Source organism: Macrobrachium nipponense, chromosome 35 (genome assembly GCF_015104395.2).
Source record: "Macrobrachium nipponense isolate FS-2020 chromosome 35, ASM1510439v2, whole genome shotgun sequence".
Classification (NCBI taxonomy): domain Eukaryota; kingdom Metazoa; phylum Arthropoda; class Malacostraca; order Decapoda; family Palaemonidae; genus Macrobrachium; species Macrobrachium nipponense.
In genome coordinates, this window is record NC_061096.1 from 27,786,507 (window position 1) to 27,858,595 (window position 72,089).

General features: G+C 45.1%; 3 long non-coding RNA genes across 3 annotated transcripts in view; 2 read left to right on the forward strand and 1 right to left on the reverse strand.

Annotated features, from left to right (window-relative positions):
• LOC135208530 (uncharacterized) overlaps nucleotides 1-516 on the forward strand; it is a 70,743-nt gene extending 70,227 nt beyond the window's left edge. The window contains exon 3 of the long non-coding RNA XR_010313186.1: nucleotides 439-516. This is a non-coding gene — a long non-coding RNA (uncharacterized LOC135208530). The remainder of the gene's footprint in view (nucleotides 1-438) is intronic.
• A 13,496-nt stretch (nucleotides 517-14,012) lies between these two features.
• Nucleotides 14,013-19,349, forward strand: LOC135208529 (uncharacterized). The gene is made up of 2 exons (XR_010313185.1): nucleotides 14,013-16,377; nucleotides 18,831-19,349. It is a non-coding gene; the product is annotated as an uncharacterized LOC135208529 (long non-coding RNA).
• On the reverse strand, nucleotides 17,481-53,561 carry LOC135208531 (uncharacterized). The gene is made up of 3 exons (XR_010313187.1): nucleotides 53,431-53,561; nucleotides 41,139-41,238; nucleotides 17,481-18,589 (listed from the first exon to the last, which is right to left on the reverse strand). It is a non-coding gene; the product is annotated as an uncharacterized LOC135208531 (long non-coding RNA).
• Nucleotides 53,562-72,089: the final 18,528 nt, after the last annotated feature.

The window sequence follows — 72,089 nt, forward strand, 5'->3', positions numbered from 1 at the left end:
TGGCAGATATATACGATTAATGGCCCGCCCAGCCTCCCCTCAGGAGACAGGTGGAAGAGAAAATCTGATTAGAAAACGGGAATGGTTCCGAATCCCGCCACCCAGCGGCGGGAATAGCAGATCACCTGACCTACCTGTCGCGTGTGCCGCAAGATTTGAAATTCTGTCGGGACGACGGAGTCTATAGCTAAGTATATATCTGCCAGGTAAGTATGTACAAAACTTTATTGTATCTTAACAATATCATTTTATAACTCAACTATTGTGCACTTACAGTATCCAAATTGTATAAACTTCCTTCAATTTTTTTTGCCTTTGAACAAAAATGAAAAAAAAAAGCAACTTCTGGGAGAGGTGAATTGGTAAAAGCTAAGTTATGGTGATTACTGAAGATTAATTCCCTAAATCATAGACTGAATGAGAATCATTGAATTTCAGATGCAAGATGTTGTTCATGACAGGATTCGTCAGTTAGATGGGAATGCTGATCCTGAAAGTGCTCCAAGAATTACGTATGTACAGTAGCTTAAGTTATGAATATGGATAGCGATATGAATTGTATGGAAATACTATGTGTAGACTATTAAAAAAAATTTAAAAAGAACGAAAACTAGTCTCTTCCCAGACGTCAGGGGTCTGTGACCTTCTGGGAATGGTTCCTGATATCCGCCTCCCAGCGGCGGGAATGGGTACTACCACCTGGCCGCCCACTGCGTGTGCCGCGAGTTTTTGAAATTTCTGTCGGACGTCAGAAAATACAGCTATATATATATCTGCCAGGTAAGTATGAACAAACTTAATTGTATAATAACAATAACATTTTTTTTAATTTTGAGAAAGTAGTACTTCTGCAATATTGAATTAGTATTATAAAGGTAATGGTATCTCATATTAATTAGCACTCATTTGTTCTTACAAGGTAAAAACTATCTTTTTAACACGTAAGGCAAATCTCCAAGTTACAGTTATCAAACCCTTAAAGCTTTTACAAAGTAAGTTAGATGACTTTAAGTTGGTAGACTGTCTGGAAAGGGTAAGGGCCATGTTTCCATTCGTAATCTTTCACCAGTTCTGGAGCATTATGTAAAGTGCTTGCCATGTAGGTCATCTTCAGTTGATCTCTACAATAGCTCCTATTCATTTTGCTTTTCATCCCTCTTGATGTCTTGAATTCCTTTATCTTGTTTTGGCAAGGTTATTTTCAATCATATTTGTTTTATCATGATGTAAATTTATTTTTATTCCTGCTTTCATTTTTGGTATGTAGCTACCATTTCAGTGATTGTAGCATATATATTTGTGGAAGTATTTGAATCATTGTCATCATTAAAGATTTTGTATTCATTTTTTTCTTTATGGGGTGCCAACAGAAGTGATTTTTTGCCATACTTCTGTCTGTTGCATTTCTGCTTGCTGTAAGGATTTATCTATGACCCTTGTTTCCTTGATTTCTTTTGCCTTCCAATCTTACGCTGGCTTATTTTTTTTATAGTATAGTACAGTATAGTACAGTAGAGCCTCGGATCTCGACACTAATTCGTTCCAAAAGGAGCGTCGAAATTCGATTATTTCGAGATCTGAATCAAGTTTTCCCATAAGAAATAACTGAAAATGGATTAATCCGTTCTTGACCACCAGTTATATTACCCTACCCTTGCCTTTTTATGCAATACATTACATGTAAAATACAGCTAACTAAGTTCAGTGTTAAATAAATATCATATTAAACTTATATTATATGTATACTTTTAAATATATAATATACTGTGTAAAAGAAAACTGGTCTACGTCCATCTGATTTTTGACCGAACGCCAAAGGCTACCTAGGTAACTATGCAAGTAGTAGACTGTAGTGTAGTGGGTAAGCACAAAACGTGTTGCTAACATAATAAAACATTAAAAAGCATGTCTAATTATTACAGTGAATAAAACATTAAAAAGCATGTCTAATTATTACAGTGAATTAATAAACTATTAAAATTAAACCCAATTTATATTTGTTATCAAGAATTTACGAAAAATTGCCTACATTAAGTCGGCAGGATGTGGCATGAAAGGATGTATCATACCGCAGCCCTGGTGGCTCATAGCGGGACTATGGTAGTAAACAAACCATATTGTCGATATAAACCTATAAACGTTTACATTCACTATTACAGCTGACTGTAATACTGTATACAAAATCATTTCATACATTCAACTTACCTGTCAGATATATACATAGCTATCGACTCCGTCGTCCCCGACAGAAATTCAAATTTCGCGGCATTACTTCGCCTACAGGTAGGTCAGGTGATCTACCGCCCTGCTCTGGGTAGCAGGACTAGGAACTATTCCCGTTTTCTAATCAGATTCTCTCTGTCGCCGGTAGTATCAACATTGTTGTTACTTCCTCCTGACTGGAATTCTTTTTTCACAACGCTTTTGATCATCTTTCGACTGATTTTTGGTGACGTACTTGGATCGTTGTTTGGCATTCGCTATCGTGGACTGGTTTTTGGACTTCGCTTTGGATTTTCGTGAATATGTCTGATTCTAGTGTTAGCTTCAGAGTGTGTGTGAATGAAGGCTGTAAGGTGAGGATTCCGAAAGCTTCGGTAGATCCTCACACTACATGCAGTGGTTGTAGAAAGGTTGAATGATCAATTGAGAATACGTGTAACGAGTGTGAGAGATTGAGTGCGCAAGAATGGAAGAATCTGACTTCTTACTTGAAGAAGTTAGAGAAGGATAGAGAGAGGAAGGCGGCTTACAAAAGCCGGAAAATGTCTAGTAGTTCTGTAGCTTCTTCTTCTTCTCTTAATTATGCCCATTCTGTTTCAGCCCGTTCACAAGTTTATCCCTCTGATTCCGCCTCAGAAATAGCGGAACTCAGAGCTTCCCTTCAAAAAATGCAAGAGAAAATGGAAGCTTTAGAAGGTAAGAGAAGTGAATGTGGTTTCTCGAGTGATGTTAGTGTCCCCAGTGTAGTGGAGGGGGCGTCTGGTCGTCCCTGCGACGCTCCCAGGCCTAGACCTCTTCCAAGCTCCCTGGCCCAGAGGAGAAGGAAAGTCGAAAGCCTTACGGGGTCCCGTGGGAATCCCCAACGATCAGGAGGGCGTCCCTTCGGCAGGAATCGTATGCATCTCAGTCTGCCAGGGACAGCTATAGAAAAAGCGTCCTTCGTGAGTGCTTTTCATCTTCTAGTTCGCCTTCTCCGAGAAGAGGATGGAAGGAATCGAAGCTTTCACGTCCGCTAAAAAGGAACTGGAAAGAACCTGAGCTTAATTCTAGCCCCGAGCGCTTCTCTGAAGAGGAGGCGGCCTTCGGTAATCAAGAAAGCTAGAAAGGATTTAGATCCTTGGAAGGGAAAAGACTCTCGAGCGCCTTCCAGATCTCCTTCTCCTGATTCGAATGAGCCTTCGACCAGGAGAATATTGATGAATGTACAGGAGCAAATAGCGTCTTTGGTAGGAGTACTTTCTAAGGAGCCTACTCGTAAAAAGGATGACAGGCTTCCGATTAAGAGATCCAAATACCGATCTCCTGTCGGGCGCGACGAACCCTCCAGGGGAGTTGTCGCACAAGCGGCCATCTCTGGGGGGAGCGGTGCGTTAGGCAGGCAAGATGTGGGAAAGGAAGTAACTCCTACCAAGCGTCAGGCGCCAACTAGGAGCCAGGCGCCAAGTAGGCGCAAAGAGCCTGACTTTACTGTAGATCGTTCTAGGCCCAGATCTTCATCCAAGCACAAGAGCCAATTGGAGAAGAGAGAACTCCTGATAGGAGTATAGCGCCCGCTAAGCGCAATATACTTGCTATTCGAAAGGCGCATTCCATGAGCGATACTCCTACCAAGCCTCAGGAGTATCAGGAACTAGATGCGCCTTCCGTAAGGTCAGGAGTATTCCGGAAGAGATACTCCTGCCAAGCGCCTTGATTACTCTGGCCTCGATACTCCTCCCAGGCGCCAGGAGTAATTCTATGGACTTTTTACTCCTACCAGGCGCCAGGAGTATTCGAAGCGTGATGCGCCTACCAAGCGCCAGGAGTATTCTGAGCTTAATAATCCTAAACAGGCGACCAGGAGTATTTGAGCGAGATGCGCCTTCCAGACGGCAGGAGTATTCGAAGAGTGTAATGACTGTCAGGCGCCAGGAGTATTCCAAACAGGTTACTCCTACCAGGCCCTCATGAGTATTCTCAGCGAGATACTCCTGCTAAACGCCAGGCGCATTCTCCTCGTGAAGAGCTTGACATACCGACAGGAGTCTAACAGGCGTAGAGCAGTGATACGTGACTCTCCTAATGATAAACGTAAGGAGAGAGTTACTCCTAGCCCATCTCCTTATAGAAGTGCTTCTTCTTCGGAAAGGAAGAAATCTAGAGAGGAGACAGAGGAGGGAAGGGAGCCTTCTCCTTCCGATCCTATTAATTTAGATGACGTCTCGGAGGACGAAGTTACTAACAGAGAAGGGCTCTCGAATTACAAAGTTCTTTCTGCTCTTCTCTTAGAAGAATATGGAGATGCATTAACTCTAGCCTCTCCCTCCGCTTCTCCTCGCTCTCTATTTTTCCAAGTACGAAGGCACACAAGTTCTTCGTCTTTTCCTGAAAATAAATGGAATCCGGCCGCATATCCATGAAAAGGGCCTTACAATCTCTGGACTCCTGGATCAAGACTAAGAAGGAGTTAGGAAGGACGATCTTTTGCATGCCTCCCGCTAAACTAAGGGGCAGGAGAGGCATATGGTACGAAACGGGAGAAAACATGGGATTGTCTCTGCCTGTTTCAGCTGAATCGGACTTCTCCAGTCTCGTAGACTCGTCGAGGAGACATGCCTTGAATTCAGCAAAAGCAACATGGGGTCTTTCGGAAATGGACCATCTCCTCAAGGGACTTTTTCACACCTTAGAAGTATTTAACTTCCTAGATTGGTCCCTTGGGGTCATTGCTAAGAAGTCCCATGAAAAAGAACAACTAAGCCCTGAAACCTTGCATAGCATCCTTACATGCATAGATAAGGCGGTTCAAGATGGATCGGCGGAAGTGTGCTCCCTCTTCGGTGCGGGAATACTAAAGAAGAGAGCGGTTCATAGTGCCTTTCTCACTAAGGCCGTCTCTTCCTTCGCAGAGATCCGCTTTGCTGTATGCGCCTCTCTCTGAGCATTTATTTCCTTGTCAGCAGTTGGTGAGAGACATTGCCCATTCGCTAACTGAGAAAGCCACTCAGGATCTTTTAAGGCAATCCAAGGAAGAACAGACCTGTGGCTAGTGAGGAAAAGAAAGCATCTAAGCCAACTCAACAACAGCAGCCCTTTCGAGGAGGCGCTCAGGCTAGATCCATCGTCAGAAGGAAATTATCTGAAAAAAGGGGAAGATCTGCCTTCCGTCCCTTTAAGAAGGGAAAATGAGAAACCTTTCCTCCAGACACCTGTAGGAGCCAGGTTACAACTTCCTTGCGGGAGCATGGGAAGACATAGGATCCGATCCTTGGTCAATGTCAGTAATCAAGAAGGGTTATTATATCCCATTCAAGGACAGACCCCTCTTGACAACGTCACCGAGGGAACTGTCAGCCAGATACAAGGACCCTGTTCTGATGGATACTCTTCGTCAAATGGTGGAGCAGATGTGGGACAAAAGAGCAATAGAGCTGGTACTGGATGGGACAAAGCTCCCCGGGGTTTTACAATCGCTTGTTTCTCGTAGCGAAAGCCTCGGGGGGATGGAGACCGGTACTGGATGTAAGTTCGCTGAACAAATTCGTACAACAACAGAAGTTCAGCATGGAAACGTCTGCCTCAGTACTTGCAGCTCTCCGTCAGGGAGATTGGATGGCGTCTCTAGATCTTCAAGACGCATATTTTCCCTTTCCACGTCCCGATTCACCATTCGTCGAGGAAGTACCTTCGTTTCATGTTCGAGGGAAGGATCTATCAGTCAGGGCCCTGTGTTTCGGCCTTTCTACGGTCAATCCCCAAGTCTTCACAGACTTGATGAAAAAATGTGTCAAAACACCTTCACATGAAAGGGATAAACGTCTCCCTATACCTGGACGACTGGCTCATCAGGGCCAGGTCTCAAAAGCAGTGTCTGGAGGATCTGTCAACAATCCTGGATTTGACAAAGACATTAGGATTAATCGTGAACCTCGAGAAATCCCAGATGGTCCCCAGCCAGAACGTAGTCTATCTGGGGATTCAGATGGATTCTCGGGGTTTTCGAGTATTTCCTTCTCAAGAGAGAGTAAGGAAAGGCTGTGCCACAGTACGTATTGAACTTCTTAGAGAAAGAGCGTACTTCAGCGAGGGAATGGTTGAGCCTTCTGGGGACCCTTTCCTCGCTCGAAAAACAGTTCTTTCCTCTAGGAAGACTGCATCTCCGTCCGCCTTCAGTACTTCCTGAGAAGCAGTTGGAGTTGGAAGACAGGACAGCTCTCGGACACGTTTCCGATCTCATTAGAAGTAAAACAACAGTTAAGGTGGTGGTTGACCCCCTTGGAAGAAAACAGAGGAGTATCCTTAGAAGTTCGGAACCCAAACCTGACATTGTTCTCAGACGCGTCGGAGACAGGTTGGGGTGCGACTCTAGGGTCCGAAGAAGTGTCAGGCACCTGGTCGGAAGAGCAGGTGTCATGGCACATAAATTGCAAGGAGCTCTTTGCGATTCACCTCGCGTTAAGAAGCTTCGAGCAGATAGTCAGAGACAAAGTAATTCAGATAAACTCCGACAATACGACCGCTCTGGCTTATGTCAAGAAGCAAGGAGGAACTCACTCTTTCGCCCTATACGAACTGGCAAGAGATCTGCTGATTTGGGCAAATCAAAGGAATGTGGGTCCTTCTAACGAGATTTGTTCAAGGGGAGAGGAACGTGAGAGCGGACAGACTGAGCAGGAGGTTCCAGGTCCTTCCTACAGAATGGACCCTCCACTCGGAAGTCTGTCAGCCCTTTGGTATCCTTTAGGGGGGAAACCACAGATAGATCTATTCGCCACGTTTCTCTCCAAAAGGATAGACACATTTTGCGCCCTGGTAGAGGATCCCAGGGCCTATGCTATAGACGCCTTTCTCCTGGACTGGTCAGGGCTAGACGTGTACGCTTTTCCCCCATTCAAGATTCTGGGGGAAGTAGTCAGAAAGTTTGTGGCCTCGAAGGGAACCAGAATGACTCTGATAGCCCCATATTGGCCATCCCGAATTTGGTTCGCTGGAGGTGAATGGAGTGGACAGTGGACTTCCCCAGATCTCTTCCAAACAGGATAGATCTGCTCAAACAACCCCACTTCGAGAGGTACCATCAAAATCTACCCGCTCTTGCTCTGACTGCCTTTCGACTATCGAAAGATTGGTCAGAGCGAGAGGGTTTTCTCGCAAGGCGGCAAGCGCAATTGCTAGAGCCCGCAGAGCATCTACTAGGCGAGTGTACCAATCGAAGTGGGAAGTTTTCAGAAACTGGTGCAGGTCGAAGAAGCTGTCCTCTTCCAATACCTCTGTAACCGAAATTGCAGATTTCCTTCTTTTCCTGAGGGAAAAGTCACATCTCTCTGTACAACAATTAAAGGATACAGAAGTATGCTTTCGTCAGTCTTTAGAAACAGAGGCTTAGACTTGACGAATAATAAAGATTTGCACGATCTCATCCGCTCTTTTGAAACGTCCAAGTCAGTAGAGCCTAGGATTCCGAGCTGGAACTTAGATGTGGTTCTGAAATTTCTATCCTCGGAAAAGTTCGAACCACCTCATACGGCTTCATTCCGTGATATCACTAGAAAGTGTATATTTCTGCTATCTCTGGCTACGGCTAAAAGGGTCAGCGAGTTGGACGCCCTTGAGTCACGAGTTGGTTTCAAAGAAGATTCTGCGATTTGTTCATTCCAGACTCTTTTTCTTGCCAAAAACGAGAACCCTTCGAATCCCTGGCCTAGGAGTTTCGAGGTAAAAGGACTTACTAGCCTAGTAGGCAGAGAAATAGAAAGATCACTTTGTCCAGTTAGAGCACTGAAATTCTATCTGGACAGAAAGAAGCGGTTGGGAGGCTCACAACATGGTCTTTGGTGCTCGGTAAAAGACCAAGAGACCTATGTCTAAAAATGCTTTGGCCTTCTTTGTTAGAAGTGTAATTTACCGAGGCTCATAAGAACTGCCCAGATGACTCTTTTAATCTATTAAGAGTAAGAGCTCATGAGGTAAGGGCAATCGCGACATCAATTGCGTTCCAGAGAAATATGTCACTTAAAATATTTTTGGATGCAACCTATTGGAGATGCAACTCAAGTATTTGCATCTCATTATTTAAAAGATGTGCGAGTAACATATGAGAATGTTTTTCTTTAGGTCCGTTTGTGTCAGCACAGACGGTTCTGGGTAAAGGAGAGAGCACCGATCCTTAAATATGTGTACGTAACCCTCTTGTCGGAGGTGTTCTCGTGTTTTCCTGTGCATGGGAGTGTCAGATGTCCGCACTGGCGGCCTTCACTTCGCTTCATTAGGAAATCGAGTTGACAGCTGACTATTAGAGGGGTACAAAATTTTTATTTTTGTATGTATGAGTTTCGAGTTTGTGGTTGTTTGCTAAGAGTTTGGGGATGACTCTTGGCAATCTTAGAACTAACACGGGTTAGGATCGGGTGATCGGGATCGGTTGTGTGCTCCTTAAAGAAGGCGTGTTGTCATATAAGCGGATTAGCACCCCTTGACAAACGCCAGTTAGGCTCTGCCGAGTAAGTGGATAAGACCCCATCGACAGACCAGCAAGAACTCTTGGCCACAGATCACTATCTCGCTAAGGCTCTTGAGATGAAGCAGACTCCTGGGCAGTAGCCACGAAGTCTTCCATCTAATAAGGTAGGAACTAAGGTTTATTTATACCTACAACATATGTTGTTTACCTGTCTAGTCAGTTAGTTAGCTGTCTCTTGCCCTCCACCAAAGGGTGTCAATCAGCTATGTATATATCTGACAGGTAAGTTGAATGTATGAAAATGATATTGTTATGATACAATAAAGTTTCATACATACTTACCTGGCAGATACTAACAATTGAAAGACCCACCCAGCCTCCCCGCAGGAGACAGGTGGAAGAGAGAATCTGATTAGAAAACAGGAATAGTTCCTAGTCCTGCTACCCAGAGCAGGGCGGTAGATCACCTGACCTACCTGTAGCGAGTGCCGCGAAATTTGAATTTCTGTCGGGGACGACGGAGTCGATAGCTATGTATATATCTGCCAGGTAAGTATGTATGAAACTTTATTGTATCATAACAATATCATCTTTAAAACTATCTTTTAGTTAAATGTTATGATATAACGGTTTTACTAACGGTTTTGTTTCCATAAAATATCCTTATAAAACAGGAGCGTCTTCTACGACGGCAAATTTTTGTCTAATATCAGGGTTGGTTTCAAGGTTATTGGACTAAGAAAAATAATTATGGTACATGGTAAATATATACATGTATAAGTTAAAGAATCTTCTTAATTTCTATAATTACTATACCATTACGTTACGCACCAGCATCTCTTGAGTTTAATATCAGGCTAACCTCTTTACGAGGACGCTTACAAACTAAGCATACAGATTGTGTTCATTATTGCACACACATTACATATGTAAACTGGTGTCATTACCAAATCTCGTACGTAAATATTGGCGTATTTTTATAGTAGACATAAAAGAATAGTCATAATTTCTGTAACTACTATATATACCATAGCGGCTTCTCTGATTTAAACTAAGGCTAATCTCTTCTACACCAGCAAGCTTAACAAAGCTTAAAGATTGCGTTCGCTACCGAACCACACACACTTTACGTGGTTTCGCTACCAAATCTCACGTAAACATTGACGTATTTTCACAGTAGACATAAAAGAAGTCATAATTTCTGTAACTGCTACGTATACCATAGCGGCTTCTCTGAATTTTAAACTAAGGCTAACCTCTTCTTTACCAGCAAGCTTAATAAAGCTTAAAGATTACGTTGCTACCGAACCGCACATGTTACGTAGGTAACACTGGTTTCACTACCAAATCTCACACGTAAACATTGACTTATTTTTACAGTAGACATAAAAGAATCTCTTAATTTCTATAACTACTACGTATACCATAGCGGCTTCTCTGATTTCAGCTAAGGCTAACCTCTTCTTTACCAGCAAGCTTAATAAAACTTAAAGATTGCGTTGCTACCGAACCGCACACGTTACGTAGGTAACACTGGTTTCACTACCAAATCTCGCACGTAAACATTGACGATTTTTACAGTAGATATAAAAGAATCGACTTGATTTCTATAATTACTGTATACCAAAGCGGCCTCTGAGTTAAGCTAAGGCTAACCTCTTCTTTACCGGCAAGCTTAAAAAACTTAGATTGTGTTGCTACCGAACCGCACATGTTACGCATGTGTCAGTGTTTTCACTACCAAATCTCACATGTAAACATTGACGTATTACAGTAGGCATTAAAGAATTGTCTTAATTACTATGCATATATTTACCATAATGGCTTCTCTGATTTAAGCTATGGCTAACATCTTATTTACCGGCAAGCTTAACAAAGCTCAACGATTGCATTTGCTACCAAACCGCACATGTAACCTACATACGTAACATTGCCTTCACTCCAAACCTAACACTTAAATACGTATTGCATTTCTACTGAAATGCACGCCTCATGTGTGAGCAGAGTCTTATAGAGGAGAGGATAGACGAAACTTAGGTTTATTTTGGAGTTGGGAATGGAGGAAACATTTTGAAGAAGGAAAACCTGAGATGCCATGCAAATACTTTTCGCCTTGTGTGAAGTGGCTGTCTTAGAACCTATCATGAAGAAAGAGGTAACTGCGTATACAGTAAATACCACCGAAAAAGCAAACTAAATGCGCACAAGGTGTGAGAGACACGTGTTTGACTGTTTGTTAACCCTCTTACGCCGACTGGACGTATTTTACGTCGACATTTTTTGTCTCCTGTGTGCCGACTGGACGTATTTTACGTCGACTTACAAAAGTTTTTTTTAAAATTTGCGGAAAAATACTTATAGGCCTACCAGCCTAAAACTTTTGAATCACGCGCCTTGGGGGATGCTGGGGGTTCACGGATCAAGGTGTTGTTTTGTTTACAATCGTTACGCAGGCGCGCAAGCGCGAATTTCTTTCTTGCCGCATTAAAAAGTATCTGTGACACATCTCGGAAATTATTTAGTCACTTTGACATAATTTTTGTACCATTGTAAATTAGCCGTTACATGAAGTATTAGATATGAAAATGTGCGCATTTTTATGTAGAATACAACAATAAAATACTCATGATTGTAGCTTTTTTCAGTTTTGAGATATTTTTATATAAATAACGATAATTGCCAAAATTTCAACCTTCGGTCAACTTTGACTCTACCGAAATGATTGAAAAACGCAATTGTAAGCTAAAACTCTTATATTTTAGTAATATTCAATCATTTACCTTAATTTTGCAACTAATTGGAAGTCTCTAGCACAATATTTCGATTTATGGTGAATTTATGAAAAACTTTTTCCTTACGTCCGCGAGGTAACTCATCCGAAAAAATCATACATGCGATTGTGGTAATGTTTGCACCATTTTAAAATTAGTCGTTATATAAAGTTTTATATATGAAAATGTGTGCAATTTCATGTAGAATACAACAAAAAATAATTGAAGGTTGTAGCTTTTCTCTTTTTTGAAATATTTGCATATAAATCACAATAAATAGAAAAAAAAACCACGTTCGGTCAAATTTGACTACCGAAATGGTCGAAAAACGCAATTGTAAGCTAAAACTCTTACAGTCTAGTAATATTCAGTCATTTATCTTCATCTTGAAACAAATTCGAAGTCTCTAGCAAAATATTTAGATTTATGGTGAATTTAAAAAAAAATCTTTCCTTCCCTCCGTGCGCGGATACTCCACCACAAATCTCCGAAATGCGTATGTCCCATTCTCGGAATATTTGCTCCGTTTCATATTAGGCATTTCATAGAGTTTTATACATGAAAATGTGCACAATTTTATGTAGAATAAAACGAAAAATATTTGAAGGTTGTAGCTTTTCTTATTTCTGAAATAATTGCATATAAAAAAAAAATATTAAAAAAAATTCGACATTCGGTCAACTTTAACTCGTCAGATATGGTCAAAAACTGCAATTGTAAGCTAATACTCTTACAGTATAGTAATATTCAATCATTTGTCTTCATTTTGAAAGAAATTGGAAGTCTCTAGGACAATATTTAGATTTATGGTGAATTTTTGAAAAAAATATTTGTTTACGTCCGCGCGTTACGAATTCATGCATTATTTTGTGATAATATTTTCTCTGTGTTGCTTTTATTGTTTTACAATGTGTTATATACCAACATAATCGCAATTTAGTGTACATTACAAAAAAAAAAAAGTAACTTGTTACCTTTAACCGTTTTTTGCACAGCGCGATTTGAATACAATTATATATGAAATTTGGATTTTGCGCTATCATATATCGCATTATTTATATATGATAATGATAATTTTTTTCATTTCTGATGCTTGCATACTAAACTTCAGCCAATGACAAAAAAAGGAGCCAAAAATGAACTCTTAATCTTGAAAACTAAGCGCGCTGTGATTTTTTGAAAAAAATCTTTTTTCCGCTTCCGCGCTCACTCTGAAACACCTCCGGCACACGGGAGACAATTTTTTTTTTACCGCTTCGGCGTAAGAGGGTTAACAGTGGCTGCTGAGTCTTTAAACTATGCTGAGAGTGGCGTCACCAGTGTTACCAACAACTTTTGCTAAATTATGCTAGTCGTTCCAAGTCAGATGTACGCTAAATAGCAAGAATATATGCCAAATGTGGTGCAATTTTATGCCAGAATTATGCTAATAATCTATCATTATCTCATTTTTATAATACATTTGAACTGAAACAATGGTGTAATGGAAATTTAAAACATTTGTATATTAGGTGAAATGTTACAAATGACAAATTGCAGTAGTATAACTATTTATTTGATGATCTTTACATGTTAGCAAACTCGAAATAAAGCACCGTTTTTCTTTAACAGATCACATATGCAATTACTAGTATACAATTTGAAAAATGTGTGAAGATCACTTTAGAAGTTATTCAACATTTTGATATCTACTAATAAATTAAAACTAAAAAAGGAAAACAAATAAGTCTCAACGCATGAAGAAAAACACAAATTTTAATTATTACTGCATCATTATCATGCCACTGAGACAATTTCCTTTTACAGGTCACATACACAATTAATAAATACTTGAAAAATGTGTGAAAATTACTTCAAATATAAAATTTTGATATCTACTAAAAAATTAAAACTAAAAAAGTTAAACAAACAAATCAGTCTCTACTCAAGAATAAAAACGTACATACTTATTACTGATCATTATCATGCCACTGAACCACCATTTTTCTTTAACAGATCACATACACAATTAATAAATACTTGAAAATTCTTTGAAAATCACTTTAGACAATTAAAATTTGATAACTTAAAAAAATAAAACTTAAAAAAGGAAAAAATCAACTTTACTCATAAAGAAAAAACATTATTCACACTTTACTGATCGTTTGTCATGCCACTGTGGGTATTTATATTCACAGAATTTTACATTCCTTAGTTGGGTTCAAACTTATTAATCAACTCTTTTGTTAGTGCTGCTTTTGAGGCAATTTCACAAGGAATACATATATTAACTATGGCTATGTATGAAATTGAGGAATTTTCTGCACTTTATTTAAAATTTTAGTGAAAATACATTCTAAAATTGTACTGGAACCCTAAGTATAATAGAATTTATGCTAAGCTCCAATTCTTGGGTCAAATTATGGTAAAAAAACATGAAATTATGCTAAATTTGGTAACACTGGATGACACCAACTAGTGGGGGCTGGACGAAACCGTTTTGTTTACAAACATCATATGATCTGGGGGTCGGAATCTGGTTTTTTGTATGAACACCGATACAAAGTTTATTGGAAATTCTAATACGGTCGTGAGCCAGGGCTCTACGGTAATTAGAAATAGCAGTGAAAAGCAAGATTAGATCATGGAATTAGTACATCATCTATATCAGCAATACCCCTATCAGGAAAATAAATAAATATATAATTCATGAATGTATACATTAAGTCAAAGTATTCTATTCATTCAATTAACTGTTCACTCACTTAACTGTGCATTTGCACACACACTTTTTCTCAATTTTATTTTTATTGAGAATAACAGCAAATGACAAATTCTTTGTGAAAAAAAAAATTTTGTGGGGAGGTGAGCAACTGCAAAGTAAGGGTATAGTTTACCTTAACCTGTTAAGTGTCACAACTAAAAATACGTTTACTGCGATCTACTCGGTAGCGCCTTCAACGAGATATTACGTTCAAGACTTTAACTGTGCTTGCCAAGCCGTCAGTCCCGTAATAATACGTTTACTCGTATAGAAAGTGTAGGAACATCATTTGGTAACACTCTCAGCACACGGGAAACTTATTTCCAGCCTGGCAACTCTTTCCTGGTGGTCGCTTATGCTAGAAAACTGCCTGGTCCTGCTGGTTTTCTTTCAGTACGCTTCGGGCGTTTATTGAGACACATAAATTTTCGCGTCCTTCACAATGAATTTCCCAAAGAGGAGGCGTATTTCTTCAGGTGAGATCAATCAAATACTAGATGAGGAGTCTGATATTGATGACCTATTTGATGATGAGAGCTCTAGTTCTGAATCCTCCAGTGATGAGGATACAAACTTTTCTTCCAATAGCAGGAGTGAAGATGACTTTTCTTTGCCGAGTGACTGGACTCCGAGAGAGAGAGAGAGATCCCGGCGTGAAATTTACAGTTGAGGATAAAGAGAACCCATTAGAATATTTTGAGAAATATTCTGATGATGAAATCATTGATTACCTCATGAAAGAAACAAACAGATTTGCAAATCAGTTTCTAGATGAGAATGTAGAACATTTGTCTCTACAATCACGAGTACATAGATGGTTTGACACTGTGAAGTAGGATTGTGTGTAGCCCCTTGATTTAGAGATTGGCACACGAAAGAATAATAGTACATGTATGTATAATATTTTTTTAATTCAGTACGTATTATGAAGTCTTTTGAAATAAAATAATTGTAGTATTAATTTTTTTTTTACTCCAACATTTGATAATTTCCTACACTTAACTACAGTATGAATAATAAGCATAAAAATCAATATTAATTTTGAAAAACTATCATCAGTGCTATGATCGCTAACTACAAAAAAAGCGTGACGGTACGTTAGCAGCGAGCTCATCCGGGGGGAACACTTAACAGGTTAAGTGTAATGACTGTATTACAAAATACAAACTTATCAATAGAGAAACAATGTAGATTTGATAAAAGGAAAATGTACATATATGAATAAATAATGTAACTCCCCAGAAACTGTGATGATTTTTGCTTTTAAGTATGAAGGAACTGAAAGTCAGTTTTGTAGTTTGAAATATATTGTTAAGGTGGGTACACACGTGAGAGCCAAACCTTGTATGTGTAACTGAGTTATGCATATACGGTTACAGGGTGTCAAAATGTTGAGGACGAATCGTAACCACGTTAAGCACGTAACTTCATTTCAATCCAATGCGATCATCAATCTGTCTCTGTCCGGGTTGTTTACCGACGATGGCCACCATACAAGTAGCAGCTGCCGCATATATTTATACACATTATTTAACGAAGATGAAGCGAAATAAAAGAAGATGGTGGCAATCAAGGTTATATACTAGAAGGGTAGAATACAGTGGTCGGGAATTACTCGCTGACATGGGATTCCAAGAATTTTCTGGCCACAGTAAAGTCTGTTCTTCGTAATAACTAATAAATTGAAGGACCTCTTCCTCACTACAATCAGCCATGGTAGACATATACGTACTGACTGACCAAAACAAGGAACTCTACTATGGACGGCCTTGTTCATAGTCTGTGTTAACAAGTTCAGCAACCTCTGTTGTTACGCGTGTAATACAGGTCCCGTCCACACATGGCGTAACGTTCAAAGAGACCTCCCTTTGATTCGGGGCCCAAAAACCGACAATTGCCGGGACAGAGGGCAAACGGAGCCTCGAACCTCGTGGGTTCGGGGTTCGGGTTCGAGGAACCGTCCACACTTGCGTTTTTGTTAAAAGAATCGGTTACAATACAAGGTTCGGTTCGCACGTGTGTACCCACCTTTAGGTTATAAAGAACTTTAAATTACTTCTCTTAGTAATTCCTAATTATTTTTCAGATGGAAAGAAAAAGTTGATACACGTTCCATGAAACTTAGAGTCATAGCACACATGATTCAACGATTGATAACCTCAAGTGGGTTACCATGGGCTGCAGACAACTATTTTTTGAAGGTAAGACAACTATTTTTGTCAGGAATATTTTGCACTTTATAGCTTAAGGAAGATTGAGTAGTAAAAGATATTTATTTCCCCTTAACAAGGTGTATGTTTTAGTATCGTGCATACGATGGTGTTCGACTTTGTTGTCCTTTGAAAATTTTGGGTTTTAGGGGTACTAGTCCCTACACAAAATTGAACTCATGAGCCCCCCTCCCAAACCTTGAGTTGTAGTACAGCTTAATGTTGGCCTCAAACATTGCTGATGATTAATAGTTTATTAATTCTCCAAATTATGATTGATACTTTTTTGTAGTTTTTGTATATTGTATAGATGCATTTTTACACTCAATAATGACTGCACCATTGAATGTGGATGAGAATGAAGGTCCATCATGTTACATTTGTTACCATACAATTACAAATTTATTGAGTAGAAGTGGATCATCATGATCCTCTTTTATTGCAATGCTGCAGTTACCTAAAAGTTGCCATTTCCATGAGAGAGAAGAGAGAATTTCTTTTGAACCTATCTATAACTACAGCAATGATTTTCTTTGGTATGTATGGCTGACATCGCCCTGTTAATGCCATTATGGCAAGCAGCCACAGGATATGATTTTACGCAACTGTTTCAACAATTTGGTGTTCTCTTTCTTGGCCTCCTGGTAGGACTTTGAACAGCACTAGGAGCTTTAAAATTTTATTTCACTGGATTAAGGTTTTACAGTTGTTGCATTGATTAAGATACAAGAACTTTAAAAGCCACTACTTGCCTGCTGATTTTAGTGGAGTTGGAAGCTATAACAAAGAGCCAAGTATACTCCATCTTGTCCTACTGTTTCAGGAACTGATGCGTAGATAATGATGAACATTAGGGCATTGTTGACAGTTTCTCTAGATCTGCAGTTCTCCCTGCATCTATGCCTAGAGCTACGGTTTCTGTGACGTCTCGTGTCAACAGATTCCGATCAGTGTTTTGGCTCGACTTTAGACAGAACGTGCAGTGGCGACTTCTGTTCCGTCTACACTTAATCGTTCAAGCAGTTGTAGACATAATTGATTTTGTTTTCCAAGAGAGGTATGGACATGTTACAGAGAGGAAACCTGCAGGCCTTTGTCTACTTCATCTTTTTCAGTTTTGTCTGTCGGTCTTCTCCCATCAGGTGCTGGAGGACTAGAGACTTCATTGCTGCTCCTTGCACGAGAACTCATAGGACCATCTCTGAATATTCCTCTCTGTCACTTTCTAACCATATACATGGCTCCCACTCTTGCTCAGAGTTTGGGGGCAGTGGTATCTTAATCTCCTGATTCAGGAGCTGATGCGCAGATGATGTCTGACTTTTGGGTGTTGTTACGCCTACCAGGGGTAACAAGGTTGGATGGCCTGTTTTCCAACTTCATTTCTTCTCACATTCTTGTGTTGGTTGCCATGACAATTTCTAGACCTGCTTTGCCTGCTTCTTTGCCTAGAGCACAGTTCTTGTAACACATCTTTCAGCATTTGGAGGTTGACATCTGCAGTGGTGATGTCTTTTTGCATACCTGTCTTGATTGCCACGACAGTTTCCAGATTTGTGGTTCCTGTGACATATCTGTCAACAGTGTATTCTGCTTAGCGTTTTGAGTTGACTATCACAGCAGCAACTTTAGCTCCCGCAACGTCTTCAGACACTCATTAGAGCAGTTTGTCTGAAAGGTGGCTGTGCTTTTCAAGAGAGGTGCGGATGTGTAGTAAGGAGAAAATGTTGCATGCTTGTGTTTACCTTCATCTACTTCAGCTGCCCAGTCTTCTCCCATCAAGTGGAGGATTAGAGCCTTTGTTGCTGCTCCTCACGTAAATTTGTAGGACCAACTCTGTATCTTCTCTCCATCATCTTCTGACCACTTGTGTGGCTCTCTGGCTCTCCTGCTCATGGCCGTGTTTCTGGTGTTAAAATATCACATCGAGTTGCCTCTCAGGCTCATGGCCGTTTTCCCGGTGTTGAAGTATCACATCGAGCTCTCTATCCTGCTCACAGCCATTTTCCTGGTGTTGAAGTATCACATCGAGCTGTCTCTCCTGCTTACGGTCAGAAGCCGTGTTTCTGGTGTTGAAGTATCACATCCAGTTGCCTCTCCTGCTCACGGCCACTTTCCTGGTGGTGAAGTATCACATCAAGTTGCCTATCCTGCTCACGGCTGTTTTTCTGATGTTAAGTATCATATCCAGTCGTCTCTCGGCCTTTGGTAAGAGAAAAATACAATATGTAATATTTATTAAATGTCATTTCTTGCCAAGATTCAACAGCTTTTCCAACTCACACTGGACACAAAGTATGTATCTTAGGGGCTCTGGTTGTATGTATACGTACCTAAGAAAAATACAAATTGTTTCAAGAATTTTATAAAAAATACAAATTGTTTCAAGAATTTTATAAAAACAAATTGTTTCAAGAATTTTATATAATTTGAATTTTTTCCAGATAATGTTGGTATGTGACCATGTACTGCTAAAGGGACCAGATGGCTCATTCAAGCATATTGTGAGACATATTGCCCGGGCCCGAAATGAAAAAGAAGGTGGAAATAAACACGTTGAAGTGGCTTATGAAGAAAGTTTGGATGAAGAACAAGACACTGAAATTGTAGACTACGTTACAAATATACCTGCAGCACTACCTTTTAAGCTCTGAAAAACAAATTCTTTTAATTTCTTTACAACTCTTAAAAACAAATTCTTTAATTTCTTTACAACTCTGAAAAACAATGAGTCTAATTTCTTTAAGCTTGAAAAACAATTAGTTTAATTTCTATAAGCTCTGAAAAACAAATTCTTTAATCTCTTTTCAACTCTGAAAAACAAATTCTTTAATTTCTTTACAACTCCGAAAAACAAATTGTCTTTAATTTCTGTAAATAAGTTTACGATAAGCTGCTGGTAAAAGAGGATTTTATTTTAATATGTAATTGGGTCAAACAAGAAAATAAATGTTTAACATGAATTGGGTGTTTTGGATTCATAAGCACAAGTGATCTCACATTGACTTGAAGGAGAGGGAGAGAAACCATTTTATAAAAATGGTTGGTATTTGAGAAAATGGTTCTTAAAACTTATGTGTGTACTACAATTAGTTCCTGTGAGAATAACAAACCATCTTTTATATAACACAGTAGTACCTCGTACTTCGAACTTGATCTGTTCCAGAAGGCTGTTCGAAGTATGATTTGTTCGAAATATGAAACAAATATCCCCATAAGAAATAAAGGGAATCAGGATAATTCGTTCCAGCCAACCCAAAAAGTCCCCCTTTTCACATTATAGAAATAATGTGTTCAAAAGTTAAATCAAGAGTGTAAAGTAATGAAACAATGATTTACGAACTGTTTGGTAAAAATGGCGCCGGCCAGCTGGGAGATGGAGGGAGGAGAGACGGGAACCCTTTGAGCAAACCGAACTGGTTGCGGTATGCAAAGGTTGATAAAATAAATTTTATTCACATTAGGTACAAAGATAATCAAAGGAATCGATAGTTTGTGTGTGTCCAATTGTGTCTGAGAGAGAGTAATCAGCGTGTTTACACTTGGTTCTTAAGTGCAGGAAATAGATTATGCCACTATACATCAACTTACTGTTGCCAAATGGCACTTTTAAAACAAACATGAGGATTTTAAAAACAAATATTACAAGTCAAGAATTCAGAAAGAGATAAAATAACTTTTCTCAAGGAAGCCATTTAAACAAACAATCGAAGGCATGCAAAAGCTGAAAGCAGTGCCAGTTTGTTTATTACAGAGCTGAGTTACTTTTACAGTTGTAAAAGAATCATAAAAAGCAATTACCACTAGATCGTTATTTTACCGTAACAAAAATAAAAGTGATTTGGGCAGATCGAGTGTAAGTGAAAGAAATGGGCGAATAATCATCCCAGATCAGCTAATAAGTCAATGGGAAGCAGAGCCGTTCTTCTTTCTCTCTCTTAGCGCACCGAATACTGACTTGAGCAAGCTTTTTTTTCTTTTTTTTTTACCGTATTGCATTTATCTTCAAGTTTTATCATTGTTAAATTTATTGTGAAATATAATTTGTTCCGATACGTAATACAAACCATCGGTCCTTTACAATGCGAAGGTAACTGGCGGCAGCTGGAACGGTCGTAAGCTTTGAAGAATGGAGTTTGGCAGTTAACTGCTTGTCCGACAGTGCGCACGCCGCGTGACTGGGAGGTGAAGAATCACTTTTGCTTTCGGCCGTGTTGGTGGAGGACGTGTTCGTCATCGCTCTCTGCCCGCTTCATTGTCGTATGCTTTGGTTGTGTGTTTTTTCTTCAACTTGGTTTGTCAGTGTAGCGAAAGTTTATTGTAAGTATGTGTGACTTTCTTTATTACTTTTATTACATTTATTATGGATTCTCGTGTAATGGAGCTGTCCCCTCGCCCCCCCATCAGCCGCAGAGTTTGCCCTGGTGTGGAGGGCCGTAAGTGCGGGGTCTTTCGCTCCTTTCCCGAGATCGATCCTCATGTGCTTTGTGCTCGGTGCCGGGGGCGTGAATGCTCTCGGACCGAGCCCTGTAATACATGCATTAATTGGTCGGAGGTGCAGTGGGTGCTGTAAGAGGGTAGGAAGAAGCGTAGGCCTGCCAAGGAGTCGTCGGAAAGCTCTCCAGCGACTCCCTTGGTTACAGACACTTCGTCTTCTTTCCTGCCCCTGGCTCAGCTCCCGCGTATGGTGCCTTCCCCTTAGGGGGGTTTCTCAGTCCTTCTCTTCGCCCAATCCGTCGAACATAGAGGAGGGCGCGAGATACCCCGACGTTCAATTGTATTCAGGGTCTTCTCCTAATCACCCAACTGTTGCTTCCTCAGGTGCTCCTGCTGCGGGCGATGACCTCGGCCAGGTGTGGGTGTCGCTGGGTCTCCAGGGCACGCCGAGCGTCCAGGGGCTGCTCCATCATCTGGCTGGTGCTGTTCCGGTCACCCATGGAGCGGTGACCAATAACTACTACCACCACTGTCTCGACCCCAGGGTACGCCGCCCCTCCTCACCTGGTCTACACCCCACACGTGATGTCAGTGACTCCTACGGCCGCTGTGCAGGCCCCGATCGCTGCCGTGCCGAGGAGAGGCGTGCCTCCCCCTCCCGGGGTCTTTGTGCTGCCAGCCCCTGACTTCCAATGCCCGAAGAGCTCGCCCCTGGACCTGCCACCGGTACCCAGGATGTTGCTGGCTGCTGCCCCGTCTCCTGCCGCTCCTGCTGTTCCTGCCCCTGCCAACGTCGTTCCAGCCCGTGGTGTTGCTGCCCCAGTCGCTGGTCCTTCCGGACAGGTGCAGCTGGGCCCAGTTGCTTCGGCAACAGCCCTGGCTCCATCCTGGATGGAGGACCTGACGTCTGTCCTGAGGGAGCTGATGATGAATAAGAAGAAGAAGAGGGAGGTGTCGTCGTCATCGTCGCCTGCTGCCGCCTCTTCCCCTTCGACTTTTAAGGCTTCCAAGCCGAAGAAGAAGAAGGCTGCCTCCTCCCCCCCCTTAAGAAGTCTCCCTTGGGAACTTCTAAGGGCCTGTCTCACTCCGGTGGGACGGGGGGTTCTTCCGCTGGTCCTCCCGCTCCTTCGGGAGCGGGGCCCATCTCTCCTTCCGCAAGGAAGAAGACGGGGACCAGAGGGGTACTGGCTAACACCGGTACTTCCTCGCCTGGTGCTAGGGGCTCTGCCGCTACACCAGGTTCTAGCTCGGCCTCTCGTTCGCGAGAGGTACCGAGTGTACGGTCTCCTGCGGGCGACCGTGCAGCCAAGGCTCAGGCGTCCGAGTTCGCTCAGCGCCCGGACCGAGGCACAGAGCGGAAGGCTGGCGAGAGCCGCTCAGGTGACTCTCGCCAGGCCAGCGATCGCTCTCATAGTGACCAGCTGGTTACCAGGGTTGACGTGCCGGTCCCTGACCGGTCACGTGCTGAAGCTGGAAAGAGGTCCCCTCAATTGCAAGAACCAGTCTCGGCTGGTCCCAGCGGTTCGACACGTCGTGAGGACAGGCACTGGTCGCACAGCGACAGTGGTCTCTGCAGGTCCACTGACCGCCGCTCCCACTGGGACCGGATGGATAGGGGGACCAGCAGCAGCTCCTCTGATGCACGGGACCGGGGACGCTGTTTTCGGTCCAGCCACTCTCCCCAGGAGAGCCGTGCGACCAGGCCTGCAGCTCGATCGCCACAGCGGGTTGGCGATCACCTGCAGCCCCCCAAGCCCACCGGTTCTGTACGCGCAAGTGGCAGGAGGAGACCGGGAGGGATCTGTTGCTGTTCCTCCTTCTGAAGGAGGAGGGTCTCGGGAGTCGTTCTTGCTGGAGGGGCTTGATGGTCCTACTCCTCAAGATGCGGTCACTCCTGAGATCCAGAGGAATTTTGCAGAGGTTATTGTGCTGATTCGTCAGCAAAACGACCTCGGGGAAGGATCGCCGCTCCCGCCTTCTGAGCCCACGTCACGGCTCGAGTCGTTCTGGGGGCCTAAGAAGGAACCCAGAGCGACGGTTGGTCTGCCGCGATCGGAGCTGTCCGACTCAGTGCTGGGCCAGGTAGACTCACTCGTCTCCGGACAAGAGGGTTCGCTACAGTCTGGCAGGTCATCTAAGCTACTTCCCCCTCCTCTACTGCGACAAGAGGAAATTCTACGTGCCTACCGAGGATCCGATGCCGCCCAAACAGGTTAACCTGGAGCTAGCCAGGCTAACTCCGGGGGTGTGTCAGCAGCAGCTCCTGTCGGAGAACCTGTGGTTCTCGCAGCAGGAGGCACTTGCCCTGGAACCCACCGCCATGGCGGCTTTCCAGGCAGTCTCCTGGCTAGACCTGTGGTCCCTCACAGTGTCCAAGGTCGCAGCCTCCTCTGGGAATATCACTCCTGAAGGGGACCCGGCTTTCGGGAGACTTTGCCAGTCTGGTGGTAGGGCCATCTCCTACCTCACCCACCAGACGGTAAACCTGTGGGCCAACCTGGTACTTGGGCGTAGGGACGCAGTACTTACCCAAGTGTCCAGGGCGGCTGGGCGTGAGGCGGCATTGGGCCTTCGCAATGGACCAGTGCGGAGTTCCTCCTCTCTCTTCCCAGGAGAGATGGTGGACGCTGCGGTGGAAAGACATCGCACTGATGACAGTGACCGTCTGGTACACCAGGCAGTATCAAAGGCTTCTGGGCAGCCTCGATTAATTGCGGCCAAACCCGAGCTTGGTTAGTGCTTCCTAGGCTGCTAAGACGGTTGCCTCGTCTACGCCCCGAGGAAAGACACTGCCTTCGACTTCTGCCAGGGGAGGTTGCTATCAGCCCCCCTCCCAGCCCTCCTTTCCACGAGGAGGGGCAGGGAAGAAGTCGAAGAGAGGGAGGAAATGCTAGGGACAGCGTTCCCCCTCACCTGCTGCCGGAAGTGGGGGGATGCCTGGCGAGCCATTGGGCAACATGGCAGCGCTACGAAGCCGAGACCTGGATAGTAGACGTCCTTCGGGAGGGATATCTACTACCCTTCGAATATCGGCCACCCCTCACCTCCATCCTGGTCCATCTTCAGACCTACGTTCCGGGAACATCAAAGGATGTAGCCCTTCGACAGGAAGTCAAGAACCATGCTGAGCAAGGGAGCTGTGGAGATCGTCAGGGATGAGTCACCAGGCTTCTACAGCCACCTTTTCCTGGTGGAGAAGTCTTATGGGGGCTGGCGCCCAGTGATAGATCTCTCTCCCCTGAACCGATTTGTTCGCCAGTCTCTGTTCACGATGGAGACGGCACGTTCCGTGCTTGACTCTATCAGGGAGAACGATTTCATGCTTTCAGTGGATTTGAAGGACACGTATTTCCAGATATCCGTCCATCAATCCTCCAGGAAGTACCTCCGCTTCATTCTCGACGGTACGGTGTACCAATTCAGGGCACTTTGCTTCGGTCTCTCAACCGCTCCACAGGTGTTCATGCGAGTGTTCATGCTGGTGTCTGCTTGGGCCCACTCGTCTGGGATAAGTCTTCTGAGGTATCTTGACGACTGGTTAGTCCTGCTACGGGACAGGGATTGACTTCTCGAGTTCTGCCGCAATCTGGGGATCGTGGTGAACTTCGAGAAGTCCAATCTCGAACCCAAGCAGAGGATGAAGTACCTGGGTATGCTGATCGACACGGTAGCAGGGCGAGTCTTTCTCTCAGACTCGCGGATCAGCAGAGTCAGCTCAGCAGTGGCAAGTCGTGATCGGCCACCTGTTGTCACTCGAGAAGTTAGTCCCTCACGGGCGTCTTCACCTGCGGTCTCTTCAGTGGAGACTAAAGGAGAGTTGGTCACAGGCAGAGGACCCACCATACTTCCCTGTGTCCCTCACGGAGGAGGTGAGGCAGGACCTAGCCTGGTGGCTGGATAACAGGAACCTCTTAAGAGGAGTGCTGTACGCACTCCCCCCAGAGATGTTCTGTTCTCAGATGCGTCCACAGAGGGATGGGGCGGACACCTGGAGGAGTTGCTGACTGCAGGAGTGTGGGACCATCACGACAAGCACCTTCACATCAATGTCCTGGAGCTCAAGGCAGCATTCCTCGCTCTCCAAGAGTTCCGGGACCGCTTGATGGGACACTCAGTGGTGTTGATGTGCGACAACACCACGGTAGTGGCATACGTCAACAACAGGAGGGCCTAGTGTCCCTCCCATTGCACCAGTTGACTATGCAGGTGCACTAGTGGGCCGTGGCTCACTCGGTAGAGCTGTCAGCCCGCTACATTCCAGGCAAGAGGAATGTAGTAGCAGACAAGCTCAGCCGTCGGGATCAGGTGATAGGGACCGAATGGTCCCTACACTCAGACGTGGCGGAAAGGCTCTTCAACCTGTGGGGGTGTCCAGTAGTGGATCTGTTCGCCACCCGGCACAACAGGAAAATTCAGGTTTTCTTTTCAGCTGTGCCGGACCCATGGGCAGCTGCAGAGGACGCTCTTCAACACCCGTGGGACGACAACCTCTTCGCTTACGCCTTTCCCCCGTTCTGCCTGATTCGCAAGGTGATCAGCCGAGTGCTGGTCACCCTGAATCTCAGGATGATCCTGGTGGCTCCCAAATGGCCCCAGGCCCGTTGGTATCCGGACCTGCTGATTCCCCCTTGGCACAACCTTCTCGTCCAGCCACACGTAGAACGGTACCACTGGACAGTCCAGTCTCTACATCTTCACGGCTGGCTGTTATCCACCATCTCTTGCGAGCGAGAGGCTCTTCTCGCAGAGCAGCAACAGAGATGGCTGAACATGTCAGACAGTCCTCTGCAGCTGTGTACCAGGGAAAGTGGGCCGTCTTCAGCAGGTAGCGGATTTCCTTGTTTTTCTTCACCGAGACAAGCTCCTCTCCGTCCCCACAGTCAAAGGATATAGAGCTGCCCTGGCTCTGGTCCTGAAACTGAGGGGAGTGGATATCTCAGACTCGTTCGAGATCTCTTTGCTTATGAGGAGCTTTGAGAGGTCTTGTCCACCCAGGGAACTCAGGCCCCCGGGGTGGGATGTGACTCTCGTCCTTAGGAGCCTGACTCGAAGACCCTTCGAGCCACTCCGAGAGTCATCAGACAGGGATCTGACCCTCAACACCCTCTTCTTGCTGGCCCTGGCATCGGTGAAGAGTGGGGGAACTTCATGGTCTTTCCTTCAACGTAAAACATACCAGGGGATGGGGATCTGTGACGCTCGATTTCGTCCCGAACTTCGTAGCTAAGACTCAGAATCCGCCGATACCTGACAATCGGTTCGAGTCTTTCACAATCCCCTCCCTAATGGATTTCACCGACAACGATACGGATGAGATGCTGCTTTGTCCTGTGAGGGTGCTACGGCGCTATCTGAAGAGAACTCGGCACCTCGGGCCTGAGTGTCGACGCCTCTTCGTTAGCACCGGGGTGACCAAGAAAGAAGTATCCAAGAAAACACTTTCTTTCTAGCTGCGTGAGGTAATCAGGAGGGTGTACGAAGCTGATGGTAGTGACGACATCTGTCCCCTTCGTCCGAGAGCCCACAAAGTCAGAGGTATTGGTCCTTCCCTTGCGTTCCGCAAGAACTTCTCCATGGCGCAGGTCCTGAAGGCAGGGGTCTGGTCTAACCAGACCACCTTCACCTCCTTCTACCTTTGGGATATTGCCCACAGGTCCTTGGACACTTTTTCCTTGGGACCCGTGGTGGCTGCTCAACACGTGTAGCTTACCCAGCACCCGCGTGGACAGAACAGCATAGAATCCTGGCGTGACTGCATGAATGGATGAGTGAATGAGTGTGACTGGCTTCTCTTCCCCATCTTTTTCTCCCCCTCTACCTGTGGGCAGAGGGACGCGGTCGTCACTTCGCTGGAGCAGGATGAGATGCAGGTAACCTACTCGACCGAGCCCCATCCTATCACTTTCATTAGGAATAGGAGTGAATATCCACCAGTTCCCCCAACAAGAGGGGGGAAGTGGAAGCCAACATGAGACAAACCCATGACTTCATATTGCCTCTTGCAATAGGAACAAGTTCTTGCTTGCTAAGTTTTAAGAGGTACACTTGCCTCCCTCTTATTACTTGGGTCCAGAGGTCTGACCATTGATCCTGCGGTACATACCCCGATCAATTTGGCAGAGGCTAGGATCCCTCCCTCTGCTCTTACGACCAGGGAGGGAATCTAAGGATGGGCGAACACCAGTCTGTTCTTAAGACTCAGATTCCTCCCACCAAGAAGTGAGTCTTCCTATTGTAAAGGACCGATGGTTTGTATTATGTATCGGAACAAATGGCAATTTGTCCAAAATTGCATTTTTCCTAACTATACAAACCTGAGGTCCTTTACACATAGTCCTACCTCATGCCACCCCTCACTCTGCGTTTTTCCTAGGCCTAAAGCAAAAGTGATTCTTCACCTCCCAGTTGCGCGGCGCGCGCATTGTCGGACAAGCAGTTAACCCTCTTACGCCGACTGGACGTATTTTACCTCTACATTTTTTGTCTCCCGTGTGCCGACTGGACGTATTTTACGTCCACTTACAAAAGTTTTTTTTAAAATTCGCGGAAAAATACTTATAGGCCTACCAGCTTAAAACTTTTGAATCACGCGCCTTGGGGGATGCTGGGAGTTCACGGATCAAGGTGTTGTTTTGTTTACAATCGTTACGCAGGCGCGCAAGCGCGAATTTCTTTCTTGCCGCACTAAAAAGTATCTGTGACACATCTCGGAAATTATTTTGTCACTTTGACATAATTTTTGTACCATTGTAAATTAGCCGTTACATGAAGTATTATATATGAAAATGTGTGCATTTTTATGTAGAATACAACAATAAAATACTCATGATTGTAGCTTTTATCAGTTTTGAGATATTTTCATATAAATAACGATAATTGCCAAAATGTCAACTTTGACTCTACCGAAATGGTCGAAAACGCAATTGTAAGCTAAAACGCTTATATTCTAGTAATATTCAGTCATTTAACTTAATTTTGCAACTAATTGGAAGTCTCTAGCACAATAATTCGATTTATGGTGAATTTATGAAAAAACTTTTTCCTTACGTCCGCACGGTAACTCTTCCGAAAAAAATCATACATGCAATTGTGGTAATGTTTGCACCATTTTAAAATTAGCCGTTATATAAAGTTTTATATATGGAAATGTGCGCAATTTCATGCACAATACAACTAAAAACAACCCATGGTTGTAGCTTTTATCAGTTTTGAGATATTTTCATATAAATAACGATAATTGCCAAAATTTCAACCTTCGGTCAACTTTGACTCTACCGAAATGGTCAAAAAACGCAATTGAAAGCTAAAACGCTTATATTCTAGTAATATTCAAGCATTTACCTTCATTTTGCAACAAATTGGAAGTCGCTAGCACAATATTTCGATTTATGGTGAATTTATGAAAAAAATAACATTTTCTTTACGTCCGCATGGTAACTCTTCCAAAAAAATCATACGTGCGATTGTGGTAATATTTGTACCATTTTAAATTAGCCGTTACATAAAGTTTTATATATGAAAATGTGCGCAATTTTATGTAGAATACATCAAAAAATAATTGAAGGTTGTAGCTTTTCTCATTTTTGAAATATTTGCATATAAATCTCGATAAATAGAAAAAAAACCACGTTCGGTCAACTTTGACTCTACCGAAATGGTCGAAAAACGCAATTGTAAGCTAAAACTCTTACAGTCTAGTAATATTCAGTCATTTATCTTCATCTTGAAACAAATTCGAAGTCTCTAGCAAAATATTTAGATTTATGGTGAATTTAAAAAAAAATCTTTCCTTCCCTCCGCGCGCAGATTCTCCGCCACAAATCTCCGAAATACGTACGTCCCATTCTCGGAATATTTGCTCCATTTCATATTAGGCATTTCATAGAGTTTTATATATGAAAATGTGCGCAATTTCATGTAGAATAAAACAAAAAATATTTGAAGGTTGTAGCTTTTCTTATTTCTGAAATAATTGCATATAAATAATATATACGTATATAAAAAATTCGACATTCGGTCAACTTTAACTCGTCAGATATGGTCGAAAACTGCAATTGTAAGCTAATACTCTTACAGTATAGTAATATTCAATCATTTGTTTTCATTTTTAAAGAAATTGGAAGTCTCTAGGGCAATATTTAAATTTATGGTGAATTTTTGAAAAAAATATTTGTTTACGTCCGCTCGTTACGAGTTCATGCATTATTTTGTGATAATATTTTCTCCGTGTTGCTTTTATTGTTTTACAATGTGTTATATACCAAAATGATCGCAATTTAGTGTACATTACAACGAAAAAAAGTAACTTGTTACTTTTAACCGTTTTTGCGCACAGCGCGATTTGAAATAAAATTATATATGAATTTCGTTTTTTGCGCTATCATATATCGCATTATTTATATATGATAATGATAATTTTTTTCATTTCTGATGGTTGCATACTAAACTTCAGGCAATGACAAAAAAAAGGAGCCAAAAATGAACTCTTAATCTTAAAAACTAAGCGCGCTGTGATTTTTTGAAAAAAATATTTTTTCCGCTTCCGCGCTCACTCCGAAACCCCTCCGGCATACGGGAGACAATTTTTTATTTACCGCTCCGGCGTAAGAGGGTTAACTACCGAACTCCCTTGTTCGAAGCTTATGACCATTCCAGCTGCCGCTAGTTACCTTCCTATTGTAAAGGACCTCAGGTTTGTATAGTTAGGAAAAATGCAATTTTGGACAAATTGCCATTTTTTATGTGAATTGGTAATGCTTTTACATACATATTATAGTAAAGATTTTACAGTCTGTTCTCTCCTCAACAATACCAAGATGCACAATAACTTAAAATCATTCATTCATATTCCTAAAAAATATAAACGCTACCTCCCTCTACCTCAAGTTAGCTGTGCATCACCGCAATGACGAATGACTTTGTTAATCATTTGTGCTAAATTTTATTGTGAAAAGCTTTGTTCTTTCATTTACTATCTTGTTGATATTGTTCAACTAGACCATCTCACTCAGCGCACCGAACATAGTTTTTCTCTTTTTTTCTGTATTGCATTGTTTTCATATTTTATCATGACATTAAATTTATTGAGAAATTCCCTTTATGTGAATTTTTATTGCTTTTACATACATACAGTAATATTTTAACTCTCTTCTCCTTCTTTCCTCAACATATCAACGCTCCCTCATTCAGACTCAAGTCATCTGGGCATGACGTCACCGCATTTATGCATGATTTTATACATCTTTTATGCTAAATGTTATATTGAAAGATAAATTTTATTAAATGATTTATACTTTTATGTATTTTGTCGAATATTGTTATCAATAAACTATATATTGTAAATGAAAAACAAAAATTAATACAGTTTAACTTGTAAGACCCAGTAGGCCATTGAATACAAGTATAAACTAGATAATCAGTCAGTTCAAAGTACGGGCATTTGTTCGACAAACGATACAAAATTTTCTTGAAATTTTTTTTTTAAAAACGGAAAGTTCGACATGAAATATTCAACAAACAAGGTACCACTGTACTTTAAATGGTAGCTGGTTCAGCCACAGAAACCTGGAAAATGGTGATATGAGAGGGGTTGCAGGACCCACCCTCTAACTTTGAAGTTCGAACATCACTTTTTTTGGGGGGGTAAACTTATTGTACAAACAAAGAGCATGATCTCCAGCATGGGGGAAATTGTCTTTTGAGATTTGTTCTGTGACTGTGGCTGGAAATGATTCTTCTCCTTGGAAGAATGTTTGGCATAGGAATGGAATGCAAAATGTGATTGTTCCGATACGTAATACAAACCATCGGTCCTTTAACAATAGGAAGTAGCTAGCGGCAGTTGGAACGGTCGTAAGCTTCGAACAAGGGAAGAACGGTAGTTAACTGCTTGTCCGACAGTCGCGCCGCGCGAGTGGGAGGTAAACAAATCACTTTTGCTTTCGGCCGCGGGTGTGAAAGACGTGTTCGTCATCGCTCTCTGCCCGCTTTATCGTCGTATGCTTTGTTTATATTGTGTTTTCTACTAATGGTTTGTTTGACTTGAAAATGAAACTGTAAGTACACTGTTTTCATTTTCATTACTTAATTATGAACCAACATGGAGCTATCGCCGTAGATGCGGCGATTTCCTCTCTTTTCATGAATTGAACCCTTGAATTATGTCTCGGTGCCGAGGGCGGGCGAGCTCGCGCCGATTCATGTATTTTGGGCGAAAGTGTGTAATTGAAAAATGTAAGTACTCTTTTCATTATATTTTTGCCCTGTGCGTTCGTTACCAAGAGCGTGATTGCGCTCGGCACGAGCCTTTTATTTTGTATGATAGAATGCAATGAAGTGGATTCGCAATTGCAGTATTCTTTTCATTTTCATTTATTTATTTGCATAAAATTTAATTTGGATCAATTTTCGCTCTTACCCGGGAATTGATCCTTACGATTATTTTCTGTGAAAGTGAAATCGCAAGTGCAGTATTCTGTTTCATTTTCATATATATTTTATGATAGCATCATATTATTTTGGATCAAGTTTCCGCTCTTACCCGGGAATTGATCTTTTCCCCTTTTTAAGTTTCTATGAAGTGAATCGCAAGGACAGTATTCTGTTTCATTTTCATATTACTTTTCACTGCTGTGCGGGGGTAGGGGAAGCGAAGGTCTGCCAGGAAGTCGTCGGAAAGCTCTCCCGCGACTCCCTTGGTATCCGATTCTTCGTCTTCTTTCCTGCCCCCCGCTCAGCTTCCTCGTTGTATTTTTTATTTGGGGTCTTCCTTGCGTTCGGGGTGGGGCATGTCTTCCCCCCGTGCGTGAGGGAACCCCTCTTACTAATCTATCTGTGCTACCGCAGGTGCTACATCCGTGGGAGACGACCTTGGACAGGTATGGACCACCGCGGCGGCAGGGCGTGCCTAGCATCCACGGGCTGCTGCAGCGTCTAGCGAGGTCTGGGGCGGTCTCCACTACTACCACGGCCGCTTATGCTGCTCCCCCCCGCCTGGTCTACACTCCCCATGCTGTGTCGGTGACGCCGTCTGCCGCTACTAGGGCCGCTGCCGCTACTAGGGCCGCTGCCGTACCGAGGGGGGTGTTGCCGCCGCCGCCTGTTTTCTTCGTGTTGCCTGCCCCAGACTTCTGCTGTTCCAGCAGCTCGCCCCTGGACCGGCCGCCAGTACCCAGGTTCCCGCTGGCTGCCGATGATTCTACGAGGCGATCGCTGGGCCTGCCGTACCTGCCGCTGATGTGATTCCCGCTGCTGGCTTGGCTGTCCCTTCTGGGTCTACCGCTGCCGCTGTTCCTGCCGCTCCTGAGCTGGTTGCTGTTCCTGTCGCTCCTGGTTCCTGAGCCTGTCCATGCTGGTCCTGCCCACGGTGTGTCTTCCCCAGTCCCAGGTCCTTCCGGACAGGTGCAGTCGGGCCGTGTTGCTTCGGCAATAGCCCCGGCTCCGGCCTGGATGGAGGACCTGACGACTGTCCTGCGTGAGCTGACGAGGAAGAGGAAGAAGAGGAAGGTGTCATCTTCGTCTTCATCGTCTGCTGCTGCCTCTTCCCCTTCGACTTCTAAGGCCCATAAGCCGAAGAAGAAGAAGGCTGCCTTCCCCCCTAAGAAGTCTCCTTCGGGAACTTCTAAGGGCCCGTCCCACCCTGGTGGGACGGGGGGGTCCTTCTGCTGGTCTTCCTGCTCCTTCGGGAGCGGGGCCCGTCTCCCCTTCCATAAGGAAGAGATAGGCGGGGACCAGAGGAGTACCGGTTAGCACTGGTACTTCCTCGCCTGGTGCTAGCGGCGATGCCGCTACGCCAGGTTCCGGCTCGGTCTCTCGTTCGCGAGAGATCCCGAGTGTACGCTCTCCCTCGGGAGACCGTGTAGCCAAGTTTCGGCGCCAGAGTTCGCTAGGCGCCAAGACGCGGCACGGAGCAGAAGGCTGGTGAGAGCCGCTCAGGTGACTCTCGCCAGGCCAGCGGCCGCTCTTGCAGTGACCAGCTGGTAACCCGGGTTTTCCCCCCCTAAGAAGGCTCCTTCGGGACCTTCTAAGGGCCCGTCTCGCTCCGGCGATTCGGGGAGCTCTTCTGCTGGTCCTCCTGCTCCCTCGGGAACAGGGCCCGTCTCTTCTTCTACCAAGGAGAAGACGGGGACCAGAGGAGTACCAGCTTCGGCTGGCACTTCCTCGCCTGGTTCTAGCGGTTCTGCCGCTAAACCAGGATCCGCCTCGGCTTCTCGTTCGCGAGAAGTACCGAGTGGACGGTCTCCCGTGGGAGACCGTCCAGCCAAAGTCTTGACGCCCGAGCTCGCTCGCCGTCAAGACCGAAGCGCGGAGCAGAAGACTGGCAAGAGTCGTGCAGACGACTCTCGCCAGGCCAGCGGACGCTCTCGCAGCGACCAGCCGGCTGCTCGGGCTGACGTGACAGTCTCCGACCGGCCACGCGCTGAGGCGAGGAAGGGGTCCCCGCGGCCGTCGGTACCAGCCTTGGCTGGTACCAGCGGCTCGACGCGCCGAGAGGACGCTCACCGGTCTCACCGCGACAGCGAGCCTAGCAGGTCACCTGACCGCCGCTCCCACAGGGACCGGGCGGATAGGGGGACCAGCAGCAGCTCCTCTGCACACGAGATCGGGGCCGCTGTTCTCGGTCCAGCCGTTTCCCTGGGAAACGGCTCGACTAGGCCTGCAAAGTGGCGATCGCCTGCAGCCCTCCAAGCCTGCTGGTTCTGCCAGCGAGCGAAAGAGGAGCAGTATGTCTTCCTCTCCTGTGCCTGCAACTTCCTCGGTTTGCACCAGGAAGAGCGAGGCACAGCGGGGTGATCGTGAGGGGCATACCCCGCACGATCCCGTCACGACGCCGTAAGTACCAGGTACGATCTTCGGACCGACCAGGACGTATGCGCAAGTGGCAGGAGGAATCCGAGAGGGGTCTATCGCAGTTCCTCCTCCTTAAGGGGGAGGTTCTCGGAATGCTCTTGTTCGAGGGGCTTGACGGTCCTACTCTGCAAGATGCTATGACTTCCGAGATCCAGAGGAACTTTGTCGAGGTTATGGCGCTGATTCGTCAGCGCAACGACCTCGGGGAAGGATTGCCGCTCCCACCAGCAGAGCCCACGTCTCTGCTCGAGTCGTTTTGGGGCCCGAGAGGGAACCCAAACTGACGGTGGGTCTGCCGCGATCGTAGCTTGCCGATTCTGTCTTGAACCAGAGTCTCTCGTCTCCGGACAAGAAGGCTCTCTCAGTTCTGGCCGGTCGATCAAGCTACTTCCACCTCCTCTACTGCGACAGCGGCGTTTCTACGTGTCTTCGGACACCGTATTTAAATACTCCTTCGGTCCTCCTGAGAGGTTTCGACCTCGACGAGGACTGGAATGAGTCGGAGGACGGTATCGGCTCTCTCCTGTCAGGTGTCGATCAGCCCCACCCAGACGACATTCACAGTGGCGGCAGACCCTTACCTACAGTGAGAGTTCGTAACCCTCCTCGGGAAAACGTTTTCTCCTGACGATACGTTTTCCCAGACTCTGAGAGGCCATCGCCGCAAGGCGATGGCTGCTCCAACTCTTCTCCAACTCTTCTCCAACTGCTAGTTCCACTGGGAAGGCGAGCGAGTATCCAATTCCTCCCCCATTCCCTCTCTCCTTACGGCTACGAGGGAAAGGGGAGGGATCCTACAGAGATTTCTCTGTAGGATCCCACGTTGTTGGGGACTGCGCTACCGGGGGGACCTTCGGGTCCTACCTGACGTAAGCCCCGGTCGTTGAGGAGGGATCCTGCCTCATTCTCGATTTCTACGGGAATCGAGAGGACCACCAGCCGATATCGTTTGACGAATTCGGTGGGGGTTTCGCAGACTGCTTAGAATTCTACGGAATTTCTAGCGCATTCAGAGTGTTCGAGTTTTTACGATCTCCAAACACTTAGGCGAGACCACGGTCCAAAGTGAGCGAGACGAGAATCCCCGATATGTTACACGATAATCGGGAACCTCGCCTATGCTCGAATTCCTGGAATTTCTAGCATTGGGAAGAAGACTGCTGCTGAAAGAAGAGTATCTCACAGTAGGCGACCAACCTGGAATAGAGAAGAACGGACGGGAATATCCAGTTTGGCTTGAACTATCGTCTTAGTATTCTTTTCACCATTGAAGCTTTCCTTCGAGGAAGACTTCTCTTTCATTCTCTTTGATAGAGATCGAAGGTGGTCGATCTCCAATCCTTATTTTGTTTTCTTGAAGGAAAGAATTTAGGATGGAGATCGTTGTTCAGAATCCTACAAATATACTACGTATATTAACCTCGCGACATGATTCTGCTAAGCAGTTGAATTGTCCGAGGGGTAGGCGCATATCCTAGTTAATCTACGGATTGCGACTTAGACGAGAAGTATTCTAATTGAACTGCAACTCGGGGTTGCCTGCAACCTCCCAGGAGTTTCCAGTTTCAATTTTATATACTTTTGGTTTTGTCACGACAACACCATTTCAACTTTTATATTTACCGAAATTCGTTTCGCCTAAATATAATTGCTCGAGCATATCTTTTATGCTCGGTGGTTCTAGCCGAACGCATTCCTTCATGGAATAATGGATTACCTGGCAACTCAGGATGACGAGTCAGCGAGAGCTCAGGCTCAGCTACTGCGTATTGAACTGCCTGATAGCAGCTCAGTATCAGCTGGGCCTCCGAGATGCACGGTCAGTTATGTCTCTCTCTCCCCTGCTTTGATTGACTACCGACCGTATCTCTGCCCACAATCATGGACTTAGGTCTCTGTATTAACGGGGATTCTCGCAATAATGAAGGACCATCTACTGCTGTGACGCTAGATTCCATCGCCTTCGACATTGCGAGAATTTTCAACAGAGATATCTCTTGGACTCTCTCATCTTTCTGTTTACCGCACGGTAACAGAAGTCTGTACAAGTCTCCCGCTGCATTGCACTGCGATAATGCGAATGATTTTGCAGACATCTGAGTTTGTCTTCAAAATATCTCGTGTTCGTAGGTGTACAATTGTTCATTGTTCAACCCGAATTAACAGATGTGTCAGAAGACATCGCCTACTCTCCGACCTGACAGCTCTACTTCCAAATGTTCAGCCCATGAGAAGCAGTTCTTCAGGCGGCTTTCCCCTGTGTTTTCATTATTGAAGAACGCCCCGCTTTCATTGCAACTACGACTTCTCACCGGACAGCAATGAAATAGCGGTTAGCATTTTCAGTCATTTGTAAGCACAGGTTATGAATCTTGAGAATCCTTCTCTCGATTCGTCTGTGAAGACGTAGGTTGCATTCAATATCTACCTTCGTCTTCAACGGCACATAGTGTTGTTTCTCCTTAGCTGAGATTCAACAACTATGAGATGTTTTGCCTTCAGGGACCTCGGTCTCTAGAAGGCAATTGACTTTCGCCTGTTGGGCACATGCCTTAAGAGAATCATCACCTCGCTGTCCGGCATTGGTGACAAACAAATACATTATTTGTTTGGTCTCTCGGCATAACCCTTTAAAGGCGAAGGTCACGTGACTTACTCTGATGCTTGGACAACTTGCCACCTACCGAACGCAGTCAGTCGGCAGCTGTCAGAGCCCCCGAGTCAGTTACGAACTACGCTGTTGACTTAGTTCGGTTGTTACAGAGCAATCATTACTTCGTTTTAATAGCTTGTCACAGTACCCATACCATCGACACCCACCATGGAGTGTCGGTGTCCTATCCACTACCGAGAACTTCACTGCATGGGGATAGGAGGATGCGAGAGACTTCGTGGCAAACGGACAGACCAGTATGGGTACTGGACATCACCGAAGTAGAGAAGAGGGATAGGTCATGCGACTATTCCCTTCTTTTCCTCTGAGGAACTGCATGACTTCTCCTGCGAAGTCAAGCATCCAGGGGATGGGGATCCGTGACGCTCGATTTCGTACCGAACTTCGTAGCGAAGACTCAGAACCCTTCGGTCCATGACGATTGGTTCGAGTCGTTCACAATCCCCTCCCTAATGGACTTCACCGCCTTCGATGCGAAGGAGATGCTGCCTTGTCCGCAAGAACTTCTCCGTGGCGCAGGTACTGAAGGCAGGGGTCTGGTCCAACCAGACCACATGCCCCTCCTTCTACCTTAGGGATATTGCCCACAGGTCCTTGGATCTTTTTCCTTGGGACCCGTGGTGGCTGCTCAACACGTTGTGTAGCGAACCCAGACCCTCGCAGGCTGAACAGCATCGAGTCCTGGTGTGACCGTAAGAATGGATGAGTGAATGAGAGTGTGACTGGCTCCTCTTCCCCATACTTTTTCTTCCCCTCTACCTGTGGTTAGAGGGTGGGACACGGTCGTCACCCTGCTGGATAAGGACAAGATGCAGGTGAGCTACTCAACAGAGCCCCATCCTATCCCTTTCACTAGGGATAGGAGCGTATATCCACCACTTCCTCCAACAAGGGGGAGGAAGTAGATGCCAGCTTGAGACAAACCCATACTTTATGTTGCCTCTTGCAAACAGGAACAAGTTCTTGCTTGCTGGTACGAAGAGATACGCTTGCCTCTCTCTTAGTACTCGGCCCAGAGGTCTGACCATTGATCCTGCGGTGCACACCCCGATCAATCGGACAGAGGCTTGGATCCCTCCCTCGCTCTTACGACCAGGGAGGCATTCCAGGGATGGACGAACACCAGTCTGTTCATCAAAAGACTCAGATTCCTCCCACCAAGAAGTGAGTCTTCCTATTGTTAAAGGACCGATGGTTTGTATTACGTATCGGAACAAATGACAATTTGTCGAAAATTGCATTTTTCCTAACTATACAAACCTGAGATCCTTTACATATAGTCCCTCCTCATGCCACCCCTCACTCTGCGTATTTTGCATGGGCCAAAAGCAAAAGTGATTTGTTTACCTCCCAGTCGCGCGCCGTGTCGGACAAGCAGTTAACTACCGCTCTCCCCTTGTTCGAAGCTTACGACCGTTCCAGCTGCCGCTAGCTACTTCCTATTGTTAAAGGACCTCAGGTTTGTATAGTTAGGAAAAATGCAATTTTCGACAAATTGTCATTTTAGGAATGAAGCCAAGCACTGGGACCCACAGACATTCATCACTATGATGTCAATGAATGAAAATGGTTTTTTTAAAGTTTACTGAAAATGGATATTATTTCAAATAGGTTTAATGAAAATATATTGAGTTTAATGGAAATTACATAAATAATTTTAAAACGCATACCCTAATAATGGAAATTATTTCAATAAGTATAATGAAAATATGAGTAATGGAAATTATATAAATAATGATCTATGTTTAAAATAGTAAACTAGAGAAATTTGATTTCTATGGAATTAAAGACTGCCAAAAGATTTATGCATCTATATAAAATTGCAAAATATTCTTATAAAATCCATAAGCCTTTAACCCTCTTACGCCGACTGGACGTATTTTACGTCGACATTTTTTGTCTCCCGTGTGCCGACTGGACGTATTTTACGTCGACTTACAAAAGTTTTTTTTTTTAATTCGCGGAAAAATACTTATAGGCCTACCAGCCTAAAAATTTTGAATCTCGCGCCTTGGGGGATGCTGGGAGTTCACGGATCAACGTGTTGTTTTGTTTACAATCGTTACGCAGGGGCGCAAGCAGGAATTTCTTTCTTGCCGCACTAAAAAGTATCTGTGACACATCTCAGAAATTATTTTGTCACTTTGACATAATTTTTGTACCATTGTAAATTAGCCGTTACATGAAGTATTATTTATGAAAATGTGCGCATTTTTATGTAGAATACAACAATAAAATACTCATGATTGTAGCTTTTATCAGTTTTGAGATATTTTCATATAAATAACGATAATTGCCAAAATTTCAACCTTCGGTCAACTTTGACTCTACCGAAATGGTCGAAAAACGCAATTGTAAGCTAAAACTCTTATATTTTAGTAATATTCAATCATTTACCTTAATTTTGCAACTAATTGGAAGTCTCTAGCACAATATTTCGATTTATGGTGAATTTATGAAAAAAACTTTTTCCTTACGTCCGCGCGGTAACTCTTCCGAAAAAAATCATACATGCGATTGTGGTAATGTTTGCACCATTTTAAAATTAACCGTTATATAAAGTTTTATATATGGAAATGTGCGCAATTTCATGCACAATACAATTAAAAACAACCCATGGTTGTAGCTTTTATCAGTTTTGAGATATTTTCATATAAATAACGATAATTGCCAAAATTTCAACCTTCGGTCAACTTTGACTCTAATGAAATGGTCGAAAAACGCAATTGTAAGCTAAAACGCTTATATTCTAGTAATATTCAAGCATTTACCTTCCTTTTGCAACAAATTGGAAGTCTCTAGCACAATACTTCGATTTATGGTGAATTTATGAAAAAATAACATTTTCTTTACGTCCGCGCGGTAACTATTCCGAAAAATCATACGTGCGATTGTGGTAATGTTTGCACCATTTTAATTTAGCCGTTACATAAAGTTTTATATATGAAAATGTGCGCAATTTCATGTAGAATACAACAAAAAATAATTGAAGGTTGTAGATTTTCTCATTTTTGAAATATTTGCATATAAATCACGATAAATAGAAAAAAAACCACGTTCGGTCAACTTTGACTCTACCGAAATGGTCGAAAAACGCAATTGTAAGCTAAAACTCTTACAGTCTTGTAATATTCAGTCATTTATCTTCATCTTGAAACAAATTCGAAGTCTCTAGCAAAATATTTAGATTTATGGTGAATTTAAAAAAAATCTTTCCTTCCCTCCGCGCGCGGATTCTCCGCCACAAATCTCCGAAATGCGTACGTCCCATTCTCGGAATATTTGCTTCGTTTCATATTAGGCATTTCATAGAGTGTTATATATGAAAATGTGCGCAATTTCATGTAGAATAAAACAAAAAATATTTGAAGGTTGTAGCTTTTCTTATTTCCGAAATAATTGCATATAAAATATATATATATATATAAAAAAATTCGACATTCGGTGAACTTTAACTCGTTAGATATGGTCGAAAACTGCAATTGTAAGCTAATACTCTTACAGTATAGTAATATTCAATCATTTGTCTTCATTTTGAAAGAAATTGGAAGTCTCTAGGACAATATTTAGATTTATGGTGAATTTTTGAAAAATATATTTGTTTACGTCCGCGCGTTACTAACTCATGCATTATTTTGTGATAATATTTTCTGTGTTGCTTTTATTGTTTTACAATGTGTTATATACCAAAATGATCGCAATTTAGTGTGCATTACAGCGAAAAAAAAAGTAACTTGTTACCTTTAACCGTTTTGCGCACAGCGCGATTTGAATACAATTATATATGAAATTTTGTTTTTGCGCTATCATATATCGCATTATTTATATATGATAATGATAATTTTTTTCATTTCTGATGGTTGCATACTAAACTTCAGCCAATGACAAAAAAGGAGCCAAAAATGAACTCTTAATCTTGAAAACTAAGCGCGCTGTGATTTTTTGAAAAAAATATTTTTTCCGCTTCCGCGCTCACTCTGAAACACCTCCGGCACACGGGAGACAATTTTTTTTTTACCGCTTCGGCGTAAGAGGGTTAAAAAACTCAAAACAGGGCCAACATCAATGTCTCCTAAAATATTACTTGATAGTTTTATAGTTTTACCATCTAGATGTTACATCCACCTCTCATTTCCAACCTGGTGCAGTGAACCAGAATGTGCTTTGAAAATGAACTCCAATCCCTCTAATGGTATCCCTTAGTGATGATCAGAAAGTGAAGAGGAAGCTGGGGTGGTTAGATACCAAGATGGAAGAAAGATGACCAAATCAGAAAGAGGAATAATGAGAAAGAATAGACAATTGGACCAGGGGATCATGGTCTAACAATTCAAGAACCCTCTCCATTCACCATCCTTCAACAGAAAAAAATAAATGGTGTAGCCATGTGACTTCAAATAGGACACTCTCATTAAGAGGGTGCCACAAGAAAAATCAACCTTAATAAAAAGAAAAATAATTGGTTGGGTTTCCCACCTCATTGCTGCTAGCTAACTGCCATACCTTTTTACCAAGTTTCAATTACCAAATGCTTCAGGGGTCAGACCATTTATTACAATGTAATAAAATATGGAACTTTACAAACAGCCTCAGCCAAGAGTAACTTAACACATCATTTCTAGTTTAATTAAACAGTCAAGTTACCATTTATCATGCAAAGAAAATTATCAACAAAATACATATAAAACATAAATAGAGGGCCTTGACAAATAGGATAGACTTTGACATAAGAATTCGTCTTGACAAAAATAATTCCACTCAATTATCCAGGCTCAACTGCAGAATTACTCACCAGAATACTTGACAGAAGCATCCAAACCTTGGTCCACACTGACGTAACTCCAAAATCAATCGATACAGTTGTTGTTTCGCCATAGTGATTTTTCAGCAGCCTGTAAAAATGTAAAAAGACCAAGTCAATAAAAAAAATCACAAACAAATGCTAAAACATGTTAACTTACAGTGAGATGTACAGTATAAAATTTAAAACCTTAAAAATAAAAAAATAAAAATACAGTATATACTATACTTATTTCCTTAAAGTTTGGCTGTATGACAGTACAGTTGAATGTACATAATTCCATTGTTCAGTTATACAACAATCAACAGAAAAGTGCCACATCACATCAAATGTTAAAATATATGCACCAAACATGCTTGTACATTAATAAAATGTTCACACAACAAAACCATTCAAAAGCTTCAAAATCCAGTATACCAAATTTTGTAATGTGATATGTACCTTATTTGGCTTTCCTAGCCATATAGAGAAGCCTTTTAATTGGCAAATATCTTTCATGTGTAACTGAACCATTGAATGAACATAGTTACAAGGTTAGATGTATGGTGGTTCCCCCAAGCAATGAGTTGACCATTCTTCATTTGGAGGAACCAGGCAAACTTTCTGCAGGGGGAGTACAATGATATGTTGGATTGGAGACATTCCTAAAGTCCTCATTTCTATAAACAACGGTATTGGAAAAGACAGGTGTTGAATAAGATCAAGCACTGATTACTTTTTTAAAGGACTTATTGAACCTAAGCTATTGTTTTCTGTATAGTGGTATGATTAAGCACCAACTGGAATTTGGAACAGACATAATCCTTCAGGAACAAATAGCAGGATGATGAGTAACGATCACTTTCCGGTTGTTGATCTTAACCTATCATCGCCTGATAATGGCTTAAGAGTGGAAACCCGAAAGCTTTTCAAGAATAAAAATGTGAATACAGAGAGATGGATACACTCATTGAAAATCCTGCAATTCACCATTTGTTACAATTTTTTTAGCAGGGTCCCACCCAATAGCGGATATTAGTTTGAAATGGGCAGAACACCACTTCAGCTTCCTTTCAAGCCCTCATATCTCAGGCTATATAAACCTCCTCAGCACTGACCAACTTCCATAGTTTTACAAAGCATTTTAATCATTAAAAACTATTTACATGGTCATGGTTATAAAACCAAATACTAATGTATGCCATGATTTACTTACATTTTGGGGACGACAGATTGAAAAGAATCAGTTACCCACCACCTACTTGAAAAAATGATATTGTTATGATACAATAAAGTTTCATACATACTTACCTGGCAGATATATACGATTAATGGCCCACCCAGCCTCCCCGCAGGAGACAGGTGGAAGAGAGAAAATATGATAGAAAACGGGAATGGTTCCTAGTCCTGCCACCCAGGGCAGGCCGGTAAATCACCTGACCTACCTGTAGCGAGTGGCGCGAAATTTGAATTTCTGTCGGGGACGACGGAGTCTTAGCTAAGTATATATCTGCCAGGTAAGTATGTATGAAACTTTATTGTATCATAACAATATCATTTTCATACAATCAACTTACCTGTCAGATATATACTTAGCTGATTGGCACCTTTTGGTGGAGGGTAAGAGACAGCTAACTACTGGAATAGACAGGTAAACAACATATGTTGTAGGTATTTATAAACCTTGGTTCCTACCTGATAGGTGGTAGACTTCGTGGCTGCTGCCCAGGAGTCTGCATCACCTCAAGAAACTTTAGCGAGATATTTGATCTATGGCCAAGAGTTCTTGTGGGTCTGCCGATGGGGTCTTATCTGCTTACTCGGCAGAGCCTAAAAGGACTTTGTCAATGGGGGCTAATCCACTTATATGACAATACACCTTATGAAGGAGCACACAACCGATCCCGATCACCTGATCCTAACCACCATGTTAGTACTAAAGATTGTTAAGAGTTATCCCCCAACTCTTCACAACAACCAGAACTCAAAAAACATTATGCACACATACATAAATTAAAAAAAAAAATTATAATACTCATCTAAGAAGATATCACAAGAGTTCCTTACTGAACAATAGTGAACGGCCGCCAGTGCGACGTCTAACACTTTTGCCAGCAGAAAGTCTAGAACATATCTAATAGAAGGTGTGCACAAAATTAAGGATCGGTGCTAGCTCCCATACCCAGAATCGTATCCGCAGACACGAAAGGACCTAGAGAAAAACATTTCTCGTAGGTCACATGAACATCTTTCAAGTAGTGAGATGCAAATACTGAGTTGCACCTCCAATATGTCGCTTCCAAGATATTCTTTAGTGACATATTCTTTTGAAACGAGAGAGACGTCGCTACTGCTCTCACCTCATGAGCTTTCACTCTCAAGAGTCGAAAAGCGTCGTCAGGACAGATCTTGTGTGCATCTGTAATGACGTTCCTTACAAAGAAGGCTAGAGCATTCTTAGACATAGGTCTTGTGGGGTTTTTAACCGAGCACCAAAGACCTTATCTAGAGCCTCCCATCTGTTTCTTCCTCTGCAGGTAGAATTTTAGAGCTCTTACAGGGCAAAGAGACCTTTCCTCTTCTCTACCGACGAGACTCGATAAGCCTTTAACCTCGAAGGTCTTAGGCCAGGGATTTGAGGGGTTTTCGTTTTTAGCTAGAAATAGTGCTTTAAACGAGCAGATGGCTGAGTCTCCCTTGAATCCCACTTATCTTCTAGGGCATGCAGCTCACTAATTCTTTTGGCTGTTGCTAGAGACAAGAGAAATAAGCATTTCCTTGTTAAATCTCGAAACGAGGCCAGAAGAGGAGGTTCAAACCTTCACAGGACAGGAACTTGAGAACTACATCGAGGTTCCAGCTAGGAGGAGCTGGTTCCTTAGATTTTGTAGTCTCAAAGGATCTTATAAGATCGTGTAGATCCTTATTATCAGCAAGCTCTAGGCCTCTATTTCTGAAGACTGCTGAAAGCATGCTCCTGTATCCTTTTATTGTGGATACAGACAGGTGAGAGTCCTCTCTGAAGAACAACAAGAAATCAGCGATTTCGGTCACAGAGGTACTGGAGGAGGACAACTTCTTCGACTTACACCACCTTCTAAAAACTTCCCACTTAGACTGATAGACTCGTCTAGTGGAAGCTCTGCGGGCTCTAGCGAACGCGCTTGCAGTCTTGCGAGAAAACCCTCTCGCTCTGACAAGTCTTTCGATAGTCGAAAGGCAGTCAGAGCGAGAGCGGGGAGGTTTTGATGATACCTCTCGAAGTGTGGCTGTCTGAGAAGATCCATCCTTCTTGGAAGGGATCTGGGAAAGTCTACTGTCCACTCCACTACCTCTGTGAACCAATCTTGTGCCGGCCAAAAGGGGGCTATGAGGGTCATCCTTATCCCCTTTGAAGCCACGAACTTCTTCAGTACTTGCCCCAGGATCTTGAAAGGTGGAAAAGCGTAGACGTCTACATGTGACCAGTCTAGCAGGAAGGCGTAGACTATCAGAGCTCTGGGATCTTCTACCACTGAGCAAAAGACTTCCAGTCTTTTGGAGAGGAATGTGGCGAAGAGATCCACATGAGGAGTCCCCCAAAGAGACCAGAGACTCTGACACACTTCTGAGTGGAGGGTCCACTCTCTGTGAAGGACCTGGCTCCTCCTGCTCAGCCTGTCTGCCCTGACGTTCCTTACTCCCTGAACAAATCTCATCTTTAGGGAGATGTTCCTCTGGAAGGTCCAAAGCAGCAGGTCTCTTGTTAGTTCGTAAAGGAAAAAGGAGTGTGTCCCTCCTTGTTTCCGAATGTAGGCAAGCGCGGTGGTGTTGTCTACATTTTCTTGAACTACACTGTTTGTTACAAACGGTTCGAAGCTCTTTAGAGCCAAGTGTACGGCTAAGAGTTCTTTGCAGTTTATGTGCCAGGACACCTGAGTTGCCTTCCAGGTGCCTGACACCTCTCTCGTACCTAAGGTTGCTCCCCAACCCTTATCCGACGCGTCGGAGTACAACACTCGGCTTTTGTTCTGAACCTCCAAGGAGATTCCCTTGTTCTCTTTCAAAGGGGGCAACCACCATTCCAAGTGAGGCTTCATCTCCACTGGAATGGGGAAGCTGTCGGAGAGAAGTCCGGTCTTCCAATTCCAAGATCTCTTGAGGAAGAATTGAAGAGGACGCAGATGAAGTCTTCCTAGAGGAAAGAACTGTTCGAGCGAGGAAAGGGTCCCTAGAAGGCTCAACCATTCCCTTGCCGAAGTACTTTCTTTCCCTAAGAAGAGAGAGACTTTCTCCAAGCCTTTCACGAGTCTCTCTTGCGAAGGAAATACTCGAAAACCCCGAGAATCCATCTGAATCCCCAGATAGACAATGTTCTGTCTGGGGGTCAGTTGCGACTTCTCGAGGTTTACGAGTAATCCCGACGACTTGATCAGGTTTAGGGTCAAAGTAAGGTCCTCCAAACACTGCCTCTCTGATCTGGCTCTGATGAGCCAGTCGTCCAGATACAGAGAGATATTTATACCCTTCAGGTGAAGCCACCTCGCCACATTCTTCATCAGGCTTGTGAAGACCTGGGGAGCTGTGGACAGGCCGAAACACAAGGCCCTGAACTGATAGATCCTTCCCCCCGTCATGAAACGGAGGTAATTCTTCGAAGAAGGGTGAATCGGGACGTGAAAATAGGCGTCCTGGAGATCCAGGGAAACCATCCAATCTCCTTGGCGAAGAGCCGAAAGGACTGTCGCAGAAGTCTCCATGGAGAATTTCTCCTTCTGAACAAATTTGTTCAGAGCGCTGACGTCTAGAACTGGTCTCCAGCCCCCCCGAGGCCTTTGCAACCAGGAAAAGGCAATTGTAAAATCCCGGGGAGTTTTGATCCAGTACTAGCTCTATCGCTCTCTTGTCCCACATCTGATACACCATTAGTCGAAGAGTATCCCTCAGAACAGGGTCCTTGTATCTGGCGGACAGTTCCCGCGGAGTTGAAGTCAGGGGAGGACTGTCCTGGAAGGGGATGCAATATCCCTTCCTTATAACAGACATTGATGAAGCGTCCGTGTTGATGAGTGCCCAGGCCTCCACAAATCCGAGGAGCCTGGCACCTACTGGTGTTTGGAGGCACGTAGTTTTATTTTCCTTTCTTAAAGGGACGGAAGGCAGATCTACCTCTCCTCTCAGGAGCCTTCCTTTTTGAGGGAGCTCTGGAGGGAGGGCCTCCTCGAAAGGGCTGAAGAGACGTACTCGGCCCTTTCTTCTCAACCGTTGCAGCTGGTCTCTTCTTCCTTGAAGACTGAAGGAGAAGATCCTGAGTTGCCTTCTCAGTTAGTGCGCAGGAAATGTCCTTCACCAACTGAGAAGGAAACAAAAAGTCAGACATGGGAGCGTAAATCAGGGCTGCTCTTTGAGAGTGGGAAACAGCCTTGGTCAGAAAAGCACTGAACACTGTCCTTTTCTTCAGTAGCCCCGCCCCGCTCCAAAAAGGGAGGAGACTTCTATCGAGCCATCTTGTACTGCCTTGTCAATGCATGACAAGATACAAAGAAGGACTTCCGGGTCGAGACCCTCCGAATCATGTGCCTTCTTAGACATCACCCCAAGGGACCAATCCAGGAAATTGAAAACTTCCAATACATGGAAGAGTCCCTTGAGGAGATGATCAAGCTCTGAAATACCCCAAGTCACACGAGCCGAGTTAAGGCCATGTCTTCTCGAAGCATCAACTAACGTCGAGAAGTCTGCTTCAGCCGAGGATGGGAGAGAAAGCCCCATATTCTCCCCAGTCTGGTACCAAATATCTCTTCTGCCAGTAAGTCTCGCCGGGGGCATACAGAAGACAGTTCTGACAAGATCCTTCTTCGTTTCCATCCAGTTGTTAAGAGACTGAAGAGCCCTCTTCATAGAGATGGTAGGTCTCATTTTCAGAAACGACGAAGACTTAGGAACCTTCGAACTCGAAAACAGAGAGCGCGGAGAAGGAGGAGCGGCAGGAGTTAACGCATCCCCATATTCCTGAAGCAGAAGGGCTGTCAACACTTTGTAGCTAGAGAGACCTTCTCTACCACGAGCCTCGTCTTCCGAATCCTCGTCAACACAGGGCTCCGCAGGAGAATCCGCCTTAAAGTCAGGAGGTTCTTCCCAACCTTCTCTCTCTGTGGGAGACAAACTCCTGATAGGAGAGGGACTAAGAGAATGTACCGAGTCCCTCTTGAACAAAGTTGGCACCTCGCGCCTAGTTGGCGCCTCACGCCTGGCTGGCGCTTCGCGTCTGGCTGGCTCCTCGCGCCTGGCTGGCTCCTGGCTCCTGGCTGGAGCCTCGCTCCTGGCTGGCGCCTCGCGCCTGGCTGGCGCCTCGCGCCTGGCTGGCTGGCGCCTCGCGCCTGGTTGACTGCTCGCGCCTGGTTGGCTGCTCGCGCCTGGTTGGCTGCTCGCGCCTGGATGGCTCCTCTTGTCTGTCTGGCGCCTCGCGCCTGGAAGGAATCTCGCGCCTGGCATACGCCTCGCTCACGCCTGGTCTGATATAAAGATCCTCGCTCTTGGCTTGTTCTTCATGCCTGGAAGAAGAAGCCTCACGCCTGGATGGCGCCTCGCGCCTGGCAGGGGGAAGAAGACGAGACTTCTTAACAGGAAGCGCAACGTCCTTCTTGCGAGGAGGATCTCTTGAAAGAACTCCTACCAAAGAGGCTAGCTGTTCTTGCATAGCTAACAGGATCCTCTTTGAAGCTTCTCCAGTGTCTTCTTCAATGGGAGGAGAGGGAGACCTCGAAGGCGTACAATCAGCTATGTCATAACAGGGAGATGTCGAAACCACCTTCGCCTTCTTGATCGAGGAGGGATCTTCATCAGAGAATCGCTCCGGGCTCGAATTAAATGCAGGTTCTATCCATTGTCTTTTCAGGGGCCTGGAAAGGTCCGAGTCCTTCCACCCTCGTTTAGGTGAAGGAGAACCGGACAAAGAGAAACACTCTCGCAGGACGCTTTTCCTGAAGCGGTCCTGAGCAGTCTGTTGCGAGACAGAGCCTGCTGAAGGGACGCCTGACCGGTGGGGATTCTCCACGACCTTCGTAAGGCTTTCGACTTTCCTTCCTCTCTGGGCATGGGAGCTTGGAAGAGGTCTAGGCCTGGAAGCGTCGCAGAGACAGTCAGACGCCCCCTCCACAACACTGGGAGCACTCACTTCACTCAACATGTCATTATCACTTTCCTTACCTTGCATGTCCGCCATTTTGGATCTCATCCTATGAAGTGTAGCCTTCAGATCGGCGATTTCAGAAGCCGAATCTGAATGCAAAGCCTGTGAGGGCCCAGATACAGAGGGAGAATCAAATACATTATGTAAAGAAGAGTTACTCAGGAAAAAGCTCAATAGGCCTTGTACTCACACCCTTTGATGCAGCCCGTCTAATTCTATCCCTCTCTAACTTCTTCAAGTAAGAAGTTAAGAGTCTTCCATTCCTCAGCATTCAACCTTTCACACTCATGACAGGTATTAGCCAAAGAATATTCAAACCCTCTACACTTACGACATACAGTGTGAGGATCAACCGAAGCCTTTGGTATCCTCACCTTGCAGCCTACATTCACACAAACTCTCATACTAACACTTGAATCAGACATTCTGAAGAAAAATCAAAAGCAAGTCCAAATCCAGTCCACGGTAGCGAATGCCAAAACAACGATCCAGGTACGTCACCAAAAAGTCCGATGAAAGAAGATCAATTGCTTTGAAAAACGATTTCTGGTCAGGAGGTAGTAACAACAATGTTGATACCACCGGCGACAGAGAAAATATGATAGAAAACGGGAATGGTTCCTAGTCCTGCCTCCCAGGGCAAAATTTGAATTTCTGTCGGGGACGACGGAGTCTTAGCTAAGTATATATCTGACAGGTAAGTTTATGAAAACAAGAGGGATTTTTAAATAAGTGCATAAAATGGTGATAATAAAACAAGGCTGTGTTCCATGTTGATACAAAGTTGTAACGTGGAGTGTTTTTCTTCACATAAAACCGAGGTTTTATTTCTGCAAGGCCACAAAAGGAGCAATGTTTAATCCTACATAATTATTTGTTTAATCTTTGGCTATATTTTTACTTTAATACAAGTTTCTAATGTAGAATTGTTTTATTTTGTTCTTGAGTTTCCCTAGCATTCTTGTTACGAGATAAATACTATAATCTAGTGCAAACTGACTGTTACCAAGAATGTTCAAGCCCATGAGTCTGGCATTAAACATGAATGGTATTAAAATCAAAATTTTAACTAGTTTTTTGTAATAAACCAGTGGTTGTTATGAAACAGGAAGGCAACTAAAATAATTTTCATTGGCTTAATGATGACTATTTGGGTTAGGATCCTAACCCTACTGTTCTGTAATTTTGGTTTAATGCGGATGTAATGATGACTTCTTATTCCTATTAATGTAACAGGAAGGCTTAGTCGAAACCTTCAAAATGATGAAATTTGTCAAGTCTAACCAGAATGGTAAAAAAAAAAAAAAAAAAAAAGTCTGATAAAATATTTTCACATTTCTAGTTCAAGTAATGATGAAAATGTGAATTTTGAAACTAAACTGCCGAGTTTATTTGCATTAGTACTCTGGCATTTTCGTATACTTGCACTAGAAGGTCGCAGTTAATTAACGGGGTAATTCGAACTTAAAATGATGTTACTGGAACATAATAAAGACAGAAGACACTTCAAGCGTTACGAAAACTATTGAAATCAAGGTGTAAACACAGTTATTCGTCGGTAGCCATTACCAGAAAAGGAAATGTAAATGTAGCTGTTCAAGTCTAGTATTACTAGTATTTTCTGGGCTCAGTTCGTGTCGCTGCGTGAAATAATCCTTTAGTTCATTATTTCTAAGGTAAATGAGCTAGCTCATTTACCTTAGAAATAATGAACTAAAGGATTATTTCACTGGGCGACACGAACCCATCGCCCAGAAATAGATTTTTCCTACGTCAAAATCCTTTTTTTATGGAATTTGGTTATTTTTCTGAAGAATCCAACCAGCCATGTTTTGCATGAAAAGCCATGGTAATTCTAAGCAATAATTCTGCACAGACTGCAAAGAATGTTTCTGTGAATGCAACAGCCACCAGGAATTTTGGCATCCAATGTATTTCGCCGTGTTTAGTACTAGCTCCTGGGGGTAATTACAGTGGGCCCCAAAGATAATGGTAAATTCTTAATAAGCTACCCAAATACTATAGGCAACTGTAATTTCCAAAGAAATACCCGACGCAGAGTTCTTAGCTAGATTTACCAAAGCCATTTTGGGTTTTTCTTGCAACAATGGCTGAAATGATAGGGTACTAAAAGAACATAAAAATACCAACCTAACATAACCTGGGAGTGTTTACTGGCTATAATTTGGCCATCTTAGCTACTCTGCTATTAAGCATTTGTGCAGGTTATGCCTCGAAAAGAATTTTTTTGTTTCGAGGTGTTTTACCCCAAAAAATATAAACATTAGCCTATATAGCCTAATGTGGGAATTGGCTGGAGTCTTCCGAAAAATAAAAAAAGATCAGACTTACAAAACAACAATATACATTTTAGTGATACTAGGGGGAAACACCGCAGTGAATCCATCGTCATTGCGTGGATCAGCCTTATTCACTCAATATTTAATTGGTAAAACAAGAATACAATTACTACATCTTTAAGCATACCATTCAAAAGATTGAAGTTTCGTCAACATAATGTGATATATGAAAGCGCCATACAAACTAAAATAAGCATGTGAGGTCTTCGTAAAATATGTTTTCAAGGCAGTTTTGAAATCTAATATTGTGGCACCTGCGTGAGGTGCCGTTCATAAGCGCAGCGGAGCCACCATCTTTACCATCCTTCCCAGCATTTATTTGAACAATGTTAGCATATATATGTAATGTTTATTGATCTTACTCAAGATTGGAGTTGTAATCAGCACAATAAAACAACATTTTGGTGCCTATATTAGTGAAAGTATGAAACTTCTTATTCCCGGGGTCATGGTTTGAACTGAAATTCATTTTTACCTAGTAATACGTGGGTTTATCCTGATTGCCATCACAACTGAGACTCCACAGTGCTTATTTGATTGTAATTATACATTTTTTGGTCCTAATGCACTCCAAATTGCACTTTAACTACGTTGCAGTTCCTGGTTCCTAAGCGCTCGCTCCACAAACACAGTTGCGGGCAGCACACGACTACACAGTTTATGAAGTGCAAAGCATTATTCCCTTAATTGTTTACTTTACTCTATTTAGTTTGTTACTTCAAAATTTTTATTTAATTCATGTTTATTATCTCTTTTTGCAACCAAATTAACCCCGAAAAATTACAGATATTTCTAAAGTAGATACGAGCAGACGACAGCAAAATGACTCATCGTTGGCAATCTAGTGGAGCTTCACACATACACCGATGCATTTCAAACTTTTTCCATGAATTCTATTTGTCATAGTAATGCAATAATGATAAAATAGCTCTAATATGTATATACACTACAAATAGATATGATAATTTCACTTATTTCCCCGGTTTTGTGTAAGTCTTATACCCAGTTTGGAGGGTAAACATACGAATTGGCAACACTGATAAACAGTTGAAGAGCGCGAACAACGTTGTAGGTACTGTTCACAAGCAAAACTGTCGACATTTGAGCCAGGAATCTAGTTACTTTTTAAACAACAAATATTTTCAAATTAATAATCATGAATATGTAAAACATTTATGCAATTCATGACCTTATACTGCTGTTTAACAACTTATTTAAATAATTATTTAGTGCACGCTTCTTCTTCTTCTACCAGAAATCGTAGTTCCTTTGGATAAGTCATGGTTGGAAGTCTTTGTTTATGAAGAAAGTGCCCCAGCGTCTATGGGTACAAGTGGCGTGCAGATCTAGCAAATGGAATGGGAAGTTTATTGACACGAGCGACTTCGCAAACATCGAGATGGCGCCAATCTTCTAAATATTCGGAGTTGTAAGTAAATATTTCAAAAGCGTCATGGAGGTATGTGTGCACTGCGTAGAGCCAGACTTTCATTAACCTCTGTTTAATCTTAAAATATGACCTTAATTTCTAACTTTGGAGAAAATACAGTATTTCTACAGAAGCAATCCGTGATGGCCTGGACTATGGCAATTGACGTTTTCCTATGTTATTTTACTTACTGAACAAGAATTTAAAGTATATAATATTTATTCAGACGACTGTAATTAACTCCCAGGGGCCAGTACTAAACACAACGAAATACATTTGACGCCCCAATCCCTAGTGGATGTCGTATCCGCGGTTACGTTCCTTGCAGTCCGTGCGGAACTATTCTGTAGAATTACCCTGCAAGAAACGTAACCGCGAATACGACATCCACTAGGGATTGGGGCGTCCAATGTATTTCACCGTGTTTAGTACTGGCCCCTGGGGGTTAATTACAGTCGTCCGAATAAATATTACTTTAAATTCTTGTTCAGTAGGTAAAACTGCATAGAAAAACCACAACTGCCATAGTCTGGGCCGCCGCGGATAGGTACCCTAAATCTACAGAAAATACTTACTTCGAAAGGAGAGTAGAGGTCTTGAGCTCTTGCTCTCACCACCAACAACCAGTGTCAGGACATGTTAAAAGTACTTTTTCGGAGGGTGGCTTCACACAAGGAGGAAACTGGATCGGCCAATCCAGACTGTTGTTCCCCCCTACAAATTAAAAAAAAATGAGTATGGAATGGCAATGCTTCCAGGGCCTAAGCTAGCCTATTATATACTATTATAATAGCTATTCCATTTGCCATAGTAACCCTGGGTTTGGGGTAAAATACCGAATCATGGCCACCTGGCCTCTACCATAGCATGACCACCTTCCCAAAACCCTATGTCCTTAATTTGTGACTTGGGAGAAAATAAACTTACCTCGAGAGGTAAGTAGAGGTATCGAGGTATTACTTCGATGGACGATGGCTCTTAACTAAAGTGTAACCTGGGTTACAGGACGTGTTACCCAAAGTTTTTAGGTATTTTGGGAAGGTGGTTGCCCTGGTAGAGGCCACGTGGCCATTTTTTCCCATTCTAAAAAAATAAACTTTAAAGGGCTTTTTACAATAAATACATATACAATATATGTAATTTATGTACAAAATCAATAAAATTTATATCTTTTTATAGCTCAACATTAGGTACTTTCAGGGGTCAATTCAGCAAGGCTGACGGTAACTAAGCTAGTAACTTAGGCTATAGCCTAGTACTACCTTATTTTGACTACTCTAACCGACCCTATAGGCTAGTAGTCCATAACTACTACCCTGGCACATTCTCGATGTGGAAACTTACTTATTGCAGTTCATGCCTGGGTATGGGAGTGGATATGGGAATCACTTCCTCTTGAACCTAGCGGCTAGAGGTCAGGGAATGTAAACAAATTTGGCAGTACTGTTTGACATCTTTTCTTTCTTCGACCGGTGACGTCACTCCAGTCCAGTGTTGCCACCTCCCCAAAATTCTTTGCATATCTACTTTGAACAAAAAGATAAGAAAAAAAATGTACCGTTTGTACCGCAAAGATTTTTAAATTGTACAGTAAGTTCCAGAAGTGAAGCGACAAATCTCAGAATTGATCGTACCTCTATAGAAACTCATGGGGTTGCCAGTTAGCATATTTTATTCCAATTATTGTCATCCTATTTATCTGATAATACGTATCAGTGATTAACTGTATAAGCGCACAAAGTATTTCCACAGTGAATGATCAATGTTAGTTCAGTAATTGTTTATTAATAGAAACAAAAGAATTTCCCCAAAGAAACATCTGCGGCTTCCAAAGTGTGATATGAAGTGTTCACCATAGAGTGGCAGCAGGAACCGTGTGCATAAGCATTGGCCTAATATTTGTAAATTAACTTTCTACTTTTATAGCGTTATATCGAAAGTTATTATGATTTCTTTTGATAACGCACAGAGAAGTTTAGCATCTGATTAAATGAAATATAAATAAGACAAGTTGGTGTAAAAAAAAAAAAAAAAAACGAAATCCAAGTTATGTGCGCGTTTAGCGTTGGTTACATGGTTAGGCCTATTTCAAGAATCAAGGAAATATATTTTCCAGCTTGTTAGTTTATAATTTCATGGAATTTCTCGATTGTGCAAATATTTGCATGCGGAATTGCGTTCAGGGTCGCACCAAACAAGTATTTTCGTAGGTTTCCACTTTTTTTTTTCAGTGCATAAGTGAAACTATTCTTGTCCATACGATCTGGAGTGTGTACGATATGTTCTTCGGCCATGCGCTGCCGAGCATGCATCCGTTATTGGTAATTCTGTATACGCTGTTGCGAGTCAGTTGGCTCCCGAGTATCCTGTAATAAAGCTCAGTCTCCAGGACGTTGTGTCATTGCAAACCCAACATGGCGCAGTGAGTAGGATAAGGACCAAGCCATGCCCCAGATACGTTGACCACCCCAGGCCACGCCGAGGCGTGCCTCGCCTGCAATGCCAAGGGCCTTGTCACAGGCCGTCATGCAAGCACAGACGTTATTTGCAGACCAGCAGCGTGCCATCCGTTCCCTTCAGGATGCCCTTCCCGGTTCAGGAGCACGTGCCGGTAAAGTTCCTGTCTCTGCTGCTCCTGAGAAGTGTGAGGCGGTAATGTCCTCGGCAGCATTCAGATCCTGGAGACGTTCGATGACGTATTGGATTCACCTTAACAAGTTCCCGCCGCAGGATGTTGTCCTGCACATTAGGCTCAACTGTGTACCGGCGTTGCAACGTGCACTGGACGCTCGGTATTCAGATGCCAAATGGAATGCCCTCGCCCCAGATGCGGCTCTGGACGCCATCGGGAATATTGTGTTGTGGTTGTCGAATCAGGCAGTTCAGTGGTCTGAATTCTTTGCCCTCGCACAAGGGCGCAAGGAATTGGTGAGCGACTATTTTTCGAGGTGTGCTCAGAAGGCCACCGACTGTGATTTTGAGTGTCCCAAATGCGGGGAGTGTTTAATAGAGTACATGCTGTTGCGGAAAATAATGGTAGGCCTCAGTGACCCTGTATTAAAGAGGCATGTTTTTCAGGCATGTGAGACATTTAAGAGTGTAGATGCCCTTCAGGCACTGTGCTGCACTTTCGAAGCTGCACGCCAAGATGTTGAAAGTGTCCCGCTCGTCGCTATCAGTGAGAGGGGGTCTGCTGGCGCCTCGAGTGATGACGTCACAGGCATTGATGACGTAGAGCCAGACGTCGCGGTGTTGCGCGGCAATTCCAATGTGAAGCGTTGCGGAAATTGTGGGGGGCGCCATCCCTTTGGTCGAGCATCATGCCCAGCAAGAGGTATGACGTGCCACGGGTGCCAAAAGGTAGGGCACTTTCAGAAATGCTGCAGGAATACGAAGAAAGCGCTGCTTGCCTTGAGTTTAGCGATTGTTGCAGACACGCACCTCTCCCCCCACCCCACGATCAAGGCTTGTGTTTCCCATAGAAACGGGAATTCAGTATCCACACTCGTCGTAGCAGACACTGGAGCACAGATCTGCGTTGCCGGACCCACGATTCTCTCAAGACTGCAAATAAATTCACTGGAGTTGCAGCCGCGAACAGGTCTGAGGGACGTAGCTAATCTCCGAGTGAGATGTCTTGGATCAACGGCATGCTTCATTGATATAGGTGGGCGATGCACGAAGCAGGAGGTTTACTTTGTGCCGACGGCCAAGAACTTCTATATATCGCTGAATGCTTGTAAGGAGCTGGGAATAGTACCCCCTGACTTCCCTCACCCCTACCATCTCGTTGCATCAGCTGATGTGCTTAATGAAGACGTCGCACGGCCTAACTCCCCTAAGACAATGAAGCCAGCCACCTTACCCATCCCGCCTGTGGAGGAGAATATACTGAGACTTGAGGAGTGGTTATTACGGCATTTCTCTTCAACAACCTTTAATACAACCAGGGAACCGTTACCTGTCCATGACGGGCAAGCAGCACCACATCCATTTGTTGCCTGATGCCGTGCCTTATGCCTGTCACACGCCCGCGACAATCCCTAAGCATTGGGAAGAGGAGGTCAAGGCTCAACTTGACGAGGACGTTCGGAAGGGCGTGATAGAACCAGTCCCAGTGGGGGATGCAACGGAATGGTGTGCAAGGATGGTCGTTGTCGCCAAGAAGACGGGTCAACCTCGCCGCACAGTAGACTTCCAGCGCCTCAACGCCCACTGTCTTCGGGAAACTCATCATACACCGGCACCCTTCGACATGATTTCAAGCATCCCCATTCATACGTATAAGACTACGGCGGACGCCCACTGGGGTTTCCATCAAGTGGAATTGGACGAAGACAGCCGCCCGCTTACGACCTTTATCACTCCATGGGGACGATACCGTTATCGTAGAACACCCATGGGTCACTGTTCGGCGTCTGACGCCTACACAAAAAGGTTTGATGATGCCCTGCAAGACATCACCAGAAAGCATAAATGCATTGACGACACTTTGCTATACGATCACAGCATTGAAGAGGCGTTCTGGCATGTATATGAATTCCTGTCAACGTGTGCCTCTGCAGGTATCACACTCAAGCCCGAGAAGTTTAAATTCTGCAAGAGAGAGGTCACTTTCGTCGGTTATTACCTGGGATGGGAGTCATACAAACCCGCAGACGAACGACTAGACGCCATTCGTAATTTCCATATGCCAGAGAAGCCCTCCATCACGGATATTAGGTCGTGGTTCGGGTTCGGGAATCAGTTAGCTCCCTTCCTTGCAACGGCGCCCATCATGGAGCCCTTTAGGGACCTCCTCAGAAAGCCCACTGGAAAAACGTTTACTGGGATAGTCAGCTACGGTGACAAACTCTGGCAGGCACAGGAGGTCATCTGTCAATTAGCCAAGGACGGCTTGGCATATTACGACAAAACACGCCCTACGACAATAATGACGGATTGGAGTAAAGAAGGTATCGGGTTCGTAGTCCTTCAGCAGTATTGTATTTGTCAGTCAGCTGACAGCCCCTTTTGTTGCAAGGGCGGCTGGCGCCTTGCCCTGTGTGGTAGTCGACACCTCACCTCCTCTGAAGCTGGGTATGCCCCCGTAGAAGGAGAAGCCCTGGCAGTTACCTGGTGCTTGCGGAAGGCCAGGCTGTTCCTACTTGGGTGTCCTAATCTCACCATCATCCACACGGACCACTGTCCTCTCAGTCAAGCTGCTGGGTGACAGAGCCCTCAAGGACGTCATCAACCCGAGATTATTCAACCTGAAAGAGAAGACACTCCAGTTCAAGTTCCACATGAAATACCTGCCCGGAAAAAGGAACACTGCCGCGGATTTTCTTTCAAGGTACCCGACCATGAGACCACCCCGCGAAGCTTCCGACGTGGATTTGGAGGACGACATTCAAGTGGCAGTGGCATGCGCAACCGTGGCCGCCTTGGAACCGGATATCATCGTGTTGGATGAAGACTGCGTCAGGAGCGCCGCATTTAACGACCCTGTATATCAGCTCTTGCTTGCAAGGGTTGCAGCGGGTGACTGGCCCCAACAGAAGTCGCAAGAACTCGCTTGCCTTCGCCCCTTCTTCAGCGTTCGGGACCGGCTAGCCATCAACCAGGATCTGGTGACATACTCAGTGGACCAAGGATGTGTTCGCTTGGTTATACCCGAGGATTTACGCCGCCAGGTAGCCGCTAACCTACACGCAGGACACCAAGGCCTCGACTCGATGCTTAGAAGGGCCAGGCAGTCGGTCTATTGGCCGGGAATAGAAGGGGACCTTCAGCATTGCCGCGCCCGATGTACTTCATGCGATGAACATGCCCCCTCACTGCCTCCTGAAGAAATGATACACACGCCGCCTGTGGAATATCCCTTCCAGCAAGTCGTCGCAGATATGTTCCAGATAGAAGGCAGTGTATACATGGTGTATGCGGATAGACTAACAGGTTGGTTAGAAGTGGCTCATTTCCCCAATGGTGCCACGTCTAACAAAATCAGTAATCACCTTCGATCATATTTCTCGCGTTGGGGAGCCCCAGAACAAATATCAACTGACGGAGGCACGAACTTGGCCAGCGAGGAGATGGAGGCCTTCTTCAAGAGATGGGGGGTCAAGGTCCGGCTGTCGTCGGCCCAGTATCCCCAGTCTAACGGCAGGGCAGAAGCAGCTGTCAAATCGGCGAAGAGGCTACTCCGGGAAAATACATTAAAGGGTGGAGCCCTTGAGTCGGACAAAACGGCCCTGGCGATACTTCAGTATCTCAACACTCCTCTCAGGGAAATTAACAAGTCGCTGTCTCAGCTTGCAACGGGTCGCCAGCTGCGCGATGGGGTACCGACGGCCAGGAGACACCTGTTAGTAGACAGATATTGGAGGCAGACGATACGTCGAAGGGAGTTACAAGTGGCAAGGTCGCAGGAGGCGATGCGCATCCCTGGCACGACCAGAAGACTGCCGCCCATCGAACTAGGTACCCATGTATGCATACAAAACCAAGCTACCAAGCAATGGGATCGAACGGGCATAGTAACAGAAACAAAGCCCCATCGTCAGTACACCGTCAAGCTTAACGGGAGCGGCAGGCTGTCAAAAAGAAATAGACGACACCTGAGAGTCATCGCTCCGCCCTCTGGCACGCCCATGTCTCAGCACGAGTCCTCCGCAAACCATACCCCGACAGAACAGGGGACACGCACCACACAGGAGCCCAACGTCGTTGATAGGCCCAGAAGAGCCGCTGGTAAACCCAAGTGGCTCAAAGACTTTGTAGAGTGATGTTATTATCTTTTGTATGCAATTGCATCAGGAATTGATATTTCTTTTCAGAGAACTTATGTATTTTATTTCGTTTTTGTGTATGCATCGAGAAATTAGCTTTAATTTTTTGTTTCTTCTCGTCTCTCATTTCTCATTGATCTAAGGGCATTTTTCCCCTTTTTATTTTTTGTCATGTATAAGAATGCTTGGGGGGGGGGTTGGGGGGGGATGTACGATATGTTTTGTATTTTTCCCCTTTTTATTTTTGCCATGTATAAGTATATTCTTGAGGGGGGGATGTACGATATGTTCTTCGGCCATGCGCTGCCGAGCATGCATCCGTTATTGGTAATTCTGTATGCGCTGTTGCGAGTCAGTTGGCTCCCGAGTATCCTGTAATAAAGCTCAGTCTCCAGGATGTTGTGTCATTGCAAACCCAACAGTGTGAATATGCTTGGCGAGCATTATTTTAATTTGAGTATCCCCTGTTATGCTCTCTCTCTCTCTCAGGACGTTTTTATCTATCAGGAATAACCAGAGGCCTGTTTTAAGAATCGAGCACTAGGCCTATTGGTCATGCTCAGGTGCTTCTTTATATATATATATATATCCCCCAAAAACTCATAATTGTTCCGATACGTAATACAAACCCTCGGTCCTTTAACAATAGGAAGGTAACTAGCGGCAGCTGGGACGGTCGTAAGCTTCGAACAAGGGGAGAACGGTAGTTAACTGCTTGTCCGATCGTGCGCGCGCCGCGCGCCCGGGCGGTGAAGAATCACTTTTGCTTTCGGCCGTGGTGTGACAGGACGTGTTCGTCATCGCTCTGCCCGCTATTTCGTCGTGTGCTTTGGATGTTTACAATTTCTTCTGACTGGTTTGTTTGTGGTCTTGAATGAAATTGTAAGTACTCTTTTTTCATTTTTCATTGAGTGAAGTGAATTTAATTAATTATGGATCAAGAAGAGCTTTCGCCGCGCCCACCAGCTGCCCGTAGAGTGTGTCCCGGGCTGGAGGGGCGTAAATGCGGCGGATTCCGCTCTTATCCTGACATTGATCCACATGAATTATGTTATCGGTGTCGGGGGCGAGAATGCTCCCGAGCCGAACCATGTAATGTGTGTGTAAATTGGTCCGAGGTGCAGTGGGTGCTGTACGAGGGTAGGAAGAGGCGTAGGTCGACCAAGGAGTCGTCGGAAAGCTCTCCAGCGACTCCTTTGGTTACGGATACCTCGTCATCCTTCCTGCCTCCAGCTCAGCCCCCACGATTTGCGCCTTCCCCTGCGGGGGGGGGGGGTTTCGGAGTCCTTCTCCTCACTCGATCCGTCGAGTGTGGAGGAGGGTGCCCGATACCCGGATGTTCAATTGTACTCGGGGTCTTCCGTCCGCTCTGGGTGGGGTTCGTCCTCCCCCAAGCGTGAGGGTGCCCCTCTAACTGACCCGACTGTTCCTCCCTCAGGTGTACCTTCTGTGAGTGACGACCTTGGACAGGTGTGGGCGTCGTTGGGAACTGCAGGCGCCCCCAGTATCCAGGGCTTGATTCAACGTCTAGCGGGGTCGGCAGTTGTAACTCATGGTGTAGTCACAACAACGACTAATACTGTGTCCACACCAGCGTACGCCGCCCCTCCTCATGTGGTTTACACGCAACACATTGCGTCGGTGACTCCAACGGCATCAATCCAAAAGCCGATTGCTGCCGTACCTAAGAGGGGCGTGCCGCCGCCACCTGGGTTCTATGTGCTGCCGACTCCCGACTTTCGCTGTCCCAAAAGTTCGCCCCTGGATCTACCGCCCGTCCCAATGATGAGTTTGGCTGAATTAGAGAGGTCTGTGACGCCGGACTATGCTGCCGTACCTGCAGCGAGTGTTGCTGGCCCAGCCGCTCGCGCCGCTCCTACGAAGCGCGCGGTGCGGGACGCTCATGCTGATGTTGCTGCTGGTGCTGGTCCTGCTGGTGCTGGTCCTGTGGTGTGGTGGCCTGCTGCTGCTGGTCCTGCTGGTGCTGGTCCTGCTGGTGCTGGTCCTGCTGTTGATGTCCCTGCCGCTCCTGCCGTGCCTGCCCCTGCCCACGTCGCGTCTCGTCATGGAGGTGCTGCACCGGTCTCAGGTCTTTCCGGACAGGATCAGTCGGGGCGTGTTGCTTCGGCAATTGGCCCGACTTTTCCGTGGATGGAAGACCTGACGTCCGTCCTGAGAGAGCTGACGAAGAAGAGGAAGAAGAAGAGGAAGGTGTCGTCGTCGTCTTCATCGTCGTCTGTTGCCGCCTCTCCCCCTTCGACTTCTAAGGCTTCCAAGCCGAAGAAGAAGAAGGCTGCCTCCTCCCCCATTAAGAAGGCTCCTGCGGGACCTTCGAAGGGCCCGTCTCGCTCTGGCGTGACGGGGGGTGCTTCTGCTGGTCCTCCTGTTCCCTCGGGAACAGGGCCCGTCTCCTCTTCTGAGAAGAAGAAGAAGACGGGGACCAAGGATGTGCTGGCTACTGCTGGTACATCCGCGCCTGGTCTTGGTAGCACTGCTGCTAAGCCAGGTACTGGCTCGACTTCTCGTTCGCGAGAAGGTCCGAGTGTACGGTCTCCTTCGGGCGACCGTGCAGCTAAAGTCAAGACGCCTGAGCTTGCTCACCGTCATGACAGAGGCACGGAGCAGAAGACTGTCGAGAGTCGCGCAAGTGACTCTCGCCAGGCCAGCGGCCGCTCTCGTAGCGACCAGCCGGTACCTCGGGTTGACGTGACGGTCTCTGACCGGCCACGGGTTGAGGCTGGGAAGAGGTCCCCTCGACCAACGGCACCAGCGGTTTGACGTGCCGTGAGGACGCTCACCGGTCTCACCGCGAAAGCGAGCTCTTGGTAGATCACCTGACCGCCGCTCCCACAGGGACCGGACGGAGACGGTGGCCAGCAGCAGCTCGTCTGACGCACGGGACCGGGTTGACGTGCTCAGTCGAGCCGCTCGCCACAGGTGAGCGGCACGGCCAGGCCTGCAGATCGATCCCCACCGCGGGTTGGTGATCGGCTGCAGCCCCCCACAAGTACCGCTGGTCCTGCCAGCGAACGGGAGGGGAGCGTCAGGTCTGTCTCTCCTATACCTTCAACTTCCTCGGGCTACACCGGGAAGAGCGAGGTACCTAGGAGTGATCGTGAGAGGTCGCCGCCAACAATCGCCACGACGCCGCACGCACCAGGCATGGTCTTAGGACCAGCCAGGTCGTACGCGCAAGTGGTTGGAGGCGACCGTCAGGGGTCTGTTGCTGTTCCTCCTTCTGAAGGAGGAGGGTCTCGAGAGCTGCTCCTGTTGGAGGGACTGGACGGTCCTACTCCTCAGGACGCTGTGACTCCTGAGATCCAGAGGAACTTTGCCCAGGTTATTGCGCTGATTCGTCAGCACAACGACCTGGGGGAAGGATCGCCGCTACCACCATCTGAGCCCACGTCCCGGCTCGAGTCATTTTGGGGCCCGAAGAGGGAACCCACCCAAATTGACGGTGGGACTGCCGCGATCTGAGCTTGCAGACTCAGTCCTTGACCAGGTGGAGAATTTCGTCTCAGGACGAGAGGATCACTTAAGTCAGGACGGTCTTCCAAGCTACTTCCTCCTCCTCATGGCAGCGACAGCGGAAGTTCTACGTGCCATCAGTGGATCCAATACCGCCCAAACAGGTTAACCCGGAGCTAGCTAGGCTAACTCCAGGTGTGTCCCTGCAGCAGCTCCTGTCGGAGAACTTGTGGTTCTCGCAGCAGGAGGCACTGGGCCTGGAAGCTACCGCTATGGCGGCTTTCCAGGCAGTCTCTTGGTTGGATCTGTGGTCCCTCACAGTATCCAAGGTCGCGGCCGACTCCGGGGGCGCTGCCCTCGAAGACGACCCCGACTTCAGGAGACTGTGCCAGTCTGGAGGTAGGGCCATCTCCTACCTCGCCCATCAGACGGCAAAACCTGTGGGCCAACTTGGTTCTCCGTCGTAGGGACGCTGTCCTTACACGAGTAGCCAAGGGGGCCGGGCGTGAGGCGGTAAATGGACTCCGTAACGGACCAATGAAGAGTTCCTCCGCTCTCTTTCCCGGAGAGATGGTGGACGCTGCGGTGGAAAGACGGCGCACTGATGACAGTGACCGTCTGGTTCACCAGGCAGTTACGAAGGTTTCTGGGCAACCTCGTACAACTGCGGCTAAGCCTAAGAGTTTAGCTAGCGCTTCCTCGGCTGCTAAGACGGCTGCTCCATCGAAGCCCCGAGGAAAGACTCTTCCTGCTTCAACTTCTGGTAAAGGAGGCCGTAACCAGCCCTCCTTTCCCCGAGGAGGTACTGGGAAGAAGTCGAAGCGAGGTGGGAAACGCTAGGGACGGCGTTCCCCCTCACCAGCTGCCGGAAGTGGGGGGGTGCCTAGCGAGCCATTGGGCAACTTGGCAGCGCTACGGTGCCGAGACCCTGGATAGTAGACGTCCTTCGGGAGGGATATCTACTACCCTTCGAATCTCGGCCACCCCTCACCTCCAACCCGGTCCATCTGCAGACATATGTTCTGGGATCCTCAAAGGACGACGCTCTTCGGCAGGAGATCAAGACCATGCTGACCAAACGAGCTGTAGAAGTCGTAGTGGATCTATCATCGGGGGGCTGGCGCCCGGTGATAGATCTCTCTCCCCTGAACCGATTTGTTCGCCAGACTCGGTTCAAGATGGAGACAGCACGTTCCGTGCTGGACTCCATCAGGGAGAACGACTTCAGGTTTCAGTGGAACCTGAAGGATGCGTATTTTCAAATACCCATCCATCAGTCCTCCAGAAAGTACCTCCGCTTCATCTTCGACGGGACGGTGTACCAATTCAGGGCACTTTGCTTCGGTCTCTCAACCGCCCCACAGGTGTTCACGAGAGTGTTCACGCTGGTGTCTGCTTGGGCCCATTCGCACGGGATACGTCTTCTGAGGTATCTCGACGATTGGCTGGTCCTGCCGCTCGCAGTTGCTGCAGGACAGGGATCGACTTCTAAAGTTTTGTCGCGATCTGGGGATCGTGATAAACTACGAGAAGTCCGATCTCGAACCCAAGCAGAAGATGAAGTACCTGGGTATGCTGATCGATACGGTAGCAGCTCAAGTCCGCCCCGCAGACTTGAGGATCAGCAAATTCAGGGAGGCAGCCGGCCGGTTCCTGTCTCGGCAGGAACAGGCAGCTCAGCAATGGCAAGTCGTGATCGGCCACCTGTCGTCACTCGAGAAGTTAGTTCCTCACGGACGTCTTCACCTGCGGTCTCTCCAGTGGAGACTAAGGGAGAGTTGGTCACAGGTAAAGGATCCACCTTACTTCCCCGTGTCCATCACGGAGAAGGTGAGGCAGGACCTAGCCTGGTGGCTCGACGACAGGAACCTCTTAAGAGGGGTGCCCTCTACGCACTCCCCCTCCGGGAGATGCTGCTGTTCTCAGACGCATCGACCGAGGGATGGGGCGCACACCTGGAGGAGTTGCTGGCTGCAGGTGTGTGGGACCATCACGTCAAGCACCTTCACATCAATGTCCTAGAACTCAAGGCGGCGTTTTACGCTCTCCTAGAGTTCCAAGACCGCTTGATGGGACACTCGGTGGTGTTATGTGCGACAACACCACAGTAGTGGCATACGTCAACAAGCAGGGGGGCCTAGTGTCTCTCCCGCTACACCATTGACTTGTGCAGGTGCACGAGTGGGCCAAGGCTTATTCGATAGAGCTGTCAGCACGCTACATTCCAGGCAAGAGGAATGTAGTAGCAGACAAGCTCAGCCGTCGGGATCAGGTAATAGGGACCGAGTGGTCCCTACACCCAGAAGTGGCGGAAAGGCTCTTCAACCTGTGGGGGCGTCCGGTCATAGACCTGTTCGCCACCCGGCACAACAAAAAACTTCAAGTTTTTTGCTCAGCCGTGCCGGACCCATGGGCAGCTGCAGAGGACGCTCTTCAACACCCCTGGAACAACCTCTTCGTCTACGCCTTTCCTCCCTTTTGTCTGATTCGGAAAGTGATCAGCCCGAGCGCTGGTCACTCCCAATCTCAGGATGATCCTGGTGGCTCCCAAACGACCTCAAGCCGTTTGGTATCCGGACCTGCTGGCTCTTCTTGCGGAAGAACCAAGAGAGATGCCCCACTGGCACAACCTTCTAGCCAGCCACACGTAGAGCGGTACCACCGAGCAGTCCAGTACCCTACAACTTCACGGCTGGCTGTTATCCACCATCTCTTGCGAACGAGAGGCTTTTCTCGCAGCGCAGCAACAGAGATGGCTGGACACGTCAGACAGTCCTCTGCAGCTGTGTACCAGGGAAGTGGGCCGTCTTCTGTGGTTGGTGTCGTAGACGGGGTCTATCTCCTCTCAGAGCCACTCTTCAGCAGGTAGCGGATATCCTCGTGTTTCTTCGCCGAGAGAAGCTCCTCTCAGTACCCACAGTTAAAGGATATAGAGCCGCCCTGGCGCTCGTCCTAAAAACTGAGGGGACTGGACATCTCGAACTCGTTCGAGATCTCCTTGCTAATGAGGAGCTTCGAAAGGTCTTGCCCACCCAGGGAACTCAGGCCCCCTGAGTGGGATGTGACTCTCGTCCTTAGGAGTTTGACTCGAAGACCATTCGAGCCACTCCGAGAGTCGTCAGACAGGGATCTGACCCTCAAGACCCTCTTCTTGCTGGCCCTGGCATCGGCGAAGAGAGTAGGGGAACTTCATGGTCTGTCCTTCAATGTTAAACATTCCAGGGGCTGGGGATCTGTGACGCTCGATTTCGTCCCGAATTTCGTAGCTAAGACTCAGAATCCGTCGATCCCTGACGACAGGTTCGAGTCTTTCACGATCCCCTCCCTAATGGATTTCACCGATACGGATGAGATGCTGCTTTGTCCTGTGAGGGCGCTACGGCGCTATCTGAAGAAAACTCGACACCTCAGGCCTGAGTGTCGACGCCTCTTCGTTAGCACTGGGGTATCCAAGAACACGCTTTCTTTCTGGCTGCGTGAGGTGATCAGGAGAGCGTACGAGGCTGATGGTAGTGACGACATCCGTACGCTCCGACCGAGAGCCCACGAAGTCAGAGGTATTGGACCCTCTTTGGCGTTCCGTAAGAACTTCTCCGTGGCGCAGGTCCTGAAGGCAGGTGTCTGGGCCAACCAGACTACCTTCACGTCCTTCTACCTTCGGGATATTGCCCACAAGTCCTTGGATACTTTTTCCTTGGGACCTGTGGTGGCTGCTCAACACGTTGTGTAAGCTTACCCAGCACCCGAGCAGGCAGAACAGCATCGATTCCTGGTGTGACTGTAGGAATGAATGGTTGAATGAGAGTGCGACTGGCTTCTCTTCTCCATCTTTCTCTCTCTCTACCTGTGGGCAGAGGGTCACGGTCGTCACCATGCTGGAAAGGAATCCGATGGCAGGTAAGCTACTCGACCGAGCCCCAATCTATCCCTTTAGTTAGGGATAGAAGCAAATATCCTCCACTCCCTCCAACAAGGGGGAAGGAGTGGATGCCTACTTGAGACAAACCCATAACTTTATGTTGGCTCCTGTACAGGAACAAGTTCTTGCAATGCTGGTACGAAGAGATACGCTTGCCTCTCTCTTAGTACTTGGCTCAGAGGTCTGACCATTGATCCTGCGGTGCACACCCCGATCAATCGGACAGAGGTTTGGATCCCTCCCTTGCTCTTACGACCAGGGAGGCATTCCAAGGTTGGACGAACACCAGTCTGTTCACCAAAAAGACTCAGATTCCACCCACCAAGAAGTGAGTCTTCCTATTGTTAAAGGACCGAGGGTTTGTATTACGTATCGGAACAAATGACAATTTGTCGAAAATTGCATTTTTCCTAACTATACAAACCTGAGGTCCTTTACATATAGTCCCACCTCATACCACCCCTCACTCTGCAACTTTTTGCATGGGCCTAAAGCAAAAGTGATTCTTCGCCGCGCGCACGATCGGACAAGCAGTTAACTACCGTTCTCCCCTTGTTCGAAGCTTACGACCGTCCCAGCTGCCGCTAGTTACCTTCCTATTGTTAAAGGACCTCAGGTTTGTATAGTTAGGAAAAATGCAATTTTCGACAAATTGTCATATTTCTGTTATGCAATAATACTTGACTGGATCGAACTGATTACTGGTTGTCAGTGGAAATTTGAATTTGGGTGATATCACTCCCTTATGATACGCCCACTTACGCAAATTCAGTCTATAAATTTCATGGTTGGGATATGATTCGAAGATTTGAGGTAATAATAATAATAATAATAATAATAATAATATGCTTTATTTCGGCTCGGGGCCATATACATTGAATATACAAAATACAGACAGTAGCAAACACAATCTAGATACATGTGACATGATAAAATAGAAAAAGAAAATGAATAATCGGCACTTATCCACAAGGTAGCTGAGGTAGCATAAAAGCTAGTAATCATCATACTGGTAATAACAGTAATAATATTGGTGAGAAAAAAAAAAATATGCATTGAGAGTAATAACAGATGGTGCATATATTATATAACTCAAATTTCAACCTAGATACCCTTAGGAGTGGTTGTACAGTAGTCAGGTTCCAGGGGAGGGCTTAATACATAAATTAAATGTAAATAAAACTTTAACTTGATAGTAATCACAGTAATAATGAAAAATTAAAATATCAGCAATAAATGTAATAATGACAAAAACTGCAGATGACATCTTGCCAATACAGAGATTAAGTCCTTTAGGGGACAAAGGCCTCATTTTCCCATCTTTCCCACAATTTTGATTTTCTTCTTGCTTCACTCCTTAGGATGCTTTGTATGAGCGAGTTGCTGCTGTTTTCTCACTCGGTTACCAGACTGGACATTGTTCGCCTAACAATGATTTTTAAATTGTCCAGGTGGTTTTCTATGAACATCTGTGTGGCGGAGTGGTAGCGGGGAGTGTTTGTGAGGCGCCTCAGAATGTCATTGTGCACAACAGTGATGCGTCGCATGGTCTCTCGGGTATAGTTCGTCCAGAGGGAACACCCATAGTTACTGTAGCAGTACGAGCGGAAGAGCAGCAGTTTCACGTCTCGGTGACAGAAGGCAAACCTCCTTGCAATCATGTTGCCCGCTGCACATAGTTTACGACGCCTCTGTTCAATGTCTGCCGTATCTTTTAGGTCGTCGGTGATAATGTGACCCAAGTACGGAAATTCGTGCACAAATTCCAGCCGATGGCTTCCGAGGAAAATTTGAGGTTCTGCCAATTATGCTTAAGCAATCTCGGGAGCAGCGACATGCACTGGGTCTTGGTTTCGTTGTAGATTATATCAAATTCCTCTGCATATTGGCGGGAAGTGTCGATGAGTCGTTGGAGACCTTGCACTGATGGGGAAATCAGAACCATATCGTCGGCGTAACAGAGGTTGTTTATAGTTGTTTCATTGGCAGTGCATCCGATTGGGAGCGAGTTCAGTTTGATGTTCAAGGCATCTGTGTACGTATTAAACAGGTATGGAGAGAGAATGCACCCCCTTGCCGAAGCCCGTTTAGGGAGCCGAAGGTGTAAGATAATACGTTTCCCCATTTGACACAGAATTGCTGTGTGGAGAACCAGCAATGTAAAATACCAATTAGATATAGGGGTGTGCCCCTTTTATGCAGCTTCAGGAAGAGCTTCAGGTAGTTTACTCTGTCAAATGCTTTTCTCACAAAACAAAGGAAAACAGGAGAGGCTGATGATAGGTAGTAGTTCAGCAATTCTTTCAGTATGTAGATGCAGGTGTCGGTTGAGTGGTTTGCTTTAAACCCGAACTGGTTGTCAGTGGTGTGTAGAAAGGGGAGAAGTCTCACTAGAAGAACAGACTCAAGTATCTTCGATGCGATCGTTGTGATTGCAATCGGCCGGTAGTTGCCAGGGTCAGCTGCATCCTTTAGACTTGTTTTGATTAATGGTATTCCAAGTGAACTAAGAGTAGGGAGTCTGGAAGAAACCACCGGTGAATTATGCACGCAATTATTGAATAGGGCAGCTAGCAAAATGTAAATTATCGGATGGCAGAGTTTGAAGGCCTCTGCAGGAAGACCATCACAGCCGGGCGATTTATTATTAGGTAGGCTGTTTATGGCATCGCTGATGTTACCTGGCGTAAAACGGTCTGCAAAATGAAATTGAATGTTGTCAGTAAGGAGGTTATCTACATCCCTTCGGGAATCTTGATCATTTATGCAATTCAGGATATTGTTGAAGTGATCGCCCCACATACTTGCAATAGCTTCGTCTCCGACTGCTTCCCCTACTCTCTGAGATAGCATTTTAGTTTTGGGATTTAAAGACTGGATATCTTTCCAAAGACGAGGATAATCACCAGATTCTAAGTTTCTAGACATTGCATCGGCTCTTAGTTGTTTTTCATATAACCTGCAGTGCTTAAGAGCAAGTTTGAACTGCGCTCTCGCCTGTCTCATTAGCAATGCAGTGTGCCCTTGCCCTGGGCTACCATTTTGCCTCCACAGTAAAAACATTTCTCGTGAGTATGTATACAGATCTTTAACCAAGTCATTCCATCCAGGAATATTACGAGAATTACCTTGACGAAATCTGTAGGCAGTCCTGCCCGAAGCAAGCAAAGCGGAGATTATGTTCGAATAGAATTCATTCAGATCCCTCTTGTGGTGGTCATTTCTACAATTTGTGTTAGTACATAGTAAGGCGTCTGTCGGTTGAACTATTGACCGCAACCTGGTTTCCGTGGTCGCTCTAAAGTGTCTGGTTTTCTCTTGGTTTTTAAAATCCCAGTTTACCGCTGGTGGGCGATCAGTTAGGGGGTTCACGGTAGGGAGGGATGGGGTACTGAATGACACCTGTAAAGGGATGTGATCGTAGCCCGTTGCAAGGTCATAGCGAATATTGCAGGTCATAATAGAATCATGAAGTTGTGGGGATGTGATGCAGTGGTCCAGCCAGGAAGTTGTAATAGCGTCCGCTCTATTATGTACATATGAATAAGAGGAGGGAGGGAGGAGCATAACATCGCTAATTTGGAGAGCATGATTTTGAACAGAAACGCGAGTAAGTTCATTATAAAATTGTTTTGTGGGGTGTGAATTAAGGTCCCCTATTATACAAATATGATCAGCTGGAGAATCATGAATAATACTGTGTAACTCCCCTAGGATCATGCAGTAATGATCAAAATTATTGTTATTTTCCCATGGCATATAAACATTGATAATTAGGATTTTAGAGTTCCCTATTGTCACTTGAATCCACAGCAATCTGTCACTCCTGTAGGTCATCACCTTTATCGTATTGTCTAACGATTTGTGCCACAGGAAAGAAAGGCCTCCTTTCGGGCGACCGGCTAGGATTTGGTCTGTAACTTGCATCGATGAAGTCGAGAAGGTTCTGAAGTCTTCATGAACTGAATCGCATATGGCAAGGTCATGTGGCCAGAGGAGCGTTTCTTGCAATGCAATGATGCCTTTGAAATTTTTACAGAACATGTTTAGGAGAGGAATGTTCCGCTTGAGGCCAAAGATATTCCAAGAGATTATGTTTAATAGTATCCATGGTCTAACTCACGAAGATGGGAGATGAATGCGCTGATCATTTGGGTGGATGGGGGGTTAGCCAGGGGGAGTGGGGCAGTCACTCGCGTGGGCGGTTGGCTGGCATTGCGGTGGAAATGACCCTGGTTGGAGTGTCAGTAAGTTCCCCTGGGGGTGGTTGATCCCGGATTAGTCTGTATCTTGAAACTAATATATTAGGACCGAAATTCTCGCCTTTAAGAACGTCGAGGTGTTGAAATAGGCAGGTAATCCTGTAAGCCACTTTATGTTTAATCCTGCTTGGGAGTTCGTGGGAGATGAGTGGGTCAGAGCCAGTGAGAAACTTGACTCTCTCCACTATGGCATCTAGCGTCACCGATGAGCGCAGATTGTAGGTTGAAGTGAAAAAGGTGGAGTTAGTATTGTGGGTAGAGGTAGAGGTAGAGGGGGTAAGGGGTTGTTGGGGTCTGTCGTCTCCCTACTTAACCAATGGCGATTTTACGGGTGTTCTGGTTCCTTGCGACCGACTTTCTTAATTTTTAAATAGCGAGTCTGTTTCCCAGGTGCAAGGACAGGTCCTGGTGTCGGTCCTGATGGTTCTACCTTTGCCTAAATAACAGAAAGTGGCCCTGCATTGTAAGCCTTGCAATGCCCGGAACTAGGCCTAGTCACCTGAAGGTAGCAGCAGAGGTTAGAGCCTTTCTCGAAGATGGTGTTTTATGCTCGGTCCTAGAAGCAAGAATCAGAACTACCAACAACCCATAACTTCTAATTGAATCTAGGTGCATTCATGGTTGATTATGTTTAATGTATCAGAGATTTTTCCTTCACATTCTATTGATACTTACACGGTTTTATGCATCTTTGCTAAAATAATTGATAATACACTATAATATTAAATATTTGTTTCCACATTGCTCGAAATATACATTGGTAATGTTGGTAATCCTGTGTTGAACGAGAATTTCAAATTGTTTCGTTTCTATAGTTTGAAGTAATTGCTATACTTTAAGATAATTACTATTACCGTAATTTTTTCTTATGAATGTTATAAATATCATAGATTTGATATTTGTGCATCATATGTTAGCTTTATTTTTGACGTCACGCCGTGCCTCTAGCACGTCATCCATTCATTAAAAAAGACATGACTGATGTCCCATCAGACGTGAATACATCATAGTTTGGAGGGGACGTAATATGTATCATTTAGTTAAAATAGATCCAAAGTGCTTAGAAATCTTCGCATTATTTGGAAATGCAATTCGTACGGAACAGCAGACATGCCGTCCCTCTACCACTGTCATCCACTGAAGGCATGACTTAAGCACGTCAGATGTGAATGCAAATTTAGAAGTTTGGAGGGACGTAATAAATATGTGTCACTTCGTAAAATAAATCTAAAGTGCGTAGAGCAATTCGTATTATTTGGAAATGCAATTCGCACGGACTACTAGAAATTGTTTGAAAAATTGCCCTGTATACAGATTTTTTTTTAGCTTACGGTTTACCTATACATATATAAAAAAAGGGTCAGTTCAGTATCAGTTAACGTTCGTAGGGGATATAACGAATTTGTTTAATTTACTGGTTAATGTAAGGTGCATCAAGTGTACTTATTTTTTGGAAAAAGCATTTATATAATTGCTCATACCATAGATATACCATCACGCCCGGCTCTTTATCCCAAATAAAGGGCTTGGGGTGGGATTGGGGGGAGGTGGAATTGGGGAATATTATAAGTCATCCAGAAT